Source organism: Onychostoma macrolepis, chromosome 24 (assembly GCF_012432095.1).
Source record: "Onychostoma macrolepis isolate SWU-2019 chromosome 24, ASM1243209v1, whole genome shotgun sequence".
Classification (NCBI taxonomy): Eukaryota; Metazoa; Chordata; class Actinopteri; order Cypriniformes; family Cyprinidae; genus Onychostoma; species Onychostoma macrolepis.
The window spans coordinates 22209559-22281647 of NC_081178.1; the positions used below are offsets into that span (position 1 = coordinate 22209559).

A 72089-nucleotide genomic window follows, 5' to 3' on the forward strand; every position below is an offset into this window, starting at 1 on the left:
ATACTGTCAAATGTATGCTTTTTGAAAGAAAATGTATGCATTACTATAGATGATTAAATGTAGATGAGTATGTTTCTTCATTGGAATACCTTTGGAGAAATTTAGCATTACATCTCTTGCTCTCTAATGGATGCTCTGCAGTGAATGGGTGCCATCAGAATGAGAGTCCAAACAGCTGATAAAAACATCACAATAATCCACAAGTAATCCACATGACTCCAATCTATTAACATCCTATCAAACAAAAATCTATGTGTTTGTGATAATATTTTTAACTTCAAACCCTTTCTTAAATACAAGTCCTCTGTCCATGATATTGCTTTGTCCAGTGATGACTGACAGGTCCATACAAACAGTTTGAGGTGCAGAAGAAAGACTGTCACAGATGAAAAATGTTACAGTACATGAATGACAGCAATCTGAAGTCATCTCTCGCAGCTTAGTCAATTTATGGCCTGCCATATCCTCTTTTTCCCTCTTATCTCATCAGAGGCATTGCAATTTGTGGTCTTTTGTGCAATTTTGACAGGTGACCTTGTGTGTGTGTGTGTTTTCTATTCTGGGTGGCATTTGTCAGATATTATCAGAGTTCTAGAGAAAGCTTGTTATTTCACAGAATGATGAACAACTTCAAATGTACAGTAAGTCCCTAAAGGGAGTAATGTCCCTTATGACTTATTATTTTTAAAAACTGTCATTTTTACACTTAAGTACTTTTTGGATTGCAGTAAAATTAAATTAAACAAATATTAAACAAATAAATTGACAAAATAAATAAATTAAATTTGTCCATAAATCACACACAAACATAATCAACAAAATCATAGGACATTGTATGAAATGAAAAAATAAAAATAAAAGGTTGAGCATGAATGAATGAATAAATAAATAAATAAATAAAACCTTGAAGTAATGCCAGATATATATATATATATATATATATATATATACAGTGAGGAAAATAAGTATTTGAACACCCTGCTATTTTGCAAGTTCACCCACTTAGAAATCATGGAGGGTCTGAAATTGGTCATCGAAGGTGCATGTCCACTGTGAGAGACATAATCTAAAAAAAATCCAGAAATCACAATGTATGACTTTTTAACTATTTATTTGTATGATACAGCTGCAAATAAGTATTTGAACACCTGTCTATCAGCTAGAATTCTGACCCTCAAAGACCTGTTAGTCTGCCTTAAAAATGTCCACCTCCACTCCATTTATTATCCTAAATTAGATGAGGTTGTTTGAGGTCATTAGCTGCATAAAGACACCTGTCCACCCCATACAATCAGTAAGAATCCAACTACTAACATGGCCAAGACCAAAGAGCTGTCCAAAGACACTAGAGACAAGATTGTACACCTCCACAAGGCTGGAAAGGGCTACGGGGAAATTGCCAAGCAGCTTGGTGAAAAAAGGTCCACTGTTGGAGCAATCATTAGAAAATGGAAGAAGCTAAACATGACTGTCAATCTCCCTCGGACTGGGGCTCCATGCAAGATCTCACCTCATGGGGTCTCAATGATCAAAGTCAAAGTCAAAGTCAAAGTCTGTTTTTATTGTCAATTTCTGCCACATGTACCGTACATACATACAGAGAACTGAAATTTCGTTACTCTCTTACTCCCTGGTGCATACAGATAACACTAAGTACTAACAGTAGAGCGCATAAATACAGATAAGTACAAATCAAATATATATATATATATATATACACATACACAAACACAAAATGCAATTTTTACAAATATACAAATAAGGACATGTAGAATAAAAAATAAAAATGAAAATAAAATATAAAATGGATAAAGTGGCATAAGGCACATGGTAAATAGAGTGCAAAACCAGTGCGATAGACAAACAACAAACAGTGCAGACTATAAATGGTATAGTGCAAAGAGCTTATTGAGACTATTTTTAAAGTGACGAAGAGCATTCTTTTTTTTCAGACTGACAGAAGAGGTAGTTGAATGAGGTCAGTTCAATGCTGTACAAAGTGACTGGTGCTGATCACAGTGTGTGTGTGTGTGTGTGTTGATGTGGGTGGTGGTGTGGGGGGTCAGAGTTCAGTAGTGCGTGGGGTAAGAGAGGGGAGGGGGGGCAAGGACGGGAGGGAGTTCAGCTTCCTGACAGCCTGATGGATGAAGCTGTCTTTCAGTCTGTTGGTCCTGGCCTGGAGACTCCGCAGTCTCCTCCCTGATGGTAACAGTCTGAAGAAGTTGTGTGTCGGGTGTGTGGGATCGCCTGCAATGCAGAGAGCTTTGCGGGTGAGACGGGTGCTGTAGATGTCCTGGAGGGAGGGGAGAGAGACACCAACGATCTTCTCAGCTGCTCTCACTGTCCGTTGAAGGGACTTGCGGCAGGACGGTGAGAAATCAGCCCAGAACTACACGGGAGGAGCTGGTCAATGACCTGAAAAGAGCTGGGACCACCGTTTCCAAGGTTACTGTTGGTAATACACTAAGACGTCATGGTTTGAAATCATGCATGGCACGGAAGGTTCCCCTGCTTAAACCAGCACATGTCCAGGCCCGACTTAAGTTTGCCAATGACCATTTGGATGATCCAGAGGAGTCATGGGAGAAAGTCATGTGGTCAGATGAGACCAAAATAGAACTTTTGGTCATAATTCCACTAAACGTGTTTGGAGGAAGAAGAATGATGAGTACCATCCAAGAACACCATCCCTACTGTGAAGCATGGGGTGGTAGCATCATCTTTGGGGTGTTTTCTGCACATGGGACAGGGCGACTGCACTGTATTAAGGAGAGGATGACCGGGGCCATGTATTGCGAGATTTTGGGGAACAACCTCCTTCCCTCAGTTAGAGCATTGAAGATGGGTCGAGGCTGGGTCTTCCAACATGACAATGACCGAAGCACACAGCCAGGATAACCAAGGAGTGGCTCTGTAAGAAGCATATCAAGGTTCTGGCGTGGCCTAGCCAGTCTCAGACCTAAACCCAATAGAGAATCTTTGGAGGAGCTCAAACTCCGTGTTTCTCAGCGACAGGCCAGAAACCTGACTGATCTAGAGAAGATCTGTGTGGAGGTGGGCCAAAATCCCTCCTGCAGTGTGTGCAAACCTGGTGAAAAACTACAGGAAACGTTTGACCTCTGTAATTGCAAACAAAGGCTACTGTACCAAATATTAACATTGATTTTCTCAGGTGTTCAAATACTTATTTGCAGCTGTATCATACAAATAAATAGTTAAAAATCATACATTGTGATTTCTGGATTTTTTTTTAGATTATGTCTCTCACAGTGGACATGCACCTCGATGACAATTTCAGACCCTCCATGATTTCTAAGTGGGAGAACTTGCAAAATAGCAGGGTGTTCAAATACTTATTTTCCTCACTGTATATATATATACATATACAGTATATATATATAAAATCTATCTTCTCTTCTTTGAAAGTGAATTTTATTTTCCCCTTCAAGGTAGCTTATCCAAAGTCTTTGGTCTCCATGTATCAGACACATGCAGTCTGGAATCCAATTAGATGTGGAGCTCTGAACTGGAGAGTTTATATGTGTTCATTAGAGTCAGTCAGGGGAATGCTTCAGCTCTACAGTACCTGCCCTCAGAACAGATGGTCCTGTAAATGGGCTTGAGTCTTTATTTTCTAATGCAGAAATGATATAAGACAGAATGCAGTGTAAGGCATCATTTCAATAAATGTCTTTCGTATATTATAAAATATTTCGGGGAAAAAATCAACTGGTAACACTGAATAGTCCTTCCAGTCAGTGCAGAATAAAAAATTTGGGGTTGGTAAGATTGTGATAAATATTGTGATAAAGATTGGGGTAAATAATATTGATATTGTTTTTTTTTTTGTTTTTTTTTTACAATTTTAAAATAATTGTTTTATATTTGAATATAATTTAATATGCAATTTATTCCTGTGATGGCAAAGCTGAATTTACAGCAGCCATGAATTCAGTCTTCAGTGTCACATGATCCTTTAGAAATCATTCTAATATGCAAATATGTTCAACACTATAAGAAAGAAAAAAAAATCTATATATTTTTTTAAGTTTATATTTTTGGGAAAACATAATTAAAAAAATATCAGGATTCTTTGATTAATAGTACATTCAAAAGGACAACATTCTATTCTATTCTATTCTATTCTAGGTTAAAAACAAATGCATAAAAATAATAATGCAACTTTTAACAGCAAAACAATTTGAGTCAAATGTTGCATTGAGGAAATAAAAATATATATCATGCTGTCCAACGGGATTTGCGAATGATCTAATAAGAATATTGTGCTTCGACAGAAGAAATAAAATCAGACAATCTAACCGAAGGAGTTCATATAATCGATGGCACAAATTTGCTAATTTGATTAAACAGTGCACAATAGTTTCTTCTTTAGTTTGCATCATGTTTCGTTTTACATTTTTTCCAGATCCTTAACTTTGTTTAATTCTTGATTTAAATGACAGATAACATTGTTTCTTTAGGTGTGTGGATCCTGGCACGAGCAAAATACGAGCCTTTCTCAAAGCCCATCGCACTTTGCTAGAAATGATACAGAGAAATAATTTGATGTGGTTAAATGAAACTGGAAAGGCAGGCGTGAGTGGGCCATCTGATTAGGGGCTAAGGATTACCCTGTGGGGAGAAAAACTAATCTGGACATGTAACATCCTATTTCCTTCAGGGCTGTGTGCAGTCAGCCGCCTCTAAAGAGACAACAGCTGCCAGAGGCGTAAATGGATATTATTAGCACTCAAATGTTATTCAACTGGACATAAATTACTTTTCACAATTACTATGATCCATATGGCACAAAGCCCAACATAAACCATGCCAATAACCAATAAACAGCAAACACAATCATTCCTAAAGGAACAGTTTACCCATTAATGAAAATACTGTTCTGTGCCCACGTTCATGTTATTCCGAATCCGTGGTCTTTTTTTTTTTCTTTTCTTTTTTTTTTTTTTTCTTAGAAGGCAAACGCAACTCTTTTGTTAACAGCTGTTTGTCACTGATACCACTGGTTCCCGGATGAAAAATAAGTCTGATTAATTGTTAACTGAATATGCACTTAGTGTTCTTCAAATGATTAAAAATAATAATAATAAAAAACAAAAATTCTATTTTTAAAAATCTATACTTACTGTAGGGCTGTCAAGTGATTATAAGTGTTAATCTAATTCATTACATGATGATTACATTAATTTGCGATTAATTAGATTTATTAATCACACATAAATTTTGCCGGAAAAATTACCACCCAAAATATAATTTATAGTCATTATTGCGTTAAATGAGAAAAGCGCTAAATAGACATTAGAAAAAAGTATCTTTATAAATAAATATTTTGATTCAGCATTGCATAGATAGATAAAGATAATAGATGGTATTAAGTTTATTTGTTTGTTTTGTAATTGAATATTGAAATGGTAAAAAAAAAAAAAATGGCAGTTTAAATATAAATCTAAAATTGACAGTAGATGGCGGCAAGTTACTGTCTTAATGAGTGAGTGAGTCATTCAGTCATTCATTCATTCAAATGATTCATTCAATTCATTCAGTCTTTATGAAAAAGACACCCATTAGATAATCCAGCCTTTAAATCAATAATATTTGCAATCATGCAGATATTCATGAAAAAACAGCACTCTTACTAGTGTGATATAATGAATTTAGGTTTATTCAGTGATATTAGAAACATTTATTTATTTTTTTATTTTTTACTTGAATAAGTCCAATTAATTTAGATGTTACCATGTTTAAGTTACTATTTTTCAATCCACCTAAATAGACTTTAATTTCATCAAGGAGAGTACATTTTCACGACTATGTTTCTTAAAACACTTACTTTTTTAATAAATGCACTTTGTAATAATGCCAAATCAAAAGTTTTACATTAAACTACATTTTATATAGTGATGTGTTTATAATATTTTGTTGTGCTTTAAAGTAATGCATTTACTATATTATGATGTGTTCACTAAATCACGTACAATGTTATTTATTATCAGTGTAATAGTCACATATTATAAAATATTACATGTTAAGTATTTAAGTACTAAATTTCAACTTCATCATTCAAATATTTTATTATTAAATATTTTTAAATACATGGCTTATAAGTTTGAATAGAAATTAGCTACATGAAAGTACATTTTAGTTTAGCTCAAATACATTTGTCGGTACACTTTACCCAGTAACCATATTTGGAGAAAAAAAAAAAACAATACTAATACTAATACTAATAATAATAATAATAATAGTAAAATAAAAGTAATTATACAATTACATTAAAAAAAAGTGCTTAAGTAAAGTACCTATGAATTAAAGAGCTAAGTACATTTAAAATAAAAGTAAACTATAATACATTTTGGTAACAATTTATGTTAGTCTCCTTGTTACTCATTACATTTAGTAAAAACAGTAAGTTATGAATAATTACATGCAACTAAATTTAAACCAAACCCTAATAATAACCAAAATCCTATAGTACAGTGCAGAACATGTTCAATATTTTTACTCAGTACAATAAATGTAAAATTACACTGTATCAATGACACCTAATTTTTATTTAATTTTTTTTTACATGCAGTTTGCACTTAAATATAATCTTGCATATTATTTCCATAATAAGTACTTTTTTTTTTTTTTAGGTATGCTTCTTTTTAACAAGGTTCTTATACTGAAAAAAAAAGTTGAATACATTTACATTTAGCAGACGCTTTTATCCAAAACGACTTACAGTGCATTCAGGCTATACGTTTTTGGTACCACTTTATGTTAAGGTGTCCATAATACAGAGTAATTAACTAATTAAGTACTTAGTAGTAGCCGTTGTACTTACATTAAATAAAATGTACTTACCATGTAACTCAGTTATGGAACAGGCTGTAATTACAGTTTGTAATTATGCAGATGTAATAGGCAGCTACTGTTACACATATATAACAGACCGAGTCTGTTACACAGCTACTTATGTAACCAAAAAAATTTTACATATGTGTTGCAGACTTTATACAATGCAATTATTAATGTAAGTACACTGACATAAGCTACTTAAAATAAAGTGTCTCAAGATTGTACTTAAGTGTACTTCATGTGTATCCATACTCTACACCTTATCGAGCTGCACCTTAGTTTGATTTAACCCACCAGTACACAGCTTAAATACATGTAATACCTTTCTAATTACATTACAATTACATAATATTACACAGACATAAGCTACTTAAAATAAAGTGTATCAAGATTGTACTTAAGTGTACAAGAAGCTGTGTAACAGACTGTCTGTTACATATGTGTAACAGTAGCTGCCTATTACATCTACATAATTACAAACTGTAATTACAGGCTGTTCCATAACTTAGTTACATGGTAAGTACATTTTATTTCATGTAAGTACAACAGCTACTACTAAGTACTTTATTAGGTAATTAATTACTCTGTATTATGACCCCTTAAAATAAAGTGTTACCCCTTTTTTTATATCAGTATGTGTGTTCCCTGGGAATTTAACCCACGACCTTTTGCGCTGCTAACACAATACTCTACCACTGAGCCACAGGAATACGTGTGCTGCACAGCTGTAATACATGTGTTTCACAGGTTAAGAAACATACGGTTTAACAAATCACACACCTGATTATGAGAGGCTTGTTTAATTGTCCTTGCAAGTCAAGCAGACGTAAATGTAATACGTTACCAAATATTGTGCCCTGCAAAAACTAAAGTTGTTGGTGCAATAAAATCCCTCTCTTCCTGTCTTCAGGCCTAATGACTTCAAGACTTGCTCTGAAAAAAGCACACCTAACAGCCCACTCTCCACAAGCATTCCCCAATCAGAAAATAGAAAAGCAGAGAATTAATGAAGATTTTAATGCTGTCATTTAGAATATGCCAAGTTCATTGTTCATCCTCAGTCTCCAACAATAAAAGCTTAAATGAAGCGTGCTTTCTGGGGCTAAGCATTCCTTCAGAGTAATTGGTGTTGTCTTTGAGAGCGCTTTGAACCAGCTGACCTGTACACTCAGCCCTTGTTAGAGAGGCCAGCAGAAGGGAAGTGAGCAATGCACCTTAAGCTGTGAGAATGAGTTTACATCACGACTGTAACACTGCTGGATTCTGAAGGGCTCTGAATGGGAAACATTTACATTTTTATTGAAGAAAGGGAAAATGATGTGGAATTATTCTGTGCTGATTGGTGAACCGGATGTATTTATTTTATAATAGAAAAGAAGAGAATTTGCCTTATAGTCATGTTTGAGTTTGTTTTCAGCTTTTGGCACGTTTATGACCCAGGGGTTCATTTTAATTAAAACTAGCAGCTTTCTTTCTTTCTTTTTATTTATTTATTATTTTATTTATTTTTGTTATATAAAGGTCACACTAAAACTTGGAAGGTTTTTATGATTTTGTGATTTGCTTTTTATTTCAAATGCATTTTATTTTATTATTTAGCCCTTGTCCTAGACCCTGGCTTTCAATTTTAAATTATGGAAAAACATAAAATGATTATTACATTCTAAATGCTATGGCACTCTGAATAAAGTGAAATGAGTGTAAACAATTCAGTATTCATTATGTGAAAAGGGATTTAAATCATTTGTTTTATAGATCAGTTCTGGTGTTGTTTCCATCATAACCTATTCTGCCCCTTCTGAAAAAGAAGGCTCTTAATTGTATTTATATTAAATGCGCATTTGTAGTGTGCACTTCAATGTCTAAAAGAATACACTTTCATGACTATGTACAATATGTTTCTTAACACGCTTAAATAAATATTTTAAAAAGTGCATTTTTAATAATGTCAAGAAGTTTTACTTTAAATCACATTCAAAATCATTTTCTTCTGTTGTGCTTTACAAAATAATACTTATTTTGATGCGTTGATTAACATACTAAATCACATGTAAAATGTAAACTTGATTATGATTTAACTAGTGTTACTAGTTATCTATCTATCTATTTATCTATCTATCTATCTATCTATCTATCTATCTATCTATCTATCTATCTATCTATCTATCTATCTATTTGATGAATAAAATGTTGTGTGTCAACATTTTTAGACAACACATAGATGTACGCCTACATAAAAATGTCAAGGAAAAAAAAACAACAATATTTTTATTCATGTACCACTAGGTGGCAGCACATGCAAACAGTTTCCTTCATCAGTACTGTAGAATGATTTCTTTTAGTTGGCATCTCAAAACCTTGATGCTGTAATTATGTCTGTCGTTCAAGATTATTTCAACATAAACTTTAATTAAAGCGGAACCACCGTCTGTATATAATATACAAACACTTTATCATTGCTTGCATTCCAAAGGTAGGCCTAAGCGTTTTTGGACTGAAGGGACATTTATTGTGGACGATTAAAACAGTATATGTTCCTGTTATTCCTGTGTGTAATTTAAAGCAAGATATTTGTCTAAATATGCTTATAGGTTTAAGTGGATTTAACTGCGTTATACAGGAACAAAATATGCTTGTTGCTTGCAATATAATTAATAATTCACTGCAGGTTCTTCTCCCTTTTCCCTGTTTCAGCAAATGATTGTGTGTTTTTGGGAACGAGTCCAGAGCAGCCACTGGCTCTCCAGGCTTTGGCCCACGGTTGTCCTTAAGGAATATGGCCACATGCTTTTACAGACATAATTTGTGAGAAAAAATGGATTTCAGAAGTGCCACTCGGTTAGGCGGTTTGCCAACGAAGTTTGACACCACCCCCCCCCCCCAAAAAAACGGAAGCCAGCGATCACCCAGATGACATGAAGCCTCCTTTATTTCATTAATGTCATCCATATCCCTCAATACCTTTTATTTTCTTTTCTTTTCTTTATTTCTTTCTCAGGAAAAAAAAAAAATCATTTCCATTGATTAAAATATAAATTGCACTTCATTATACATATTTATTATTTAATTTTATTTACCGGTATTTATTTATTTATTTGTACGTTTTTGCGCTTTGGATTATATGTTTTTAAATAATTTATTTGGTCTCTAGAGCAATGCTATATTCACTCATCACGGAAAACGAGGACAGTGCTGCGCTTAACGGGAGGCGGGAGCGGGCGCCATGACAACGCCCTCAAACCAATAACGTAAAGCGACGAAGGACGTCGTAAATACTGGCTGCTCGGTGTTGGAAAGAGTCGGTCGTTGTGGATCGTCGTTAGTGCTGGAGATCAGCGGCAGTGTGTGTGGAGACCGCGCTCGATCATACTCCTGTTCTCGACAGATCGGGATACGAACGAGAGTCCTGCTCCAGAAGTCTTGCACATATAAACGACTGATTCATATAAGAGATTGAGAATTAGAGGCTTGACCATTGTTTATGTCTCTGGCTAGGTTGCTAACTGGCTGATCTCCTAATGGAAAGAGCGTCTGAGTTTGTCTGATGTGAGTATGTGAGCCGCCGAGCGTCTGGGATACAATGTTTCTCGTGTTTCTTTTTTCGGAGCGTCTCACGCGCTACAGAGTACAGCAGCGCGAGCGCTCCAGCCTGAACAATGATTCAGAGTAACCGAGCCAGAGACTCACTCCTGCAGGACTGACCGAAGAAACTCTCTCAGGTTTGTTGGCAGCTTTTTTTTTCTTTCTTTTTTTTCTCCTCTCTCTGTCTCTCTGTCCTGTTGAAACGTATTTCGTCCAGTCAGTTCACGTTTGTTGGTCGTTTCTTAGTTGCATAAACTCTGTTTCTAGACACAGTGTTTACTATCTATCTTCAGTTTATCGAAAACCTCGACATATCTGGGAAAAGACTCGGGAATTTCTATTTATGATTATTTTGGTGTCTCTTTTGTGAATACATGTCGTTTAGAACTGTTCATTCTCAATAAAACATTTCAACAACCAATAAGCACATTAATTACAAACGGCTGAAAAGTCATGGAAATTGGTTAAAAGATTTGGGAACCCGCATAGCTAAATACTTTTTTTTTTTTTTTTTTTACAAAGAATGGAAATACGTTTCATGAAATTAGATATATGTGTGAGAGGTATCTGTACAACTCATGTCAAGTCTAATTGAAAAGGCAAGTTATAACACAGACAAACTGATGTATCATGCCTTGCTCTCATCTTGTATTCTGAAACAGCACAGCTCAGGAGATCATGAAGTAGGTTTCAGATTTCTTGGCACTGATCTGACACTTGAAATAACATGATAGGATTCAGCTGCTGACCTCAGAGCAGTCTGCAAGATCTCTGGATTATAATGTGATTTACTAAGCATTAACACCCATACACTTATTGATCAAGCCGAGACTTTTTATGTGTTTGGCTAACTGTGTGTTTATCCTATCCTGTGTGTAGACACAAGACAATGTAGATTTCAGGTTAAATGCATGAAGGTGTTTTAGTTGCTGTAACTGGTCTTCATTTTTTTCACCTGCTCTAGTTAGTTTTTATTGGTTCTGCGTAGCGACAAGTTCCTTTTTAAGAGTAGTCTTGCAAATGCTATTATAGGTTAATAAGCAAGGCTGTCAAACAAAATGCTGCATAAAAATGCCATTTAGCACGTTACATCTTAGTTCATCTGGTTCATATTAGTATTTGATTGTCTACCCAATTATTATTATTTCCAAGAACACCATATGGTTTTATTTTAATTCAAAAATAGACCTTAGAAATGTTATTGTTTGCTTCTTTGCCACCTCTGTCTGCAAAGTTATGCTGTAACTTGATCATTCATTTGTCAGGACGCAGTGTGTAAGTGAGAAAGCCACACCTGTATGATAAACCGCAGCTCACAACATCAAACTCGCTATCAAGTGTTAACATTGTATTAAGCCTTATTCTTCAAGATATGCATCTTGCATAACCACCAATAGTATGAAAAACAAGACATCAAGCCTTTTCTGACAACTTCACTTTTTATCAAGATAATGTATACTATGAAGTTTGTAAATGTGAGTTTTCATGCACACTCTTAATAAAGTTAAGACATCGTGTTGGTGGCTGACAGAAAGGCGTCTGGTTGCATAGTAATTGTGAACACAAGGCGAACATTGTGTTGGATTTGACTGAAGCATTTGTTCAATTGTCTCTGTACAATACACTCTTTTGCCTAAATAACTTGCATACACTGGGATTTGTGTTATTTTTCTGGGAGTCGTTTCAAAATATCCCGATCGAAAGCTTTTAGAGAAGCTATAGATGCGTCATAACCACATCTTTGAGTTTAAGATTCAGGTGTCACCTTTTAATGGGAATGCGGTTAATCAGTAATTTAGAGTGTTTTTATTTGTTAGTGTGTGAAAGAAAATTTGTTTCCATTCATCATTGTCTGCGCAGGTTGCTAGACTGAGGCGGCTCAGTTGTGGATGACTGTTTTTGTGATCAAACATTATTGACTCCTGCAGTCGATAACCTTGGCAACTGTAGTTCTTCAACTGGGCGCCTGCAGCTCAGCATGCGCAAAGCTAATGACAAGGCCATTGTGAAATGCTTAATGTAATGGGAATAAAGTTAACGAAATCCACTCATTACGGTCTCAAACTTAGATTCATAGTGTTAAGAATTAGGGGCCTGGCTGAAAAAATTGTTATTATTATCTTTAGCCGTTTGGCAATATTAAATATATAGCTCTATTTAGCCTATGTGTTTGTTCTGAATCGGATTTAAAAAAAAAGGTGATTACTTATTTCCTCTTCAGCCAGAGGAACCATCATTTCAGCTAAACAGCCATTGTTACCAAGGACATTCCAAATGTTTATAGTTGGCATGAAATTAAAATGTTATTGATCTTACTGCAAACCATCCATGCATAGAGCAGAGAAACTTCAGTCAAGATTTTTGAGTGTGAATCACTGATTTCATTTTTTTTTTTTATTGTTTCATTGCAATAAACAATGTGAAATGGAGCCTACGATCACACCAGTGTGATTAGAATGTTGTGTGTCACGTGATCAACTGCTGAATTCAAATTTGCTTGTGTGCTTTGGCTAGTGCGGAACCAGAGACAGACGCTGATCGCTTGTCATATTATCACAACTAGGGCTGCTCGATTATGCCAAAAATCATAATCACGATTATTTTGGTCAATATTGTAATCACGATTACTTAAAACGATTATTAGTGGGCCACATGATCAAAACTTTATATGAATGATTTATTTAAAGATAGTGATGTGTGTGTGTGTGTGTGTGTATGTGTGTGTGTATATATGTATATATATATATTTTCTGTAAATAAGGTTGCTATGACATCTACATTTTAGAGACCAGCGAAATGTCACAATTCTCAATACCACATCGGAATACCAGAGTAACTAATATTAGTTAAAAAAATAAAATAAAAAAATAAAAAGGTCCTCAAAATTATTGAAAATAATTAAACTGCCAGTAATAAAAAACAAAGGAATACAATGCCAGTAATAAAAAAGCAAAAGAACAATATAATAAAAAAAAAGATACAAATGAAACAAACTGCACTTTAAGTTTTTTTAATGCAAGTCTATAGCTATTTAGTTAACAGCCTACTAGAGAAATTGAATAACCTAAAATAAAATAAAACGGCATAGTCTTCACTGTAAAAATTAAACTTCCTTTGTTTCTTATTAAAGCTAAAAAAGTCTTTTAGCCAAGAACAGCGAGTGATTTTGAATTTGTCTTTTGTTGTTTGATTAATATAAAGCCCACAGTCGGCAGCAGGAATATAGCCCGCTGTTACTTTAAGAGCCACACGGATCCAATTTACTGTTACACGTGTATTTTCATTATCAACACTTTACTTTCATTTATTACATAACCGATGAGGGTTTACGTGAACAATCACTAAGCGTCGCATTTTGATACATTTTTGTGTGCATTTGACCGTTTAGGCGCTAAAAGATTACTTTACATGTCCGTGTTCTGTTCAGTCTCTGAGCGCAAAAGTTACACAGTAATCTTCCCAAGGAAGCGCGCGAGTTCTCTTTCATGCTTTTAAATCAAGCACTTCACATTTTGCAAAAGTCTCGTTACACAATTTTACTGATTTTACTGGTTTTATCTCGATTACTGTATTTTCATAATCGTTGGAGGCGGAAATCGAAACTGAATTTCGATTAATTGCACAGCCCTAATCACAACTATTCAGACATTAAAATAAACATGAACATTAGCAAAATATATAGTTATAGTTTGTAAAATACACAGTGATGTATAGGGAAGCGGCAATAACAATCCTTACAAATATAATTTGATGACATGTTTATTGACATCATACACATAGTGTAGGTACCAAAGTTTAATCTGTTCTTCTTTTTGTATTTCGGAAGGAGAAGATGGATTGCTGGAATATTTTAAGCTTTGCTGGAATATTAAAAACTTTAAACTTAAACGTGTGAAAAGGTTAAGTTGTTTTATCTGTCTTCAAACATCTGTTTTAACACTAATGTTTTGCTTCTCTCAACTTGCAAAACAAGGAAATATTCTGACACTAGTATATAGGAAACTCATTCGACATGTAGTGGCATTTACAATCAGTTTTGCATAATCGTATGTTTCTTTCCTGAGAATGAACCTAAGATATATTCAGGGAAAAAAAAAAGAAGTAGGACATTACTTGATTTTAAAGTGCCCCTATTATAGATTTTTGAAAATTACCTTTCATGCAGTGTGTAACACAGCTTTAAGTGAATGAAAACATCCTGCCAAGTTTTAAATCTGAAAGTGCACCGTGTATAAAGTTATTGTCTCTCAAAAGAAAGAGTCGACTCTGAATCACTGAAAGGAATCCCAAGTTTCATGTTGACTCAACATGAAATATTAGCATATTGCCCGCCCACTTGTTGGTCTTTTCACCTTGGTTTGAATGAAAATGCAAATTCATTCTTTGCCACTAGGTGCTGCTTTTGGAGCAGTAAAAATAGAGGTTTCCCCGGTAACGGCTGTACACAAAGCAGCACTGTGCTCACAAACGCTGAATTTTTTCAGGCATTACAGACATGATTAAATTAAAATGAGACCAATTAACCAATCACCACTGATCAGCGTCACACAAAGGAGGGGTTTGGAATAATGAATCGTTGAACGAATCATGTGGGAGTTGTTGAACAAATAAGGTAAAAATAAATGCATATTATAAGACAATGAAAGTGTTTTTTTGACCTTGCATGCATGTCAACCTGTTGTTGGGGACTCCCAAAACCAAAATAGGAACCTTTCATAACCCATAATAGGGGCACTTTAATCTCTTGGAACTAAAGGGTTAGTTCACCCAAAGATGAACATTCTCATCCTCAGGTCATTCCAAACCCGTAAGACTTTTATTCATGTTTGGAAGACAAATTAAGATATTTTTGATGAAATCCAAGAGCATAGTTCAAGGCCCAGAAAGGTAGAAAGGACATTATTAATATAGTCCATGTGACATCAGTGGTTCAACCTTAATTTTATGAAGCTACGAGAATACTTTTTGTGTGCAAAGAAAACAAAAATTTATTCTCTTCCGTGTGAATTCATGAGAGTATCACAACACGTGTGTGTGTGTGTGTGGTGCTGCTAACACAGGAGCCAGCGTTCTGACGTAGAATCCAGATGTGCTGCACCTTGTTTACAAGCAGAGGAATGCACACGCATACATTGTGGTACTGTCGTGAGAGCGCGTCGAAGACTGACATGGAAATTGTTCAATAAAGTCGTTACTTTTGTTTCCTTTATGCACAAAGTATTCTCAAAGCTTCATAAAATTAAGATTGAGCAACTGATGGACATTTTAACGCATGGATTATTTTAACGATGTCCTTACTACCTTTCTGGGCCTTGACCGAGGTAGTTCCATTGCTGTCTATAAAGTGTCAGAAAGCTCTCGGATTTCATCAAAAAATATCTTAATTTGCGAAGATGATCAAAGGTCTTACAGGTTTGGAACAACATGAGGGTAAGTAACTAATGACAGAATTTTCATTTTTGTGGGAACTATCTTTTTTATTGGATTGTGAAAAAAGAGGGCAGTCCATACCTTAATGGTTGGTTTCAAAGGAAGGATTTAAAAAGTGAGAGGGATTTGTGACAGCCAAACAAAAGTTTCAAAGGTCCCACTTTATATTAGGTGGCCTTAACTACTATGCACTTACATCAAAAAATAAGTATAATGTACTTATTGTGTTCATATTGTATTGCAAAACACTTCTGCTGCTATTGAGGTGAGATACGGGTAAGGCTAGGGACAGGTTTGTTGGTCTGGGTAGGTTTAAGGGTGGGTTCAGGTGTAAGGGATGGGTCAACAGTGTAATTATAAATGCAATTACAGAAATTAATTACAGATGTAATTACATATAGGTATTTTTTAAAATATAAGGACAATGTAAACACATGTATGTACACAATAAGTGCATTGTACCAAATGATTAATTTAAATATAAGTACATAGTAGTTAAGGCCACCTAATATAAAGTGGGACCGTTTCAAATTATTACATTGTGATTCTGAAGATAAGCATTCATTTTATTTGGAATAATATGCACTGATGAATCATTCACAGTATAACCTGTTAAAGTGAGTTAAAGAAGTAAAGAGTCAATGTTTTTACACTGACTTCAAGTACCGAATAAATGCAATCATTCAAAATGCTGCATATATTGGGAGCAAAATCCAGTGCTGGCTCATTATCCCTTCTCCGTACTCAGAGTTCCTCTTCAGAGCCAGTTTGTTCCTTTGCGCTGACTCTTCTAAGATGCTGTGCAACCTTTGTTTTGGCACATTCTGAGCTGCTTTTTGGTGTTAAGTGGCATTCGGTGGCCCTCAGGCCTGGGTTTCCTACTTTTCTTTACCGCCTGAACGGTGGGTGAGAGGGAGGAGATACTTTATGAGTAATGGAGTGGTAATTCAAAACAGAGGCCTGTGGGCAGAATGAGGTTGTTGGAAATGAAAACATTTCATCAGTGAAGTTAGAGTAAATTTGTGTGTTTGTGAATGGGCCGATCTGGTTTTCTGCATCATTGTTTCTCAAACTGTATTTGTCTTGTACACCTCTGTAGACCTATTAGTAAGGCACAAAACTAGCTTAATTAACACCAAACCAGAAACAAGTTAATTGTGATTCAAATTAACTTAGCATTGCAACCTACCTCTATTCAGTGTCTTTATATAGCATACATGCACAAATATCCATTGTTTTTGTCGTCTTACCTAAAATGTGATTTTGTATATGTAAATAATTTTCCTTAAGTAATTTGATGGAGTTAGTGCAAAATTAATGAGAATGTAGGGCTGAGAAGCTAGAGATTACTTTATCAATCAAGAGTTAATGGGATTGTGAAATGTGTCCATTACATACATTTGGAATAACATGCAACGATTAAAGTAAACAATGTAAAATTATTAAAGTAAAATCATTTTAATTATTTATTTATTTATTTTAAATTTTAATTTTTAACTTCTGTTTTATGGGTTTAACAAAGCGAGATAAATCTCCCCCTGGAACTGCAGAAGAACCCCCTGGGGCACACGTACAAACAGTTTGGGATTATTGTTCTAGTGTGTTGAAGGCTTTTAGTGGCCTTCAGCTTGAAATATGAGAAGCTGATCATTTACCGGAGTGATTTAAACCATTTGGAAGGGCTTATAAGGATGTTTGAGAAAAGTAAAATCTAATTCTGCTGTCATTTTCGGTTTGCATGATTCTTGATCTGAATCATACCCCCACAGGCTTATCCTACTGAAGTCTGAAATGAGCCCTATAAATGTCAAAGTGAAAGAATCAGCAGGAACCTTTGCAAAATGCTTTCGTTTTCCCCACCAAACCTTTCAACATGTCATTCATTTAAAAGAGGCCCCTGCATCCTGAAATATTATGATTGAGTTTCCGTGACTGTGGGTGGACATGGACCTGACTGCTGGAGCGAGAACTCCTTAATCTGGTGCAGTGTGAAGCAGGCAGCGCGTGCAGTGAAGCTTGTTTGCTTTCGCTCTGCCAATCTGTACTCAAACCAACGGCAGTGCATCACGTAGACCAAGGCTTTTCTTGACTGCCTCATTTTTCCTGAAGAGAAATGTGCTCAGTTTATCTTTGTCTCTGCTCAGTGAGTGAAAAAACAGGATGTCATTCTGTTAAATGGCACGCAGAGATCATATCGTGTTCAGTTGTTTTATGAACGTTCAGTAAATCTAGTCCTCTGTAATAGGCAGTATGCACATTCTTCTTATCAAGATCTGTGTTAGCCCTCTTGCTTTTGCCGCATTCCAAATGAATTATTTCCCAGGTGTTCAAACCTTAATTGCTATTATATTTATGTACTATAAATCAGTCTTTCCCTATAGTTATGTTTTGTCCTCATTGGAGACTGCAGTTTTATCCAGCCAATGTTCTTACACATGGAACATACAAAACCATGTTACATGTCCAAAACACGTTTGTACTTTTCATTCATAACTGTGATGTAAAATAAAGTCTATGGGCTTCAATAGGTCCCACTCAGCACAAGAAAGAACATTGTGCTTGTCAGATAATTTCATGGGATTTTTAAGCGTATTTTGCTTAATAAAAATGTAGCCTATTTTTAGGACCATTGAGATGTTTCACATCGGCAGTAGAACTTTTGCATTGATTAGTCTTACATTAACTTTTGATGAGAATCTAATGAGAATTGCAAAAACGTGGGCATCTGGGCAGTGCAGATTTGTAGGAAAAATGTTCTTAATTGTCAGCTGTCAAAAAGCAACTCTTAATGGTCCTAAAAATATTCCAAATATAATTTATTTGTCTTTTTTTATTTCGATGTGAAATATGACCAGGACATGGTTTAGTGAGGTTTGCCATTTAACACCACTGTCGGATAAGGGCTTTGCAGGACTGATATGAGTTATCATTTCTGGTTCTCTCTTCCACCCCCCAGCAACTCGGATCTCACTAGGTCAATTAAAATGCACAGAAATTCGTCAACATGCTCGCTAATCACACTGAAACGTCTACTAATGAGCACAGCCCTCGAAAGCCATTGCTTTTAATAGGCATGGTGTAATGAGCTTTAATTGAAAATGGCCCATTTGCATGGTAAGCGGCCATATAAAGAATTTGGTGCTATGGGTCTGATTTTCTGCATGGAAACTGTATTTGGGTGGTAATAGCCTGTTTTACCATAGTCTAAAAGTGACTGAGAGTATTAGGACAGCAACATTTTCAGGTGTCCGCCTCATATGCCTCATTTGCATGACTGCTGATGTGCTTTCTGTATCAGGGACACCCCTGCGTCAGATACATTCACACGGTGCTCTGTACGGCACTGTTTCACCTCCCCACATTACCTTAGTGACACCAGGCTTTTTCAAAGAGGAATCTTCAAAGAAAGATTAAAACTTACCAGGGCAACTCTGATCAAAGGTTAAACTACGCTCAGCACGACTCTTCTGGTAATACACAGAGGAGCGCCTCCATTTGAGAGAAGAAAGAGTCTCACTTTATTTGCAGGTGATGGAAACAATCACAGATCATCTGCTTTTGTTTTTGACAAGCAGTATGGTAAACTGTTTCTGTAACATACTTTGTTTCAGAGGTGCCATATTTTTCTTAATGTTTGTTCACTTTTTAAAACACTCTTTTTAAAGTACTTTTGCCTCAGTTTTTTAAACTAACTTTTTTTTAATTTTAATTATTATTATTATTTTTTTTTTTTTATCTGTAGTTGTTAGGAGCTATTCTGAGGGAAATATGAGCCAGCACAGTCTGGTACAGAGTGTCTCACCGTTTATTGGTCTGGCAGAAATTCATCTCGTTACAGTTCGGAAAGCAATGCATTCGCTCAAATGACCTGAACATTTCCAATTTGTTAAACATTTCAAAACAACACACAATCTTGGTTTTGCTTAGAGGTTTATACCCTGGGAAAGAAGAAATTTCAGGCTGGGAGAAATGGAAAGTATCTGTTCAAATAGTGTGAAGTTGTCCGTAATAGGAAATTGGCATATTCTTTGTTCCATGCTGTAGCGCTGGTAAAATGCAACTTAATATAATATGTTTGTTCTTTTTTGTGTGCTTCTTTGCAGGCCAGCTTTTATATGCATCGGCACTGTGCACTCCAGAACAATGCAAGAATGTCTTAGCCCAGCGAACACTTGCAAGGGGGGACTCTGCTAGTTTTTCCCCCTATGGGAACTCCAGGTGATGAGTCAGCACTAGTGATGGAGATCCATTGAGTCCTGTCCCTGACACTATTCATTGCCCTTTCCCCCTTTACCCTTTACCCCTGCCCTGCCTGGCTAGTGCACGAACATGCTGCGCTTCCTCCCACTCAAGCTTGGCCGTTTGTACCGGTGTCTGAAGCTTCTCTTTGTCATTGGGCTGTTTGTCATCCTGCTGATGAACACACACAACCTCTTCGCCTCTTTCCAAAAGAATGAACTCACCGACCGAAGGTTCATCAACCTCAACAAGTGCCCAGCCTGCTTTGGCACCAGTTGGTGTCGCAAGTTCATGAATGGACAAATATCCTTCGAGACATGGGGTCGTCTTCGCTTCCTGGATGTCTTCAATGTGAAAAATGTTTTCTTTGCCCAGTACGGGGAGCCACGTGAGGGTACGCGGAGGATTGTACTCAAGCGTTTGGGCTCTAATCAAGAGCTTACTGATATTGACCAGAAGATCTGCAAGCGTGCAACGGGTCGACCTCGTTGTGATCTTATCCAGGCCATGTACAAGACTGAGTTTGCCCGACTTAATGGGGACGTCAGACTCCTAACCCCAGACGTTGTGGAAGGCTGGTCAGACCTTGTTCATTGTCCGTCCCAAAGACTGCTGGACAGAATAGTCAGGAGGTACGCTGAGACAAAGGACTCTGGAAGCTTCCTCCTCAAGAACCTTAAGGACACAGAAAGGATGCAGCTGTTGATGACCTTGGCTTTCAATCCAGAACCCTTAGTACTTCAGGTAGGCTTTTTTGTGTTGTCTACTAACCCATCTCTCTCTGACAGACTCCCTGGGCCTGTAATATATCGTCTGAGTTATAAAAGCCAGATCATAACGTATGCTCTTGAATTGCCCTTGATAATTCCTCCAGTGGAATAGAACCTGTCAGTTTGGTGGGCTGCAAATAGGCTAAAAAATGCCGCTGTAAATTATAGGGTGTGCTACTTTCCCTGCGCCTCTGTTTCCATTCCTGGCTGTGTCGTTTGCAAGCCACAATTCTCGAGTTTGAAGTCCTGCCCCTGTAATCTTGAAGGACCTCAATCGGGAAGTGTTTAATTGCAGCCTTATAAGCCAAAGCTGATGGATTTGTCTTGCCTTAATGCATATTTTAAAGATTTTTGAATTATTTAAAAACTTAATGGTCATTACGTTTTTATTTCTTAAACTGTGTTTATCGCCTTAAGAGCTTGAAGATATTGCAAAAGCTGCCTTACAGAATAGGCTGGTTTCCTATCAGTACAGTTATAATGTATCTAATGAAACACTGTACTGTTTTTGCCCTCATTCCAGTGTATTTTCTCCTAACAATACCATGCTACTTGCCATCCTGACATGGCAATGATAATAAGGGCCACTATCTGACCAATTTTCAATACTGATTTACAATTGGACGATCGATTTCAATTTCACTTGTCATTGACCGCAGCTGGTAAATGCCCAGAACAACAAAAGAACACAAGGCCTGTGAAGACATTCGGTGTCTTTCTGACCTCTAATCTATCACAAGGTCCTGACACCCTCTGGCATTTGCTAAACAAAGGGGAGATCAGCCCAATCTATAAAATCTGATTAGTTGTGTGTGGTCCCTGTCATTCCGCGCCCTCCTCTTTTGTCTCTCTATTTGTTTTTCACTCTCTGTTGCTTCTTCTGCAGTGCCTCTCTTTCTGCCATCCAGATAAAGTTTGTAATGTCATTACATATCAGTTCAAAGTACCCTGTGATTTATTATCCAATCCTCCGGTCCACTTTCAGGACCTCTTCTCCTTCTGTCTATCTGTGATTCTGCCCATCATTATTCTCTTTGAGCTGTCCCTGCATGTTTTCCAGTGCTCATAAATAGTTCATTCTGTGCTGAACTTGTGAACCATTGGCATGGGAAATCCCTTCCCCCTGGGAGTACTCTGGATAACCTGAACTCTCAGAGGAGCTTCCGGGAGACCCTGAAGGGTGGTTTAGTGCCTTTGGCTGTTCCTTACACACACACACACACACACACACACAAAAACCCTGTAATATTTCAGGAACAGAAGGAAATGAGTGGTTGTGCACCAACTCATAAAGAATTGATGGCATTTATGCTTAGTGTATACCAATTCAGGGAAGGTGCTCTTGTTGTTTTAGACTTTCTGTGAAAGGCTAGACTTTCATTGTTGTGAATCTTGCCGTGCTAGAAACTACTGCGGTGGCACAGTGATGGTATCAGATCGTAATTATTATATATTTAATCATTTATGCATAAGTTTGAGGAAGCTTCTTTAAAATAGTTTGGCAACGCACAATTTCAAACTTGCTAAACTACAGGAAGTCTACTCCTAAAAAGGTACTTTGATTCTTTAAAATCTACTAACGAAAAGTAACTACTACATTGAAACTATTTATGTGAGCAATATTCCGATGTATTTACCTTCAGTTCGGGTGCCAGCATTAAACAGAGACATGTTAACTACATACAATGAATAAAATTAGAATCTAGTCTCTGGAACTTCACAGACCTGCGTACTGCACAATAAAAAAAGACAGTTTATGAGAGTGTTTGATTATTTCCTCTCTTGGTTGTAAAGCTTGTTTAAATGCAATTTATAAACGAACGTCAGTGCGAATTTTTGTTGTGTCGCATTGCTAATTTTAATAAGTTCCTTGTTAATAGGATAGCTACATTACACAAATTATTTTAAGTAGCCAAGCTATTGCCATTTTTCTGACAAATTTAGTTACATACCTACACTGTGCATGTATAGTAGTATTTACTGTATGTGCTCTTCTAAGGTACTTTAAATAATACCACAAAATTAGCATCCTTCCAAGTCCAAAAAATAAAAAAATTCCAGAGTACTCCTGTGGTAAATGTCAATTTAACATAGCAGTATTATAGTGCTTTCTGGTACTTCTCTCTTTATGTTGTGCATATTTTTGTACTGTAATTAAGCCATCCATAATCACCTAATTTTCTGAGAATGAATTCAAGCAGAACTAGTTTTTCTCTCACAAAACTTGTCACTCCCACTTCTTTTACTCTGTATTTTTGTAAAATACCATGACGCCATTCACCGCTGCTTCAGTTTCCAATCTACTGTGAGGTTTCTGGCAGGAAAGCGGCCCTTCCTCTCAGCTGTGTGAGAAAACCGGCCTGTTTTTGTCAGTGGAAACCAATCCTCAGCGCTGTTGTAAGGTTGGCCCACAACATGCTCCCCTTTTCTGTCCGCTGAATTCACCGTGCTGCAAGTCACGTGTAAAGCAATTCGTCCCAAAGGAATAAATATTTTTAGAAAGCAATATGATGGCCAGAAATAATGAATCGCATATACGAAAGGCCTTTGTTTTAAAAGGCCCACAATCCTGCCATGAAATGCTGAAGCCAACCATTGTATTTATTTTACACACTTCATATAAACAGTAAAATTTTCCTCTTTCAAGCAGCCAAATTTTAACCTTTAAAGCTGCATTATGCTTTGTTCTCTGCTGATTTCTTGAATAAGTTGAGGATATTCTGTGACCCACATTCTTTTCAGAGATGGTTATTAATTCACACTTTCATGAGCTGACGTTCCCTGCATTTTATCTTCTGTCTGTGAAGCTGTGATGCATGAGGTCATGTTCAATTGATGTAGAGGCTGGTTTAGGTGACCTTGCTCAAATTTAGCCAGGAGCATGGTACTTTGTTAACAGCCCCAGCGTTAGCATAGGCTCTGCCTGCTCAGCCAGCTTGACAACAGGACATGACAGGCCTGTGGGGTTAACGCAGTCAAGGGTGCAGTGCTTGCCTCCAGAATGGCTGCTTGTCGAGACGCTCCTCCCTGCACCTGACATAGTTTGTGAGTTCAGCTGGAGAAAAAATGGCAAAACGGTACTTCTGAAAGCCCCCCCCCTGGATTGTGGAGTCAAATGAGGGCAGGGTTTTGATAAAGTAAGATAGCATTAAGTAAAAACTGCATTAAAGGGTTTCGAACACAGCCAGTCAATTGCCAATTAGCAGATGATGTTTAAGCCACTGCATTTGCACATTGTTTGCTGAATGTGTATTGTAAACCATAACGGTAATCCCGTTCAGATTCTTCATGGAGAAGTTAGGTTTTAAACATTGATGTGTGTCTGTGTAAGCTGTAAGTCTGTATTTTTCCTTCTCTTCCCTCTCTTCTACCATTGTTATAAGTTTTTGCAAGCTAGGTAGGTAATGTTAGGTAATTTAGACGTGAATAAGAATTCCATTTAAACAAGGAGCAAAATTGCATTAGATATTAAGACTTCTTTTCAGGAAATATATCTTGCATTAAGTTTATTTTCTTACCTTTTAGCAAAGACTAAATTTAGTGAGGTTTATGCTCAAAACAACAACAAAAACTACTGTAACTACGTTGTAGCCTTCAGTTGAGGTTATTCAGTAAAAAGACAACCAAGACCGTTTCAAGAACATCATGTGCAGATAACATCATGTGTGCTGCTTTATGGGATGAGTCAGTTTTCATAAGCACACGGTCTGTTTTTTTTTTTTTGGTGGTTCTTTAAATTCAAGGATGATGCCCTTGCAGAAAATGAATGCCAAGTTATTTTTCTGCTCTGTTGGTCACTGGTGCCTCCCACACTTTTGCAATCCTGTCAGCTAATAAAACTCACACCTTCTAAATGGATATGTAGTCTGTCTAGTGCAGCGTTTCCCAGTCCCTGTCCTGCATATTTCTTATGTATCTCTTATCACGTACGACGTTTGTTCTATTCGACCGTAAGTGCCCTGCGAAGTGGACATCACCGGATATTCCGCTGGACTGGGATTGGGAAACGCTGGTCTAGTGTATGGTGGTCCAACTCCACAACAAGAAACAGATGTCTGCTCACCACCTCACGCCATTTTGCAAGTGTCTCTCAGAGGTGTTTCATAAGGTGACCTATTCACATTTTAGAGGTAACATTAAGGTGTACTACATAACTTGTTACATCATTTTATTTAGTACAGCTAAGAGGGGTTTTATTTGAGTGTACACAGATTGGTTAATTTATAGTGGGACATAATCTATTTCCAAAATTATATCTCATCAAAACAATTTTTGGTATAGGGAGAAAAAAAAAAAAAAAAACATTGGCAGTTCTACATTGGCAGGAACTGTCCATTCATTCTAGCCACATGAAACAAAATAACATTACACATACACTTTAGATAAGTTTAATTTTAATTTGCCTGAAATGTGCTTAATTTTAGAATAATATTTCCCTTAACTCTGTCTGCTGCTGTCTTGGATGAAGCTTGTCACACTTTTTAGTGCACACTATACAAAACATGCTTTGTGTCTGAAGTGCTCAAAAAATCCCTACAAATTGAATCTTATAGAAAATACCCAGTTGTATTTCAAAACAGATCGTAGTTTATTTGCAAAATTATCTTATTTACACATGAAATTAAACCTTTTAGGACTTTTTTTTGCGAACTGTACATTTTCATTAAAATATTTATCCAACAAATTCTTCTATTTGTTAAATAAATAAATAAAAATCTCATTACTGTAATTAGGGTTGGGAATCGAAAATCAATTCCGATTCAAGAATCGGATACTTAAGGTCAGGAATCATATAATTGTTGTCAAATTAAGATTTCAGTTCCGTCTATCGATTCCTATACATTCCTATTTTTTATTTTTTTTTCCTTCATCTGTGAGGACCAGACCTAGCGATCTGCCAGGACCTTGCTCGCTAATCGAAGCACTTGTTGCAAGAGACATGTTGCAAGAGAGGTGTCACCACCAACATGACAAAGCACTTTAATTAAATAGATCCTTAAAGATCGCGAACACGATTCAAACACTAATGTGTTTCTATTCCTAAATTACAATGATACGTCTGTTTCATTCCTCAACCTTTGACGTGTGCGATCAATGTTGTGATCAGTTGTTTCGTCCGTGCAGCGTACGATCACACCAGTGTGTTTTGAACATTTAAAATTTGCGTTCGCACTGCTGCTGACCTAAAGAGAGCAGCTGTCATCTGTCATGAATGAAACAGCTTCACAGTCTTTTCAACCACACAGTATCATTATTTCTGTTACAAATAGGGATGCATGATATTATCGGACTGATATCGGAATCAGCCGATAATGGCTTTAAATGTAAATATCGGCATCGGCCCGATATGAAAAATTATGCGACATGTCTTGCCAATTAGAGGAATACATTAACTCGCATGTGTTCAGGGTCCTAATGCCCGCTCAGTAAGGAGTTTTAATTCCATAGGGGGTGCTGTTGGCCAACTTCTAATAACATGAAAGTAAAATACACAAATAACATTTAGACTGTTTCTGATTAAATAAAGCAGTAATTGATGTCAGAAAATCATGAGTATGTTTTGATTTAAAGGTCAGAAGCTATAGCTTACATGAATAAAAAAACAAAAAAAATCACAAACACGACACTTGTAAATTCAATAATTTTATATATAACTACAACTACGACTTTTCCCTCAATAAATTCCTAATTTGCTTCTTATTAATCGTTAGTAAGGTAGTTGTTAAGTTTAGGTATTGGGTAGGATTAGGGATGTAGAATAAGGCATTAATATTTTAAAAGATTAAATAAACGATTTTGCTTTAGACCATCAACAAATGTTAAATCTTAAATTACAATGTTAAGGTTACTACTGCATCTTTCTGAAAAATAAATGCAGAGATTAATATATAGTTTATTTATAGATATTTTCAATGTACTGTCATTATAAAATAACTTCATTATTGTTTATTTAATTCTAACAAATATGTTCTTGTTAAAAAATAACCAAAATTACAATTAATTAGCTTATAATTTCCACACAGGAGAGACTTGGTGTTGTTTCCAAACAAAAGGAAATGTATCGGTATCGGCATCGGCTATCGGCTATCGGTCAAAATGAGATGAAATATATCAGCGTATTGGATATCGTGCATCCCTATTATTTAATCACATTGGAATCGAAACTGGGAATCGAAAAGAATCAGAATCCATAAGCGGAATCGGAATTGATCAAATTCAAACGATACCCGACCCTAACTGTAATACTAGTAATGACTACACATGATGCAGCTGCTACCTAGTAGACTCATTACTGTAATATAGTATTGAAAATAATCCTTTCCAGACAAAAAGCATAAATTAAAGGAAGTACAATAAATACTAAAAGTTTCAACTGATTATTTTTTTTTTCTGTTTGTTCGAACTTTTTTTTTTTTTGCCAATGTATTAATAATCAGTATTACTACTGTATAATATTAAAGTGTAGTTAGAGAAAGAGAAATATCCCTGTGAAAAAAATTATAAAATAAATTGTGTTTTATTTCTTATATACCCCAAAATGAAAATTCTATCATAATTAGCTTTAGCTGAACCCAAAAGTAGATGTTTTGAAGAATGTTGGTAGCCAAACAGTTGGTAGCTGTTTACTTCCATAGTCCTTTCTTTCTTTTTCTTTCTCTTTCTTTCTCTTTCTTTCTTTCTTTCTTTCTTTCCATACTATGAAAGTCAGTGGCTACTATCTGGTTACCAATATTACTGTTTGGTTACCAGTGTTCTTCAAAATATCATCTTTTGTTCAACAACTGAAAGACGTTCATGCAGGTTTGACAACTTGAAGATGATTAAATTGCATAATTTTCATTTTTTTTTTAATGAACTATATACAGTATGCCTTTTTAAAGACCTTGCTTCTGCTTGTTCAAAAATAGACCAGTAGACTGAGTATACAGAACAAAACCTTCAGCACTTTATCTCCCCTTCTCTTCACTCGTTCTTGTGCTCAGCTGGTGGATTGGTGGTCTGTAATCTGGGATGGGATGCAGAGAGGGAGATTTTGGGGGAAGGGGTGGAGAAAAGTCTGCCAAGCTGTAGAATAAGCATGGCACCCCGCAGGGATGAGTTCTCTCTGTAGACTGACTCTGTTTTAAAATTTAATGGCCAAGCAAAATGCCAGATGGGGGCTGTTCTGCTTCCACGCCTGCGTGGCGGACCGCAGGTCAAAGACAGGGTTTGAGGGAAAAGGGCAGTCATTTAATGTGAAGAACAAAACAACTTGCGTTTAGTTCTTCCTCAACAGCCCTTTAAATTGGCTTATCAGACTGTGTAATATGTTTCACAGCCTGTGAGAGGATATTTTCATCCACATTGCTTTTTTTTCTTCACATTTACTGTAGCATTTCGTCACTCACTCTTCATCTGAATCGGTGCTAGATGCTTGTCCTGACGTGTTTGTCACTGATCCCAGGGATTGACGACTGGAGAAAATGTGCAGAATTTCACCACACCTTGGCAGAGCGTTTTAAATGAGAAAGGCGGTTAATGACGGTTATACCTGAAACACTGGGAGGGATGACTGCTATTTACTGTTGTCTATAATGTGTAATGTTTGAGCCTCCGTTTAGGGCTGCAGTTAACATCTATTTGGGTAAACGCACACATCTGCATGCCAAGGTAATGGGATCCCTAATTCTAAAACTCATCCCCCACCCTACCAGACTGGAATATGCTGTAAACTGCATTGTGCATACATGTTTTGCAAGCAACATAAATATCATTAAACTTTCATTATATTATAGTAGATGTTTTACCAGTTCCAAATTTTTCCTTTTTTTCCCCCATCAGATAATCAGCTAATGTCTTTTACTGCAGCTCTAAAGCCATATTTGGCTCAATAACAATTGTGTCGAGAACTATATGACCATGACAGATTTCAACTTGGCGGATCTGACAGTATTTATGGACCCATGGACCTTTCCCGATATATAAAGTTCATCAAAGTTGCCCTAAGACCTGTTTTCAGATGGCAATCAGCAATGTATTGCCTGTGATTATGAAAGCGATATTCCGTAGCTTGTCAGTGAACTACGGCTCTGTGTATTAAATGCCGCTCCATCTGAAAACCGGTGATGGGGATTTACTACTAATCACAGAACCGGCTTTACTGATGAGATGCACATGATCATCGCATTCGATTATTTGCACAGCCCTTGTATATACACTCAAAAGTGGCAAGTGTCAAATGCAGAATTGGACAAGCATGGGGAAAACAAATGGAACAGTAAAACTTCTCAGAAATGTTCACTTTGATTAGTTTGTGCAAGCATGTTGTCCAATAACGTGTATCATACTTTGTCTATGCCAAAAAAAGTAAGATTTGTTATCAGTGGACTTTTAAAAATTGCTTTGCTTCATAAAAATATCAGTTAGTATTTTTTTTTTTTTTTTCTTAATTTGGTATAGTCAAGTAAATTTTACATAAAATACAGTGTCATTTTCAGTAATCAAGAATCACCGACAGCTTATCTTGCGCATGAAATCACCCACATACCAACCAAACAGTGATAACCCAAAACAATAATATACAACGATTCATAGCAATAGATCTTAGGTGCCAAAGCTGTTTTGGATCTGTTCGCCTGAATCCCTCTGTAACTGGCACAGATTTGCTGACAATTGCCATAGTATCGCAAATAAATAATTTACAGAGAGTTACGTATGTATATCAAACATTTTCTTATGTAAGCCTTATGTTACACCTCAAATGAAAAAGGAATTTATAGTAATGTCAATATTTAGTCCATTCGTGAGTTCATTCTCTCAAATGGTTTGGGTATGCAAAGCTTATAGACAGAGCGCTGCTGTGATATGGTATCAGCATATTTCGCACCTGTTTTCAAAGGGTTTTGCTTGGGGCTAGACGATATGAGCAAAAATTCATATCTCAGTATTTTTTGGCTGGTTTGCGGTAGACGGTATATATCTCGGTATTTTCTACGCTTTTGTAATCATGTCACGTAGTGTAACCATAGGCATATATTAAGTTAAAAAAGGGTTAAAATCACATTACATTGTAACATTGCAGTCTAAAAACAAAAAAATTAGAAGTTAAATTTACTAAACTAAAAATGAAAATGATAAAAAAAAAGCACAGACTAATTGAGTAAAAAGGTTTTGATTACCCCATTATAGTCACTTTACAGTTAGTGCTATCATACAAACACACTTACTTGTAGGTTTAAAATTCTAAATATGTCACATTTATTGTTTATTGACTACAAATATTTGAGCAAAATGTATATTTTAGTCAGAATTATAGCGCTCCTATTACATTGCGCTCACTGTTTGGCGCGCGGCGGCGCTCGTTCGTTCAATAAAGTCTGTGAAGTTTAGCGGAGAATCGCAAAGCAAAAGCTCATGCACTTCTGACAGCAAAATGGAAATATTTCCATGGCTTTCTAACATTTACAGATGAATAATATACCTGTGAAATGTAAGTTATGCATTTAGAAAAACAGCACATCTCAAACACATTAAACCGCGTGAATCTCTGTCAGCGGCACAGCCTTTCTATCAGAGCCGTTTTAAACTGAAACAAAACTATAGGTTTCCATATCTTACAAGTTTTTTTTAAAGCCCTTCATATAACGTTTGTCACATGTTTTGAAAAAATTGTATTATGCACTTTATTCGCAGTAGCTCAGTCTTTGTCCTCCGCTATATTTTTCATACGCGCTAGTTTCAAACTGTAATGTTCTAATGATCATGCTAAAATCTGCTATTGGCACATTTTTATTATACAAGTGTGTTTTAAAAAGAATTCTGGCTGACACAGGAAGAGGTTTAAACTAGAGCAATGAAATAGTGGGACCATATTATTTGTTAGGGTTGTTTTAATGGTTTAGCAGGTGTTGGTTGACAGAACAGCAGCATTACAAGACAATCAGACAAGCCAATAACAATAATTTTGTGATGGAAATTTTACTGGGCCAACAAATTAATTCTGTGACTGATCCAGTACAGGACAAGATGAAGCACTAACAAGAACATCTGCTTAATGATGTCCGTGCCATGCTGTTAAATTAAACACCAGCACATATTTTCAGCCAATTTCACCTTTGACATTTTTACCTATATTTGCATTTCATACGGAATAATTAAAAGGCATGTTAGTCACGTATCATAGGGCCATCTCAATCTTCAGTACACACTCTCTAACCGTATCTGACTAATTCAAAGATTCCAGTGTCTCTCATGAGAGCCAATCATATTTTGTAGGTGCTGTGGATTCTACATAGCTGCCCAGCAATTACCTTGTTTAACAAAGTTTATTAAATGCAGAATATCGTAATTGGAGTTCCACAGGAATGGTGGATTGAATGACAATTCTCAATTAAACTAAAATACTCATGCATTCTGTTAATACTATCATTCAGATAATAAAATATTAATTAAAATATATTTTTGACAAAAACAAATCCCAACATAAAGGTTCTCTAAATATATTTAGAAAAGGTACTTGCATTTAAAAATAAGTTTCTTAGTCTGTCACAACATTTATCCTGTAAGAAGAAAGTCAACTAGGCTCAAAAATATGGTCTTATTTTCCATCATATATAAATAAAGTTTGTATAATTAAGTTATTATTAAATTAAATAATGTACACAAACAAAAAAACATTAAAAATCGTACTGTTCAAAAACTGTTTTTTTTTTTGTCTCTTTTGCTCACCAAGCCTGCCAAGAGACCAAGCCTGGATTTATTTGATCCAAAGTACAGCAAAAACAGTAACATTTTGAAATGTGTATATATATTTATTATTATTATTATTATTTTAATAATAATAATAATAATAATGTTTTCTATTTGAATACATTTTGAAATGTAATTTATTCCTGTGATTTCAAAGCTGAATTTTTAGCGTCATTACTCCATTCACATGATCCTTCAGAAATCATTCTAATATTCATTCTAAAAAATATTAATATGAAAACAGCTAAGTAGATTTTTTTTTTTTTTTTCTTTCAGGTTTCTTTGAATAGAAAGTTCAGAAGAACAACATCAATATACAGTCAATCTTTTGTAACATTAGAATTATATAAACATCATATGTCTTTATAATCACTTTTGATCAATTGAAAGAATCCTTGCTGAATAAAAATATTACTTTATATACCCCCCAATAAAAAATAAAATTATATATATATATATATATATATACACACACACATACACTGACTCCAAGAATGTTCATTACATGAATGATTTCAATAAAATACAGTAAATGTTAAACCTCAACAAATATTTTATAAACATTATTATTTTAGTTCAGATTTTTACGCTCCCTTTTTCTGTTGCACTCTGTGGTTAATGCACATATGCACTCAGTGATTTAATGAAGTCTTTGATGTTTAATAGGGTCTCGCTTACTGCCAGGATAAACCTTTTTGAAAAACAGTAATACTCTTTTGAATTTACAGATAAGAATATAAACAAATGTCACACACTATGGAAAAACAACTCTGAAGCACATTAAATGACACACATTCTATCACATTAAAAAAAAAAAAAAGTCGTATTTGGGTGAACTGTCTCTGTATATTAGTACAAATTGTAGTTATCTGACAAAGCTTGTCAAAGAAACACAATTCTCGCACACTTTTTTTTTTTTTTTTTTTTTTTTTTTTCATCTTTACATGTGTGGGGTCAGATTGCAGAAATCGCATTGATTAACAATAGTCTTAGCAAATTGTTATCTGACCCAAAGATCCACTCTTACAAACACAAGCACACAAAAGAGCTGCTCTCATGTGAGATGCTGTTTGGAAGGGCATGACATTGTAAAAACTGCAGGTTTACTCTTTTCATCCTCTCCTCTGGAGGAAAGCCATTTGTCTGAGGCTGTTTCATTTTCAGCAGGGTGAGATTCTCTAGAGATCTGCTGGGTGCATGGTTTGTCTCTTATTCTCTCTTCCTTATGTTATCTTTTTTCATCCTCCCGGTTTGACCATTTTTATGATTTATTAAATGACATTTAGCCGAAATAAAACTTACACAAGTCACAAATACTTAATACCTTATTTATTATGTTGTTATTAGTTATATGTAGCTATATTCTAAATGCCATTGTGGTTACAGTTATTAACAGGACTGTGATTAAAATTGGGATTGGTATTCCTGTTGGTTTTACAAGATTTGAATTAGGCTCCTGAGTTGCACATTTCAAAACCCATTGAAATAAACAAGACAATACTGTATATAGGTTCAATTAAGTTGCATGTATAACATTTGGTATAGAAAATAAATAATTAAGTAGCTGCTACTAAATGTAAATTAAATGACGTTATCAAAATTGATTAAAGGGGTCATATGATGTTGCTAAAAAGAACATTATTTTGTGTATTTGGTGTAACGCAATGTGTCTATGCGGTTTAAGGTTAAAAAAACACATTATTTTCCACATACTGTACATTATTGTTGCTCCTTTATGCCCTGCCTTTCTGAAATGCGCCGATTTTTACAAAGCTTATCGTTCTGAGAAGCGAGGCGTGCTCTGATTGGCCAGCTGTCCAGTGTGTTGTGTTGGTCCAAATACCTCAAGCGTGAGACGGAAATGTTATGCCCCTTACCGTATTGTGATGCCGTGTCCCGGCGCGCGACACAAAAACAATAAAACCCATTATAAATGAGGCATTTGTTGCATCCAGTGGGGACATAATTACTGATTATAATGACTTATACTGACTTTTTACGTGCCGCGTAAACATTACCATGTCTGCATTTGTGATCGGAGAAACGACAAACAACAAGCACTACTCTACACTGCTCAAAACACACTTTTGAATAGTCAGTGGCAAATTCTTTAAATATGAAAACATACTTACAAGCGCCAGACTGTCCTTGCAAAGTTGGAATTGCCCCACTTTATAAAAATAGTCTTTGAGCATAGCTGGCAGGCTACTCCCAGGTTCAGGAAACAGTCCTCCGTAAAATGTGCTGCACACTCTCGAATATTGGATTGAACTGTTCTGGAACAGTGTTGTAAATACAACTTAACCACTGATTTCTAGTTGTGTCATCTTTTGGAAGCCAAAACTAAGTAGTTTCACTTTCACAATGAAACACAGCGTCTCCAGGACATGGCGGCACCAGCGGCAGCAACAATACTACAGCGAGAATAGAAGTCCCACCCTCTTTCATTGCGTATGCGTTTAGGCGGTGTTTTGCAAATCTCCCCACCCATGACGTAGACGTGGGGGTATTTTTGAATGAGCCGTTTTAGGGGGGCATGGTTGAGTCTTAACTTTTATAAAGAACACCTCTTTGGTTTTGAGACTTTAGTCTTTGCAACTTCAGGATCTTATCTATGCACAAACAGCTTGAAACTAGGGCTGCACGATATTGGGAAAATATGCGATATGCGATACTGTTGTTGAATATTGCGATAACGATATTTCCCTAGAGAAATCTTTTTTTATTTTTTTGATATTTTTTAAAAATCATTTATTTATGTAATGATCATGCTAAAATAAACAGTTAATAGATATTCTTCTGATCTAATTAAATCTAATTCAGGCTAAAAAAAAAAAAAAACTGTCAAGGAAAGTGCAAACATTTAGACTTTAAAACATTATGAATGACTGAAAAACTGAGCAGATATTCTGATTTCTGGTTTGCTGTTACCATAGACCTGCAAACACAAAATGCATTACTCTCAAACATTGCTTTTTATTCACATGTAACCATACAATCATCAAGAGCATCTTAAAACAAGATAATCTTTTAAACAAAATATTTTCTTGCCTTGCCTGTTTTTTTTTAAATAAAAATAAATATTATTAAATTATTAAATTCTTTGCTCACGGTGTTAACAGGCATCATGTCTTTAGCTAAAAAGCGTGTGATAGCATCTGTTAATTCCTTGTGGCATTTCGACATTTTTCCGTAAGGCGTCGCATTTGTAAAACTTTGATCGATTGTTGTCTGTACATTTTCGGAAGTCTTCATATAGCTCCCTGTGGTTGTGTTCCAGATGACGGTGGAGATTAGTTGTATTTCCTCTCGACGTGACCACAGTTTTTCGGCACGACTTACACAGTACCTGCATTTGTGACACGTCTTCTCTCTTGAAGCCAAAATACCGCCATATTTCAGACGTGCAGTTCTTTTTAGGCACAAGTTCTTCGCTGCTGTTATTTTCCTCGCTTGTCTCTACTCCCGCCATATTTATTTTCCACTCTCTGCTCTGAGCCACTAGATTCACCTTTGGGCCCGGTCTAGCCAATAGCATATAGCACCTACTTGGGAGGCGGCTATAAAGATAGCAAGGCACCATCTGATTGGTCAAATTTGGAAAACCTATGCATGCAACAAATGCTTGGCACATAAAGTAAATTTAATTTATATGATACGGATATCGCATATACTATTATCACGATAACGATAATTTTGCGATATACCGTGCAGCCCTACTTGAAACACTCCAAAGAGAAAGGAAAACTTGAAATCGCATCATATGACCCCTTTAAAATAAACAACTAAACAATGTTCAAACCTGTCAATAAGGAGATTCAAATACACAGCCACAGCATTTACTCCAGGCCAAAAACATCCATGTGCGCTGCTATAGGGCACAGCAAGCTTTTGTACATATTTTTTCTTCTGTTACCCTGTGGGTGTGGTTATCAGCCATAACAGAGATAATTTACATATTTATGTGTTATAGGTACAGTAGCAAAAATAACCTGACTATTTTCAAGGATACATGTCAGGAAAGAGTAATGAAAAGTCATGCACAACCCTTTTGATCAGAAACCTGGGCCAAACATTCAAGTTGATTTCAGGGGAAAAGTCTAATGTTGAATACAGCTCCTTTCAAGAAATAACAGTGGAGGGAGAAAGCCACTGGTTATTGTCTGGATAAGAATGGAAATTTCCCACTGATCATTCTGAGTGGCCACTGTATCACTTCAGGTGGAGTTGTGCACTCAGCACTTCTTAATGCTACCAATTAACACACTCACTCACTCACTCACACACTCTCTCTCTCTCTCTCATAAAATAGATGCTTCTTAAAAAAAAAAAAAAAAAAAAGAGAGAGAGAGAGGGAGAGATAAAGGGAAAGATTTCCACCCAAGCACCTCTTTTTATTAATATTAAAGTTTAGTCAATGTTAAATGAGACCCCAGTTTCCAATTTATTTTGCCACTTCAACGCCTCATTGGTAACGTTAATAACTCCTGGATACTGGATTAGAGTATTAAGTGCACTGGGGGGAACGTCAAATTAGCAGAGCATTTGCAGAGCATCCATGAACTAAAACACTGAAATACTTCACTTTTTCTAAATTATTCGGCAATTATTTTAATGTTTGTTGTGAAGACATTTAAAGAGGCCATAACATCACCCAATAGTGGGTGAATTGGGAATTTAATGATGATAAATATTTTGTCAATGTGTGTGTATTATATAGATTTATTTATTTATTTATTTATGTATTTATTTATTTATTTATTTATTTATTTATTTATTTTTCAGATGTGTTCAATATAACATATGTGTGCTAACATGACAGTGGCAAAAATTTACAAAAGTTACATTTACCAAAATGAGATTTCAGTCATAACGTCATTCTAACAGCTACTACTACTAATAAAAATAATAGTTCAAACACTTGGAGTTAGTAAGATTTTTATAAATATTTTTTAAAGTCTTTTCTGCTCATTAAGGCCGTATTTATTTGCTCAAAAATGCAATTAAAATGGTAAATATAATTACAATATAAAGTAACTGTTTTCTATTTTAAATAATTTTAGATTGTAATTTATTCCTGTGATGAAAAGCTGAATTTTCAGCATCATTACTCTATTCTTCAGTGTCACATCATCCTTCAGAAATCATTCTAATATGCTGACTTGCTGCTTAATAAACATTTCTTATTATGTTCAGTGTTGAAAACAGTTGTGCAGCTATCTTTTTTCTTCTTTTTTCCTTGAAAAATGAATCTTTGGTTATAATTGTTCTACAGCCACTTTTGATCAATTTAATGCATCCTTGCTGAATATTTTTTGTAAAAATATTTTGAGCAGTAGTGTGTGCATGTATTGTATTGTGTATTCTGTTTTATTTTCATATATTTTTATAAATTGTAAAATATTTAATATTTGTATATTCCCATGTTAAAACAATTAACCAATAACCATTAACCCCCATCTTGTCAGCACAGGAAGAGTTTAGCATATTCCAGTGGAGTGCCATCCCCAAACTTTGACAATTCTGTCAGCTGGCCCACAATTCTCTCTCACACTGGCCCTTGTTCACTCAGCCATCTTTGAGTCCCAGACTGACAGCTGCTGCTGCATGAACTACATAAAAGTGGCTGCAAATGTGATGCCGAATAGCCTTAGGGCCTCCTTACGCAGGTCTTTCTTTGCTAAAGGCCACCCTTAACCCTCATTAACAGAGCAAGACTTTAACAAAGCCCAACAAAAAAGCGATTGGCCTGCTGTTTCTCCATTCAAATCCCTCTCTTTGAGGTTTGCAAGGTGTATTCCTCCCTTCTCTGTGGATTTCCCCCCCCCCTTCTTTCTAGAGAGCCCCTGATCAAACCCTCACAGGAAGTGTGCTGGGAATGAGCAGCGCTGTGAGGCTGCTGATTGACCCAGTCCTCTTATAGAGTATTGACCGCCTTACTCCCAGAAGCTTTCCTGCTTCCGCTTTGCCTCACGCTAATTACTAATATCAGAGTGAGCTAATATTGTTATTATTGCACACTCCATTTTATACTGCTTTGGAACAAATTGGATTTGTAGAAATTGTTGGCACGGTTTAGTGCTGATTAGAGGGAGTGTGTGTTTTGTTTACCGCCTGGATTTGTTGGTCTAACTGGAGCGTGGCCTGATAGTTTGAGTCTTATCTCATCTGTCCCTTCTTGGAGGCCGTGGCTAGAGTCAAAGGCTTTAATAGTGCAGCTTCAAAGCTGTCTAGCTTCTGCATGTTCCGCTGATAGAATGACAGATGGACAGGAAGACAAGGATGGGGTTGTCACAAAAAAAAACTGATGAGGGACAGTCACATTGCTGTTGTATAATGAGTGCACTGCAATGTGTTTGTAGGTCACAATACTGGTCATACAGTAGTGAGCTACATTGTTGTCATGATCTCATTAGGTTGAGTTTCAGTGACAAATAATTACGAATATTTAGCATTTTTGCAATTTTGTGAAGAAAAAAATATATACAAGCAGTATCAAAGGTTGTCTGATTGGCTGTGATTGCGTCATGTAATGCAGCGTTTTTATTTCAGTGTAGTAAAGCCAAATAGAACAAGAAAAAAAAATGTTGTTGAGTCAAAGTCAATAACATGATGCTTATTTTTTTTTCTGGCCTGAATCCTTTAATTTTATTTAAAAATGTTAATTTGCTTATAAAAATTACTTGAATACCTCTTATATTATTATTGCTATTAAACATGTTTTAAATGCATAAATGTTTTTGGGGCTATGAAGAAAAGGGCTGTCTGGAGGATATGAAGAAAAAGCCTGATTAAAAAGATGACATTCTTGAATAGAGTATTTTGGGATAATATTTTATTATTAGTGAAGCAGGTTTGTTCAAATATTATTATAAATAATCAAATCAAAATCATGTGGTATGACCATTGAGCAGAAATGTGCAGAAACTGCATGACTTTGTGCCATGTCTCTTAAAATATCAGATTTGTTTGTTTTTATGATATGCAAAATTAAATTAGGTTTTAAAAAAATAAAATAAATAAATCAAATAATAAAAAAGCACACATTTAGGATTAGGATTAGAATTAGGTATTTTATATACCTTTACAAAATATGTGTGTGGCATTTTATTTATTAAAAAAAATATATACTTTTAGAAATTGATTAGGATGTGTACATTCCATCTATTCAGGGTGTAAGGAATATATACACTTTCACTTTATGATTAACTTTTACTTGAGACATTACATTTGACATTTTCAAAAACCAACATAAATACTAAGACTACAAAATATTTTTAAAAAGATCTCGGACAGTGTTATTTGAGATTGACCCAATAGCATCTCACCCCAAATTTCAGTATTTGTATAATGTGTACAATATACATACAGCAAAAATAGCATACATAGTATAGCCGCATGACGATACCACGTCTGTTTTCCCCTTCTACATTGCCATTTTAAGAGTGTGTAACAAAAAGCTCTCGGACTGAACAGAAGCTGTTTTATTCTGCATCCTTTTACTGATTGTATGTTTTTAAATAATATGTGTATGGTGAAATATTAATGAGACTCCACATTAAACTTTAACAAGATTCTGAGGCAGATTAAACTAGACTATTAAATTTCTCTGACGGTGAAATAAAAGCGAATCCGATTGCAGTCGTACACCTTTTTCCCTTGCGCAGCGCTGTCTGTCAATATCAGTGAAGCTCATGTGAGTCATTTGAGTAGCTTGGAAAAATGAAGCAGGTGAAATTATTGCTGAATATCAGCCAGAAGGTCCCAGAGCAAAACAAGACGAAGGTTTTGTACATTTCAAATATGACTCATTAAAATAGAGTGGCACTCTGATTGAACAAACCAGATTGTGTGGTCAGGACAGTGAATGTATTTGGTTTTTCCTTTTATTTTGCTCTAATTTGTGCTCTTTCATATCTAATTGACTCTGCACTTCCACGCTGCGGTAGATGGAATAGACAGAGGAGCTGTAATGAGACGTGCCCACTCAAGGCCCTGAGAGACCAACCCAGTTGCTGGGGTACAGCTGCTTCACTTGCCTCATTTGTGTGTATCTGAAGAGGCTAGCAAAGTAAAGTCACAACTGACAGATGCCTCCCCAGCATCCACAAATTTCCTGCCTCTATGCAAGTCAGACAAAACAAGCATCATATTAAAATAATAACCTGCTGTTTTGCATGCAATTGATGTCGTGTTTTCCCCCCTCTTCAAGTAGCCCTCCTACCAGAGCTGTTAGCTTTCATCTCAAAACATTTCAATTCGACGTCTGGACACCAGAAGCACCGCCGTCAGCGTTGAAACCAATCACAATTCCCCGTAGTCCAATTTACTGGTATTCTATGAAGGTATTTGAAGTTCACATGGAGTAGCCAACTTAGCTTGGCCGAAGAAACGGTTTCATTTGAACTTGAAGTTCGGTGATGGGGTACGATGGGAATTTCGAAACTCGCTTAGTAGGGTCTTTTAACTTTTATTGAACATAAACTCCAAATTGTTCCCTTGTGTGCTCTTCTCAGAGTTTCCCCTCAGACGAAGGCTGGCCATTTGCGAAGTACCTGGGTGCTTGTGGGCGGATGGTGGCGGTGAACTACGTGGGCGAGGAGCTGTGGAGTTTCTTCAATGCTCCCTGGGAAAAGAGAGTAGACCTGGCCAAGCAATTGATGGACATTGCGGAGCAGCTTACTAACAACGACTTCGACTTTGCTCTCTATCTGCTGGACGTCAGCTTTGATAACTTCGCCGTGGGCCCGCGGGACGGGAAGGTCATCGTGGTGGATGCGGAGAATGTTGTGGTGGCTGACAAGAGGTTGATCAAACAGAGTAAGTAAATAGATTGCCTGTTTCCTATATGTACAGTAAACCTCTGTCTGTACACACAAAGTTTCTTTATTTACTGTACTGAAAACGGCATCCTACACACAGCTTTTCTTCCCAGAAATATACACAATCCACATAATTTGAATATAAAAATGAAAATTTAATCTGACCCAAAAAAGAAAATTCTGTTATCATTTACACAAGGTGCTGGATATTACTTACAAATTGTAGTATGTTACAAATTACATGTTTGTAACATAATCTTTTGGACTGCACATATTAGGTAGTCTGACTACTTGATTATTTTTAGATTACTTTTGACCTAAAATATGTTCCATTCTTTCTTATCAACATCATGAAGTGTATTTAACACTACTTTATGAACTGCAGAGGGTTTGTGAGTTGATGAAGAGCTGGAAGAATTCCAAGATGTGTAAAAGCAGTAGAATTTTAGAATTAAAAATTCAAAATGTAATAATTTAATCAAATAATGAATACTTTACTGCCATTGTGTGATTGATATGTAATCATGTAATTTATAAAAAGTAACTTTAAACTGATTGAGTATTTTAAAATGTAATATATTTTAATTACAAGTTATTTGTTTTTGTAATCTGATTACATAATACAGATTACATGTAATCAGTTACTGCCCAGCACGGTTTACACACTCATGTCTAAAATATATGAATTAAAATGTGTGTATATATTTAAATGGAATTACTGATACAGAATGTACTGCAAGTTAGCTTGCTTTTTTGCCCAAGAGCAAGATCCATTGAAGTCCACATGGCATATGCTTCTAACAATCCAACCACACAAACAACACTTTTTTTTTTTTTTTTTTCTTCATGAGGCTTGCAGTAGAACTTCGCTTGTAAACCTCAGTTTTAGTTTGTTCTATACACAGATCTGTCGTATGACTTCAGAGGACTACAGAATACTTAGATACTTTTCTGGTCTCATCTCCATTAATAATACACATGGATAATAACTATTATCAAATTGTAAAATAATAATAATAATAATAATGTTTAATCATTTTTGCCCTAACAAAGGAAGTCAGAATGGTCCAAAATAACTTTAGCAGAAAAAAAAAAAAAAAAATCACCTTTTGAGTTCCACATAAAACAGAAATGCATACGAGTTTGGAGCAGTGTTGTTATTGTTGGATAAAACGTAAACTACAAAAAAAAAAAAATAATAATAATATAAATTAAAAATATTAACTGAAATAAAATGTGTTTAAGTTCAACTACTAAAATGATTGCCTAAAACATACACACACACATACATACATACATACATATATATATATATATATATATATATATATATATATATATATATATATATATATATATATATATATATATATATATATATATATATATATATATATATATATATATATATATATATATATATATATATATATATATGCACACACACAAATAATACAGAGATACATATCTGGAACAATGTGAGTAATGTCATAATTCATTCAATAATTAAATTCATCATTTTGTCAAAGGATTTACTGTCACAAACAAATGCCATTGTTACTAAACTGGCCAATGTAGTTCATTCTGTCTTCATTCCCTCTGTCAAAATGTCATTATATTCTTAGAATTTTGAAGGCTGACTATTCCACAAGATTAAACCAGTTACATATGCACAAATATAATGAGGGTATGATGTTCACTGTTCAGAGAAGCTTCAATGCAGCAGTAGTACATGTGCAGGTGTGTTTGTGTGAAGTTCAAACCCGGTGTCATTTCCTGACCCCTTCCTCTCCTCTATCTCTCTTTCTCCATTTATAGTTTATTCACAGTCCAATCCATTAAAGTCATAAAAAGCCAATAAATGAATGCATTAAAAGTAAAGGCTACTGAGGCAAATAACCAGTTTTTTTTTTTTTTTTTTAAGAATCCAAAATTTGGCAGTGGCATCAGATGCAACTCTTTTCCCCTGACACCCAATCAACTTCTTTTTTAAAATGGATATTAAGTCGTCATTAACTTGCCCTCATATCATTCCAAATTTATTTTGGAACTTTTTTGTGCATATAATGATAATAGGTAGTGACCAGTTGTGCTATTACATTTCATTATACACCCCGATAAACGCCTTTAGAACCCAGAATGATGTAGAAAGTGCTGTTACACACCCAGCAAGTCAGAATCGAGTGCGTCACCAGCGTGCAGAGACATTTTGTGTTGTACCTTTGTGTCCTGTGACCAGAATCTCAGGGGAGATACCCAACATCAGATAGAACACTATTCAGAGAACAAGGTTTGTTCCTGAAAGCCTCTGATAGGATACGTGTCTGTGCGGGCGGGTGCGCGAGAGACTCACACGTGAGGACAGAGTGACGCCAGTCAGGTCTTTCTTCAATGGCGACTTGTCACGGTGCCAAAAGCCTCACAGAAGAAGCTCTGTCATTGAAGTGGGAGCGAGCCCTCGAGGGGAGGGCGTCCCCTTTTACCAGTCAAACAGCTCCGCTAGGATGAATTTAAATAGTTTTAGCTCAGCTTTGAAGGAGCACTAAAGCTAGACACTGTTTTTACAAGCAAGCTTAAGGACGTTGTGTTTCAGTCACAAATAGTTTCGTAATTATGTGAGTCAAAAACACTCTCATACTAAATGTCCACTGGATTCACAACAGGTGCATACGCATGGTAATTTCTTACCCTTGTGATTTGAATCTGGATTATTCTGGACTATTGATTAGTAGCATAATACACACCCTGGTGATCTCCATGTAAGGGCTTGTTGCACAATAACTTCTGTACAGCCATTCATCATCTTATTATTATTATTATCATTATCATCACAATTATTAATACTAATAATAATAATAATAATACACTTAAAAAGTTCCATGGTATGAGTTTGTTTGTTCAACATTTATATTTGTTTTTTGTTTATTTATTCATTTAAAATGTAGTTTGCTTTTTTTTTTTTTTTTAGATTGGTTTATTCTAATTCCATCCAACTTTTATATTTATCTATCCATCATTTATGTGTTATGTATCTATCCGTCATGTACATGTATTTTTATTTGTATTTATTTATCCATCCATCCGTCCGTTATTTATATTTACCTATATATCCTTCCGTCCATTAATCTGTCATCTATTGACATTTGTTTATTCTTCTATCTATCTGTCTTGTCTATTTCCATACATCCATATATTCTAGTTTATATTCATCCATCATGTTTATGTATTTTTATTTACAGCAAATATAAAGAAGATTTTTTTGTAATAAATTTAGAGTCAATTTGATTCTAAACTGATGCGATGAATCATGATTTTATGCACATGTGTTTGTACGGTTGGTTAGTGAATAGCAGCCATTGTAATCAGTCTTGACAGGAAGTTTTGTATTGCATCAAGAATTTGATGTAGAAACACATTTCAACAACTGTGCAAATAGATTGAGACCAAAAAGACTCTTTGTTATGAACAATTGATGGTACAGAAGGCCAGTCAATTAGCCTGCAAGTTCACCAGTGCAGTATTTAAAGAGCACAAAGCGACATTGATCTGCAGCTCCGTAATGAAATTATCTGCAGTGCTTTGGAGAGAGCCCAGCACAAGTCTTGGATACAGAATGTTTGTCTAGACCAGCGACGCAGGGAAAGCCACAGCCTAAAATGAATTTCGATCTGGAGCACGGCTCCGCTCCACTGATGCTCACAATCACCTTTGTCTCTCTGGCTTGCTAAAGATGATCAAGTAGCTTCTTTCCATCCTTGCACTGGGTGGATATATTGTCCAGACATAATACAGCACAGATTAGGATGATGTGTTGGTAAAGACACAAAAGAGAAGGGAAGAGGGAGGTGATTCAGAAGATGAGGACAACCTGAATTCAGACTTGAATATAATGTAGAGAACTGTAAAATGCTTTATAGATCAATATTGCAATTGGTATGCAGTTAATGAAAACTGAGTTTGTCGACAATGTCTTTGACATTGCTCTTCTTTTTTTATCTATATAATTATTTATTTATATATATTTTTTTTTTCTTATTCCATTGATCTATTTTGCACAAAATTTGTCATGAAGTGTTTTCACGATATAAAAAAATGTCTGTAGTCTGTACCAATTTTGGTGAAATTTCATGGTTTAATATAATAGCAAAAACGTTTGGAACGCATTCCCTATAACAATTTAACTATTTTAATAACTGATTTTTTTTTTTTTTACTTTTATACATTAAAGCAAATTACAAACAGTGAACTAAACATTCCTTAACAGCAGCAGTGAGTCCTTTATTAACTGTTCTAAAATATAAAAACAAAATAAATGTATTTATTATTGGAACAAAGTGTTTTTAATAGCATGTAACTATGGGCTGTTTTATTCAAGCTATACTGTCACATTTTCATTCAAGAATGATTTGTTTAATGCAAATATCCTTTACATTTGCATACTAAATTTTAATCAAATTGATTTGAATAATCCTTAAACATTATCTTATAAATATAACATTAATAATAGAGTAAAAAATACAGCTGCTTAAAACATTTTGTATAAATATTAATAAATAAGAATGGACCATGTCATGTATGTAATTTGTTTAAAAAATAATTGAAATGTATAAACTTAATCGTTATACTGTGGCCGTTGGTCCTCTTTGCAGCATAAAATGGGGGAATAACAGTTTGTCCAGTTTGCATAAAATATGTTGTCTAGACTTGCCTCTGACAAAAAGGGGGGAAAAACAAAAACAAAACTTGGGACACGTTTGGGCATTGCAAATTAAATTAGCTTCTACTGCTAAGGAGCACTTTAAAAATCACCCAAAGCACTGCATCCTCAGCATTCACAGGATATATATTCTACAATAAATGTCATAATTATGGTCATTTCCTCTTTCCATGAGCTTTGACTGTAATTATTGCCGCTTGTGTCTACATTTGCATATAGCATTCATTTGTGGTGCTGCCTGCCTGCTTGCTCCAATGTAAGGGTGTTAATGCTAAGAGGAAAACAATGAAGAGAAAAAAAAAACGGATCTAATTAACTGCATGCTACAGATATTGTACATACTTTACTGAGAATAAGCCTTGGCCTTTCGTGGTCTTTAAACCTATATGCACTTGCACAAAGACACAGACCCGCATTGAGACCTCATATGTCTTGATGCTGCTGCAGAGACGTATGTAACTGATCTGTGCATTAGAGGTAAGACAGGGCCTGATCACACATCAGTCACACAGATGTCTAGCAGAGAAAAAATAACATCTCTTCACCTTGGCTCTCAGCATCTGCAGATCTGTGTTGAGCAATGATTGAGTTTAGGCATTGGTCTGGGGCCTGAGGCAGAGCCTGATGCCGGAAACAAGGATTGAGTCATTGGAGTTGAGGAAGGACAGGGGCTGGAGTGCATTGAGTTTCTCAAACATGATTAGGGGTTGGCATCTCCTGGGTTGTTTCTCTCTAATCAATTTGATCATTAATGCAACTCCAAAGAGTTTCCCATCATAGAGATTGTTATTTATTTGCACTGGTTGCCAAGTTCTTGAAAAATAAGTGTGAAGAGGAAGGTTGTATGGATCGGTGTTCTGGGTTGAGAAACAGACCAATTTGTGTCCCTTTATTAAGGAAGGAACATGCTGTACTTCAGAAATGTCCACCTGATTGCCTCTGTGCTATTTCTAAGTCACAAATTGCTCTCTTGGTCCATCGACTGATATTTTCACTGTGTTCAAACTGAATGAGTCTGTCCAAATATGATTTATAAAAAGCAGATGTTTAAATTTTAAAATTAAGAAATACTGGCCTTTTTTTTATTTTTTTTTTAAAGAAATGTCAAACCTAAAACGCACTTAATGATCTAATTGTGAAAAGACAATGCAAGACAAAATGTTGCCACACTGTAAACATTGTGTTCTGTTGTAGAAAAAGCAGACTGGCTCCAAAAAGTAAGTGTGTGTGTGTAGCAATTTTAAAAAATAGTTTCAAATTTGCTCAATTAGTAGAAATATTATCTTTATAAATAAAAACTTTTAAAAATATATATTTTTAAGAGTTTTCAAGAAACAAGAAAAAATAAGTAATAATAAAACAATTTGGAAAGTGGATACATTATTATTATTATTATTATTATCATTATTATTTAAAATAGTATTTTTTTGCCTGCATTATGATACCAGAGCAGTTGTATCATCCTGACATTTTAAATATCAAAATTAACTTTAATTTAGCCATTGAAAACAAGTCATTGTATGAATTAATTGCATTTTTTTTTTTTTTTTTTTTTTAGAATAAATGCATACATCCAAAAAAAAAAACATCACGTCACTGACTCTTTATCAAATTTGAGTCTTTATAAAAACCTCCAAAACATGAAAGAGCAAATTCAATTAGTCTGTGGTACATTTTCTTCAACTACTGCATATTTACTCTTGTTTCTGTCATCTTCCTGTAGATAAGCCTGAGAACTTTGACGTCTGGTACGAGAGCAAGTTTGAGGAGTGCGACAAGGAGGCCTGTCTCTCCTTCTCTAAAGACATGTTGTGCTCGCGGGTCACAGTGGATCACAATTATTACGCCATCTGTCAAAATCTGCTTTCACGATATGCTGTGTGGCGGGGCAGCTCCGGCGGACTTCTTCACGACCCCCCCCCACACATAGCCAAAGACGGCCAGCTCGAAGCCCTGTTGGACGAATGCGCCAACCCTAAAAAGCGGTACGGCCGATTCCAGGCAGCTAAAGAACTGCGCGAGTACCTAACCCAGCTAAGCGGTACCGCTAGGTAATGACCGCCCATCCCTGTCAACACTCAACATTCACCCATCAATGTCCGATGACATCTTCAGGGTTTGAGGATCTTCTGTGACTATTTCAGACCAATCGTCCTTCACACCGCAATCTGTTATGTGTACATTTTGTTTAGCTTACCTTTATCTTTAAATTATTGAAATGTCTCGAGATCATTGCTTTTATTCAATGGTTTATTTTGCAATAAAGGCAGCGGTTACGTCACCATTGTCAGCATCCTCCGATTTCTCGCTGGAGGTTTACTTGCAAAATGGTGACACCTCGAAAGGCAGCTGGGAATGTCAATACACAAGCATTAACTCTGTCCAAAACTTTTCAGCATACGTCTTCTGCCTAATTGATTCACTTACATTCCAGGAAGAATGAGTTTGGCATAAAGCATAATTTTGAGATGGTAGAGAGGATGTGGATGTCTGTACATAATTAGAGCAGATTGGAGAGGGGAAATGAGTTGGAATTGCTTTGCATATACCAAAGAGTCTGGTTCTATGTAACTCAAACCTCTGAACTAAAAGGGCAGAGCCTAAAAACCATGCATAGTCAAACCACCCCGGAGCAAATTCATGAATGCGGTTAGACTTGTTACGAAGATTTGTGTTTATATTAATCAAGCAAAGTCCAGAGAGACGGCCACAATGAATCCAAATTACGTGGCGCTATTAAATCAGAGCGGGGTCCAGGTCTCTAATTGGCCGTTAACTATAAATAATGTACCGGCACACGGCGTGATGTGGCACTATCAACTCCTCGACGTGTGAACGTGCATCTGCACAGGCTGAAATGGAACTTTCTATCTTTAAAATTCATCTTAACATTTCAATTTCACAGCTCTGCAATTGAATTAATCAAAATTTAATTAAACGTCTCTAACACTTAAGATCATTTAACTTTGAGCCATCAGCCTGCTGTTTTTTTTTCCCCCCTCCCTGGTTTGATTTTGCACTTGGTGGACCAATGAATTAGATCAGTATGCTAATGAGTATGCGTTAGATAATGAAGTACGCTAGCGCTTGACTGACAGCATCACTCCATTGAGCCTGGATTTTGAAAGCTAGTTTCTGCCAGTGCAAATGAATGAAATTAAATTAAATGAATTAAGATTTGAAGATTTTGGTTTCTGGCCAGTCCGAGTCAAAGCAATAAGTGTCCATCAGCCATTATCAGTGGAGATCCCTCCGCCCTTGTCAAATTTAAACCGGTGTCCGGATGGCCTATTGTTAGGTGTTGGCACGTGAGAGATTTTTTGCGTGCTATAAATAACTGTCCGCTTTTGTACTGTACTTCTATTTCAGTTGAGTATTATATCAGCTGTGTCTGATTTTACTGTGCCTTTCATTCAGAAGTTGTATTTACAACTTTTTAGTCTGTTTAAATATCAATGAATAAATGAAAATATATAAATGAATATATATATATACCTCTGGTGTCTGTTGTCTAAATTATTTTTGATGCGACTGCATTTTCCTGCACTTAAGGTAACTAAATCTACTTAATGTACATTTACTAAATATCAGTAATAATATTATGGGGGGGCTGTGTACATTGTCATTTCTAGGTATCCCAAAATTTCATTGCCTATTTCCCTATATTATAGTAGGCAAAGAATGGCATGCGTGTAGTGTAGTATGTTCAAATTCACAGTGCTCATAAAAAGTACCTGGATTACTTTTATGGCTGGCGAGTTTTTGAAATGTGCACACAATTGACACTTTGCCAAAGATGGTCTTATTTTTGGGGAGATGCAAAGGTCTGCACCTCTACCACTGGAGAAAGCAACTTGATCAACTTGGATCACATCTGCCTTGGTAACCAATCACATTACAGATTCATTCAATTTCTGTCAGTGATGTGCGACAGTCACTGTCTGCGGATACCACATAAATGAATGAGAAGATGTGCCATCTACTGAATCCTGTCGTAAAACTGTCTGTGACAACTCAGCATTTTTTTTTTTTTTTGGTGTAAAGACAGATTGAGTCAAAACAAATGTTTAATGGCATGCACAGAACTGCCGATGGGCTGTTGATTCATTAAATAAGCTGTTTTCCCAAAGCCTATATCCTCCATTGACATCTATTTAAAAAAAAAAAGAAGGTTTGTTTTATGCCATGAGGCAGTGAATCGGTCTCATGACAATGACAACATAGCGAATGTAGTATGTTCGTGTTACATTCATACTGAACACTTTCATTTAGAATGTAATTTTTAGTACTTATGCACATCAGACAGCGACACAACAAGACATGACAAAATCATGAAAAGACATGAATCAATTATCCCAGCCAATCAGAAGAGTGTATGGACAGGCTCTCTCTGCAAACTGTCTCACACTCGCGATGATAGGATAAGTACAATAAATAAAGCAGTTTTAACATTATACAAATACATGCACAGTGAATTATATAATATTTGCCATTGAAAACACTTGTCAAAATGTCAGAAAAAAAGCAAAAATGATATTCAAACTCAAATTGATAAATTCTAAAAACACAGTCGTTACCTGAGATAATCATTGAGCTGTCAGCCTTAACGTCACAATAGACGCCACTCCAAAAATAGAATCCCCTGCTATCTGTTGTAGCCATGTTTTGTTTCTCGTCACTGCTACGCAGATACATTAGAAATTCCTTGAACCTAAATAATTTTTGGAAGAATTCTGTAAAATTCTGTTTAATACAATCACGGGACTAACCTGTTTACATGATGAAGCAAATAATGCTGTTTGGCATTAGAGTTCTTTACATGAGGTCAGCTAGCACACTTAAAAAAATATATATATATATATACATATATATATATATACATACATACAGGGGGAGATTATTTGATCTCCTGCTGATTTTGTACATTTACCCACTGACAAAGAAATGATCAGTCTATAATTTTAATGGTAGGTTTATTTGAACAGTTCAAAAAAGTTATGCATTTGTTTGCATTTTAATGAATGAAATAAGTATTTGATCCCCTATCAATCAGCAAGATTTCTGGCCCGGTGTCTTTTATACAGGTAACGAGCTGAGATTATCTCAATCTCAGTTTGTTACCTGTATAAAAGACACCTGTCCACAGAAGCAATTAATCAATCAGATTCCAAACTCTCCACCATGGCCAAGACCAAAGAGCTGTCCAAGGATGTCAGTGACAAGATTGTAGACCTACACAAGGCTGGAATGGGCTACAAAACCATCGGCAAGCAGCTTGATGAGAAGGTGACAACAGTCGGTGCGATTATTCGCAAATGAAAGAAACACAAAATAACTGTCAATCTCCCTCGGTCTGGGGCTCCATGCAAGATCTCACCTCGTCAAGTTTCAATGATCATGGCAATGGTGAGGAATCAGCCCAAAACTACACGGGAGGATCTTGTCAATGATCTCAAGGCAGCTGGGACCATGGTCACCAAGAAAACAATTGGTAACACACTACGCCGTGAAGGACAGAAATCTTGCAGCGCCCGCAAGGTCCCCCTGCTCAAGAAAGCACATGTACAGCCCGTCTGAAGTTTGCCAATGAACATCTGAATGATTCAGAGGAGAACTGGGTGAAAGTGTTGTGGTCAAATGAGACCAAAATCAAGCTCTTTGGCATCAACTCAACTCACTGTGTTTGGAGGAGGAGGAATGCTGCCTATGACTCCAAGAACACCATCCCCACTGTCAAACATGGAGGTGGAAACATTATGCTTTGGGCGTGTTTTTCTGCTAAGGGGACAGGACAACTGCACAGCATCAAAGGGACGATGGATGGGGCCATGTACCGTCAGGACCAGGGCATAGAATATGGGTCGTGGATGGGTATTCCAGCATGACAATGACCAAAAACACATGGCCAAGTCAACAAAGGAGTGGCTCAAGAAGAAGCACATTAAGGTTCTGGAGTGGCCTAGCCAGTCTCCAGACCTTAATCCCATAGAAAATCTGTGGAGGGAGCTGAAGGTTTGAGTTGCCAAACGTCAGCCTCGAAACCTTAATGACTTGGAGAGGATCTGCAAAGAGAAGTGGGACAAATCTCTCCTGAGATGTGTGCAAACCTGGTGGCCAACTACAAGAAACGTCTGACCTCTGTGATTGCCAACAAGTACTAAGTTATGTTTTGTGAAGGGGACAAATACTTATTTCACTCATTAAAATGCAAATCAATGTATAACTCTTTTGAAATGCGTTTTTCTGTATTTTTTTGTTGTTGTTGTTATTCTGTCTCACACAGTTTAAATAAACCTACCCTTAACATTATAGACTGATAATTTCTTTGTCAGTGGGCAAACATACAAAATCAGCAGGGGATCAATTTTTTTTTTTTTCCACTGTATGTATATATATATATATATATATATATGTGTGTATTTTATTTTTTTCATTTCCAGTTTCACATCCAAATGTTATGCTCTTTTTTTTTTAATCCGGACGGCTGTGTTGGGGATGAGGAACTCTTGCTATTGTGAAGCGTATACGGCCTGGAATGAGTCCCTGTGCTGCAGCTAAGAGAGTCTGACAGCTATTAGGATCAGCTTCATTAATACGGCGGCTGCTGCTCCTCTGATAGCAATCACCATTTCAGAAGTTGCGTGTATGTTCAAAGATGTTTCACTGGCTAAAATAATTACTTGATCCCTTGAGCCAAAACACATTTCAGACTCAATGCATATATGAGGTGCTGGGAGGAACTGCTAAGTGGCTAAATTATGTGTTTGTTTGTGTGAGAAAAAGAGAGAGATGTGGATGTACTGTAACTGTCTCCACGTCTGCCAGTCTATAATTATGCCTCTCTGTTTTGACAAACACATTGTTGACGGTATTCATCATAAAACAGACACTCGAACACACATTGTCTTCTTAAACTGCTTTATGGAGCAGAATAATTCCAATAGTGTGAGCTTACAGGGGAGCACTGCAGGAAATGAATCTGACTCCAGGGGACCGTACCATCCTCATTTGTTGAAATAAACACGAACCTGAACCGACTCGAGCCCGGGTTCTTTTATCGATAGAGCACAGGAGGAGAGGAAGCTTAAAAACTCCTGCTGTCTCCCATGAGTCGAATACGGTATCTCAAAGAATCATTCAAAAAGCTGCTTATGTCTAATTCTATTTCTTGAATATGATCTGTGGTACATGATCACTTTTTTAAAACTCAGATCTCACACTAAATCTTCTGATTCAGGCAGTTTATAATATTGCAGAGCGATGTGGATGCTGTCTTGAATTGAAATACTGCATAGCCTGAGTAGGAAGCTTTTCAACAATAAAGCCCGGTTTCTGGTTAGTCTCTGATATGGAAGCTCATATCTGATTGGCTGGCTCTATGCAACCTCTGGTAGTCGGGGTTCACAGACTTTTGGAAATCATGTTTACAAGGGGTGTGTTCAATTCTACAGTGAAAGCTTTGGTTTGATAAAGTGCCTTGGGGCTGAAAATATCTGTATTTAGGCTCATATATTCAGCTGTGTAGAAGTAAACAAATGTTCAGTTATGAATGAATGAAACATTGATGTGTATGTTTAAAGGGGTCATGAAGTGAGAAATCAAATTCGCCTTGATATTTTGGCATATAAGAGGTCTTTGTACCATTAAAAATTCTGCAAGTTTCATAGCTTAAAACGTCCTCCTCGTTATAAACTAGGGCTGCCCCCTAATAGTCGACTAACCGTTAGTCGATCAGAAGAGGCTTGTTAGACCAAAGTTTTATTGGTCGCAGAAAAAAAAAAAAATTCACAGGGCGAAGTCAACGCAGTCCGTAATGGACAGATCGTTAACGGCTGGTCTATGGTAATATATATATATATAACATTCAAACGCTCGCCTATCATTCATTGACCTCAAATATGGTTTATCATCTGAAATATGTAAGTATTTGCAACTTTACATGGCCGCTCAATCTAATGTTAACCTAGAGAAATGTGCGCTATTTACAGTGGGGCAAAAAAGTATTTAGTCAGCCACCAATTGAGCAAGTTCTCCCACTTAAAAAGATGAGAGAGGCCTGTAATTTTCATCATAGGTATACCTCAACTATGAGAGACAAAATGAGAAAAAAAAAAATCCAGAAAATCACATTGTAGGATTTTTAAAGAATTTATTTGCAAATTATGGTGGAAAATAAGTATTTGGTCAATAACAAAATTTCATCTCAATACTTTGTTATATACCCTTTGTTGACAATGACAGAGGTCAAACGTTTTCTGTAAGTCTTCACAAGGTTTTCACACACTGTTGCTGGTATTTTGGCCCATTCCTCCATGCAGATCTCCTCTAGAGCAGTAATGTTTTGGGGCTGTCGCTGGGCAACACGGACTTTCAACTCCTCCAAAGATTTTCGATGGGGTTGAGATCTGAGACTGGCTAGGCCACCCAGGACCTTGAAATGCTTCACGAAGCCACTCCTTCGTTGCCCGGGCAGTGTGTTTGGGATCATTGTCATGCTGAAAGACCCAGCCACGTTTCATCTTCAATGCCCTTGCTGATGGAAGGAGGTTTTCACCAAAATCTCACGATACATGGCCCCATTCATTCTTTCATTTACACGGATCAGTCGTCCTGGTCCCTTTGCAGAAAAACAGCCACAAAGCATGATGTTTCCACCCCATGCTTCACAGTAGGTATGGTGTTCTTTGGATGCAACTCAGCATTCTTTCTCCTCCAAACACGACAAGTTGAGTTTTTACCAAAAGTTCTATTTTGGTTTCATCTGACCATATGACATTCTCCAATCCTCTTCTGGATCATCCAAATGCTCTCTAGCAAACTTCAGACGGGCCCGGACATGTACTGGCTTAAGCAGGGGACACGCCTGGCACTGCAGGATTTGAGGCCTTTGTTACTTTGGTCCCAGCTCTCTGCAGGTCATTCACTAGGTCCCCGTGTGGTTGTGGGATTTTTGCTCACAGTTCTTGTGATCATTTTGACCCCACGGGTGAGATCTTGTGGAGCCCCAGATCGAGGGAGATTATCAGTGGTCTTGTATGTCTTCCATTTTCTAATAATTGCTCCCACAGTTGATTTCTTCACACCAAGCTGCTTACCTATTGCAGATTCAGTCTTCCCAGCCTGGTGCAGGTCTACAATTTTGTTTCTGGTGTCCTTTGACAGCTCTTTGGTCTTGGCCATGGTGGAGTTTGGAGTTGGACTGTTTGAGGTTGTGGACAGGTGTCTTTTATACTGATAACAAGTTCAAACAGATGCCATTAATACAGGTAACGAGTGGAGGACAGAGGAGCCTCTTAAAGAAGAAGTTACAGGTCTGTGAGAGCCAGAAATCTTGCTTGTTTGTAGGTGACCAAATACTTATTTTACTGAGGAATTTACCAATTAATTCTTTAAAAATCCTACAATGTGATTTTCTGGATTTTCTGTCTCTCATAGTTGAGGTATACCTATGATGAAAATTACAGGCATCATCTTTTTAAGTGGGAGAATTTGCACAATTGGTGGCTGACTAAATACTTTTTTGCCCCACTGTAAGTGTGTGGAAACTGCGCTCACTGCAGGACAGATAGAGGCACCAGTGCGCTAAATTGCTTTTAAAATACTCCGTCATTTTTGGTCCTACAGATAAGAGAAATACATCTTTCAAATCTGTAAAGACTCTACGTTTATTTATGCACTCACAATAACAACAAAACATTGCACTTTTGTAAAATAATGAAAGCAAACAGGATGCACTTTCTACCGTCTTGGTCTGTGAACTTGAGCGCGAAACTCCAAAACTCGTGTGTGCTTGTTTTACAGATATGAAAAACATATCTATAGAGAGTGAAATGTCGACTTTCAAATGAACCAATTCAAATGGAAAATAAATGTTCTCCGATTATGTAATCCATATGAAATGTGTATACAGGCGCGTTCACTACTGCGGAGATGACAAGTCAAGTCAAGTCAAAGTTTATTAAGATCCCTTACGGGCAATTTGGATGCAGCAAGAACGCAAAAGTCGGTGTCGCCGAGTTCATCAGCTGAAAACAAATAATAATTTATCAATACATTATGTTACTGTTATGGCTCGTTTCCACTGAGCGGTACGGTTCGGTACAGTACGGTATGGTACACAATTATTTCCGTTTCCACTGTCAGAAATTGTGAATGGTACCAAAATAGCGAACAGTACCGTACCACTATTTTGGTACCCTTCCATTGGGGTACCTAGCACAGCAAAGGGTACCAAAAGGGTGGAGCTAAACGTCACTTTTGCGTGATACAAGGGGATAAAGCTTCTCCTTCACTCGTTCTGCTCTGCTGTGTTCGGCTTATTACTTCAGAGTGCGCAAACACACACAAAAAAAAATATAACATTGTATTTTATAATTTTATATTTTCACACAGACAAGCCATTTCTCAATATGCGTTCCTGTCTATTCTTGTGGACTTGTGAAACGTTATTGCCCAAAAACCAGCGTAATTTTCTAAATATACTGTTATTGTGTCATGAAATGTAGTTGTAATTGTTTTTCAGGCAATAATGTAATTGTTTAAAACTCAAATCTGTGGTTTATTTATAAAGATAGTGCCAATTTGAAAATTTGCTATGCCAATTTCGGAGCTCCATGCGATCACTGGGTGCTCAGTGCTCATGTATTCGCCTCGAGCAGCCTTAGCTCGGCTAGTCCTCCCGACATCTGCTGCTGGCTCTGATGTCTCTGTTGTGATTAAACATGAGATACAATTCGTTTTGGGTATATTTAACAGGCATTCGTGGTCTCATGAATCTATGCTTTGTTCCTGGTCATATTGTTTTGGCTGAACACAAAATTATGTTTAACTTTATATTTATTTTGAACTTTACAGTATAACGTTACAGTGCTGACTTTGTAGCATATGTTTGACTGAATTGTTTGCTTTTGTCTTTATTTACTCTCATATAAGCCTCTTATACTTTGTACTTATACTTTTATAATGGCTATTATTGTTCATTAAAACTGACATTTAACAAAAAGAGGCAGAGTTGTGCTTATTGTCACGTTTTATCGTTGATCGCTACTTTCCGGCATACACCACGTCTACCAAGTAAGGGTACTATTGGCATTGGAAACGCAAGCCTGATCAGGGTTACCCATACCAAATCGTACTGTATTGAACTATACTGTACCGTACCGCTCAGTGGAAATGAGCCATTATATTACTGTTTTTCCCTGACATATTCATAATATTACTTCTATCGCAAAATAATCACCAAATATGGATGCTTAAGACTCAGATCTTTCTGACAATATATATTTTGTCAAGATGATAAAAAGTTTTGATTCTAAAATACCGTAATGCATTTTGTAATATGACACCACCTACTAAGGGGGAGGAGACCGCTAAAAGATTTTAAAGTACCATTTCCACGGTAAAGCAATGTCCAGTTTCAAAATGATTTTCACATGGATGAATTTTGAGGTTTTAAGCTTTCAAATGATCTACAATTTATGATTATTACTAAACTATGTGATAGAGAAAAAAGAAGATGAAAAAAAGAGCACAACCGGCCCACAGGTGACACTTAAGGGGTTTTAATCAAGTTCCAAAAATGGCTCATTTGACTATTCATACGTGAAAATCAAAATCACATTCAGATGCGTGTTCGCTCACAGTCCACGCACTTGAGTCTATCGTCAATAGGACAAATGGAGTGATTTTATTCGCATTTGGTTTAAACAGCTCATTCATGTCTTTGTATATCAGAATGTTTCCAGTATAAGGAATAAGTGGATAGTTTATTTTTAATGGCATCCCAGATCATGTCTGAGAATTGTTCAGAGTATTTTGTTTTGTAAACGAGGCACAGTGTAATGGAGAGTTCACAAAGAAACATTTGTTGAAAGAAGCGGTACTAGATCTGACTGCAGCTGCCTCACAAACCGTAAGTAAATTATTTCATAAAGCTTTGTCTGGTAATAACAGTTTAATTTTGATCATGTTGTCAAAACACTCACATACAATAGTGAGGGGGCGTTGATACTGTTTCCTATACAATGTCGTAAGCCAATTAAAACAGTAGCCGATTACTGACATGCCTTAAAGGGCCCGCCCCTTAAAACAGGTTGTTTTAGACCAGGGTGTCAAACTCAGTTCCTGGAGGGCGCAGTCCTGCAGAGTTTTGTTCCAACCTTAATTAAACACACCTGATCCAGCTAATCAAGTCCTTCAGGCTTAATTGAAAACTGCATAGTATGTGTGTTGGAGCAGGGTTGGAACAAAACTCTGCAGGGCTGCGGTCGTCCAGGAACTGAGCTTGACACCCCTGTTTTAGACAGAGGGTCAGAATAGGGGTTGAAAATAAAAAATAAAAAGCTCAAGGAATATATTAAAATAATTTTTAAAAAAAATCCATGTTATGACCCCTTTAATACGGTAATAATAATTATAAATAATATATATATTTAAGTTCTAGCAATGTTTTCACTGATAAATAATAATAATTATTAAAAAAAACTTTTTTAAATTCTGTCTATATTAAAACAACAACAACAAAAACAAAAGCAGATTATATTGTTTTGGCTGAACACAAAATTATGTTTAACTTTATATTTATTTTGAACTTTACAGTATAACGTTACAGTGCTGACTTTGTAGCATATGTTTGACTGAATTGTTTGCTTTTGTCTTTATTTACTCTCATATAAGCCTCTTATACTTTGTACTTATACTTTTATAATGGCTATTATTGTTCATTAAAACTGACATTTAACAAAAAGAGGCAGAGTTGTGCTTATTGTCACGTTTTATCGTTGATCGCTACTTTCCGGCATACACCACGTCTACCAAGTAAGGGTACTATTGGCATTGGAAACGCAAGCCTGATCAGGGTTACCCATACCAAATCGTACTGTATTGAACTATACTGTACCGCATCGCTCAGTGGAAATGAGCCATTATATTACTGTTTTTCCCTGACATATTCATAATATTACTTCTATCGCAAAATAATCACCAAATATGGATGCTTAAGACTCAGATCTTTCTGACAATATATATTTTGTCAAGATGATAAAAAGTTTTGATTCTAAAATACCGTAATGCATTTTGTAATATGACACCACCTACTAAGGGGGAGGAGACCGCTAAAAGATTTTAAAGTACCATTTCCACGGTAAAGCAATGTCCAGTTTCAAAATGATTTTCACATGGATGAATTTTGAGGTTTTAAGCTTTCAAATGATCTACAATTTATGATTATTACTAAACTATGTGATAGAGAAAAAGAAGATGAAAAAAGAGCACAACCGCCCACAGGTGACACTTAAGGGGTTTTAATCAAGTTCCAAAAATGGCTCATTTGACTATTCATACGTGAAAATCAAAATCACATTCAGATGCGTGTTCGCTCACAGTCCACGCACTTGAGTCTATCGTCAATAGGACAAATGGAGTGATTTTATTCGCATTTGGTTTAAACAGCTCATTCATGTCTTTGTATATCAGAATGTTTCCAGTATAAGGAATAAGTGGATAGTTTATTTTAATGGCATCCCAGATCATGTCTGAGAATTGTTCAGAGTATTTTGTTTTGTAAACGAGGCACAGTGTAATGGAGAGTTCACAAAGAAACATTTGTTGAAAGAAGCGGTACTAGATCTGACTGCAGCTGCCTCACAAACCGTAAGTAAATTATTTCATAAAGCTTTGTCTGGTAATAACAGTTTAATTTTGATCATGTTGTCAAAACACTCACATACAATAGTGAGGGGGCGTTGATACTGTTTCCTATACAATGTCGTAAGCCAATTAAAACAGTAGCCGATTACTGACATGCCTTAAAGGGCCCGCCCCTTAAAACAGGTTGTTTTAGACCAGGGGTGTCAAACTCAGTTCCTGGAGGGCCGCAGTCCTGCAGAGTTTTGTTCCAACCTTAATTAAACACACCTGATCCAGCTAATCAAGTCCTTCAGGCTTAATTGAAAACTGCATAGTATGTGTGTTGGAGCAGGGTTGGAACAAAACTCTGCAGGGCTGCGGTCGTCCAGGAACTGAGCTTGACACCCCTGTTTTAGACAGAGGGTCAGAATAAAAATAAAAAGCTCAAGGAATATATTAAAATAATTTTTGAAAAAAATCCATGTTATGACCCCTTTAATACGGTAATAATAATTATAAATAATATATATATTTAAGTTCTAGCAATGTTTTCACTGATAAATAATAATAATTATTAAAAAAAACTTTTTTAAATTCTGTCTATATTAAAACAACAACAACAAAAACAAAAGCAGATTAAACTAATTTAAATTATAACAACAATGGTCATAGTCAATTACAAAAACAATAAAATGTCAGATGTTTAAAATGTTTAAAGTATATAATAATAAAATACTTACATAAAACCATGACATCAAGGGGCTTTTTTTGTTTATAGAAGCAGAGTGTGTTTGCAGGTGCAGCAGGTTTAATTTATGTTACACTGGGCAAACCTTCAGCAGATTTATGTCAAATGGCCCAGACTGAGAGGTTTTAATGCAGTGCAAAGAATCTTGGGAGTGAAATGTCCATGAGGTGAACCATATGGAAATAATAATTCCAAAAGTCCCATTCAAGCATTTTTCATTTTTTTTGACTTTGATATAAAACAATCCTACAAAATAGCTGTCATGATTATTTCCCTTCAAAGTGCCTTGTGTATACGTAATTTATGCTGTTTAGAATGTACTTGAAAGAGTACTAGACTACATTAGAAGAACTAATCTCTAGATTTGCTAAATATTGCCAGGTTAGTGGTAACATACAGTAAGTTTAAAAGATGTTTGGTTTCTTAGTTTTGTCTGAGACAGTTATGTGTGCACTGTGAGCAGTTTAATAAATAAGTAAATAAAATTCAGATTACAAAATCCAAAAACATCTTCAGAATTTTCTTGAGTGCTTTATGTATCTGGTAACATAATTACACTGCTGTGCAAATATTTTAATTTGTTGTTTCCATGCTGGCGTATTGTGTTATCAACTGCTTCAAATGAAGCTCCCCTAAACCACACATCCAAATGTCAAAGTGGGCCAGCCTTTATGCCTACAGTCAAAAGTCTGGTTCTGTGTTGTCGGCCACATGATTTGCACCCCTGTAAATGTTCCGCCTGTCATTTGATCCCATCCCAGCAATAACGGCAGGGCAACTCAAATCTACCACCTCTGAATCACAACTTTCTTTGCTTATCGGTAGAAGCACTTTAAATAAGAAACATGCTGGGAAGGTTCTGGGATATGTTATCTTAATCTGAACATAACTCCAGCTTTGCCTGTCAGAAAGCAGGGCTTGTGTTAAGGCCCAGATATCTCATTTAGACCAGAAAGTGAGAAACCTCCCTGGCTTCCATTACGGAGCCAGAACGGAAAGAAAAATGAACAGCGACAAAAGGAAATGTTCCCAGCTCACAGTTGCTCCGCTAACTTGATAAAAAGTCTATTTAGTGGTTGTCAGGCTGAGCCAGAGAAAGAGAGAGAGTGTGTGTGTACGCTAGAGAGGAAGCGTTTGGGTGTATTTGTTGGGAAATAACTTTGGCCAACGTATACAGGAAAGGTTATGCTGTTTGTCAGGGCTGGTCGGGAGAATTTACTCTGAGGTTCTAGTCTAAATCCATCTCCAGAGTACGTGGTTTGGCAGTGCATGAGGTCTCTTTTTCTGACAGAAGATATGCAGTAGTTGATGGGGTGACATTCCTAGCAGGTGGTAAAATGGTTGCTTGTGATCTTCCCTGTTGAAAGGTTAGGGTCAAACAAAGCATGAAAGCTGATTTAATGGCCATCTTCAAAGTGAAGCTGATGATGACATCCCAAGTATTTGATACGTGGAGGTCTGTAAGTCAGGTTAAAACCGCTGACTAAATACACATATAAAAGCAGAACATAAAAGTTCTGTACCCAGTGAGCTGCTCACCTAAGCAACCTTTTTTTTCTTTTGGCATCATAGGTTTCCAAACACTTCCAAACAGTGGGCAGCAAAACTAGATTTTTGCATGTTGAGAAGAAAATTTGAGTAGTGTTTGTCAATGGCAAATGTCAAAGAAGTCAAATGAGCTTTATGATATTCTGGCTTGGGTTACTCTTCCAAAATAGGTCTATAGGGATTTTATGCTTGCTTAGAAAAGTAAAAAAATAAAACAAAACTAAGGAAATAATCACACATAACACTAATCTCTGATAAGGCAATCCCAGAATACATTGCAAAGGTTCCCTGATTCAAATCCTGGCTGAGCCTGGAAGCCTTTCTTTTTGGAGTTCTCCCCATATTGGGGTAGGTTTCTTCAGAGTGCTTCGGTTTCCCCCATCATAAGTGATTTAGATACACTAAATTGTCCTAAATTGTGAATGTGAAGTGTGGGTTAGTCCTGTGAGGGACATACCATCCATTCAGGGTGTTTTCCTGTTTTTGGCCCGAGATGTTGGGATAGCCTCCAGCATCCCTGCAACCCTATATAGGACAAGTGGATTGGAGAATGAATGAATGTACAGAGTCATACACTCATACATTAATACTTCTCTCTTTTTTTTAAAGGACAATAAAACATTTAGCTGAAGCTTTTACAATTTAGCTGTGGCATAAAACAACAATTCCTGGATGCTGCAGCCCTGTCGCAGATTTACTGTTGATGTTCCCAGTATTAGAATATCAGCTTATTAGCTTAGCAACATGCTAACATCAGACTCTACTGTAGTATCATCAGACTCTCTGTTGTATCTTTTGTGCACTTCATATGAGAAGCACAACAATCATATGTGAATGTCTGCATTTGCCGCCCATGAATAACCAGGTCAGCATTGCCAGTCAGGTTCCATTTGAGGGCCAGACCAGTAGGGTTTGAAACAGAGCTCCGGTCTGTCCAAATTTTCATCCACTATTCTGAATAAGGAAACCCACTGTAAAGAATAACTTTCTATCATGTACACTGGGTGCTTCATTTTGTTAATGATTTCCTTTTGCGCTTGTTACCCTAGCTACACCTCACTTTCCCCACCTCTGAGATGATTTTGTCCATCTCATATCCTGGATTTCCAGCTACGGCTAGCTGTCAGGGAGAGGTCTGGAGCTTACCCAGCAGGGGTTCACAGGCCCTAGTGCAATTCCATTACTCACCCGCACTGCAGCTTAAACCCACATTATCATCCACACCGGAGGGGTTTGGATAGACAGATGATTTGAGCCCCCCTTGCCCCCTTCCCCCATCTCCTGTTCCCTTGCTTATCTCCCCAGGCACATTAGCAGACACCCTGCTTCATTATAATAAACATCGTTTATTCAGAGTGTGCTCTTATCCGAGGTTTACTCCCAGCCAAAAACAATGTACGATCCAGTGCTCACACAGGAGGAAATTCACACTTATGTGAAGAATAACAATGAAGGAAATGCAGATAACCAAATCCTGTGTCAGAGCTAATCTATGGTAGATATGTTCACAAAGGGTTTCATTACCTGCACTGTCCAGTCAGTGAGCTGTGTTGTGTTTACAGGTTGTGTCGAAGGAAAAAAATGTGTAGTAGAAGGAGCATTGTTGGGAATAAGAACAACACACAACTGGAAAATAATATCATAGAAAGGACTCCAGCAGAACTGTGTGTAATAATTACTACCTGGTCTCATGGCATAAACGTACCTGGGCACACTTTTTAGCGAGACGCGAAATACGTACCAATAAGTACATATCACTGCAGTTTCCAAAAGAAATGAACACTAGAGGCAGTAAAACTCTGACGATTGTTATTAATTTTCGATGAATAAAGTTTCAATTAATAAAGCATAATTTTCGCACAATTACTTGAAGAATATCATGTTATGACTTCAAAACAATATTAATATGCTGGGCAATTTGAAAAGTGATGCTTTTGAACGTTAGCATCACACATATCCAGCTTCATATCTATAGGTTTTCATAGACAGTAGGTTTGTTCGGTAGCTCAGGGAGTACGGAGACATACTTGACAGCTGAGGAGCTCCGGTTCAAATCCCGTGTAACTACGGTTCAACAAAACAGTTCAAATCTGCAAAACAGGAAGTTCAAATAGCATGGTTGCATCAACAAATGAGTTTTTATATCAGTTTTGCATTTGTCAACACTATCGGGTAGGGTTGGGTTTGGTGTCGGGCATATTTCCAACACGATAGAGCATTAATTTTTAGCGACGGCCCCCAGATATTTGAATTCTGAACCGCCACAATACATACCTCGAGCAACGTAATAAAAACACAGCAATACGTACCTATATCAACATAATAAAAATGTGCCAGGGTTTACGTATTGAACCCGTGTTTTAGCGCCACTCAGTGGACATTTATCTTTGAAACTGCAGCAAAACGTGCAGTAAGGTACGTAAAAATGGTCTCGCTAAAAAGTGCACCCAGGTAAGTTTAATGCATGATACCAGGTTGTAATTCTAATAATATATCAGATAATCTAACCTCTTTATGACAAGACAAGGTTAGTTCAGATTGTATATGTGGTGCGACTCCCTATTTTTTTACTTGGCGGTTACACCTGATGATGTTTTAGAGTGATTGCATTTATAAGGTAAGGTTTAAAAGGCATTCATCAACAATAGCAGGCCCAAATTCCAAATATCCCAAATGCTATCATCAGCCCTTGTGTTTTGCCTTAGAGTTCTCGCTTTGATGATGTAACACTGCATAGAGTCAGACTGTCGGCTAGTAGTCTGCTGTGAAGTCCGCATCACTGTATGCTACTGAAATAAGGTTCCTGGACATGGACTAGTGAAGACAGTGGCTGTGTCCGAAATCATATACTCTTGAATAGGTACTTAATTTGAACAAGTAATTACTTAACGACTGCTAAAAAAAAAGAAAAGTTCAGTGACTGTAATTTGGACGTACTACATTTGCCCATGTTGTCATTATCATGTGACCTTCCTGCATCATTTGTGATGGTTCAATGCCATTCCCATATCTTCCTCCAGGGCCTCATGCAATAGTAAATTGTCCATCATATGCACATTTCAGAATCTCACCAGAAGTAGTAGGTCATCCGGATACATTTTACCTACTCTTAAGTGACAAAAGAAGTATGTCCAAATTCACAGTATATGTGACCCTGGACTACAAAACCAAGTAGCACGTAGCACAGGTATATTTGTAGCAATAGCCAAAAATACCTTGTATGGGTCAAAATTATAGATTTTTCTTTTATGCCAAAAATCATTAGGATAATAAGTAAAGATCATGTTCCATGAAGATATTTTGTACATTTCCTACCATAAACATATCAAAACTTAATTTCTGATTAGTAATACGCATTGCTAAAGCCTGTGTTATACTTACTGCGTGCGCGAGTCCGCGTGACGTAAAAATCGTCATAGGAGGGTTTGCACGGAGGCTCTGCGCGGACATCCGTGTGCCTCTCATTTTTGTGACCGCAGTAGGCTGCAAAAGCACCAACTGCGCAGGCTGTGTGAAGAAGCCCATTGCTACTTGAACCTGTACAATCCGTCGATAAAACAATACAAAAATTGTTTGTTCACGTTTGTATACTGTTGAAGCCGATCTACTGCGCATGTATGAAACACATCCGCGGAACGGACCACCAGCGTACACTTTCAGTAGTATAAATACAAGTAGCCCGCGTACACGGACAGCGTCTGGATTGCCCACGCGGAAAGTATAACACAGGCTTTAAAGGTGATTTTCTCAATATTTAGAATTTTTTGCACCCTCAGATTTCAGATTTTCAAATAATTTTATTTCCTATACTAGCAAACCATACATCAATGGGAAGGTTATTTATTCAGCTTTCAGATAATGTATAAATCTCAATTTCAAAAAAATAAAAGACCCTTATGAATGGTTTTGTGGTCCAGGGTCACATATGAGAACTGTATCTTTGTCACACACTGTTTTCCGCCTACTGTATAGTAGTCCCCAAGTCCACATTAAGTGTGCCATTTGTGGGAGGGCCACCTTCACTTGTTTGTTAAAAAGAAGAGGCGTTCTTGGGTGGAAAGCAAAATCAGATCATCTTTATATAGTGTCCTTCACAGTTTCTTCACAGTGTCCTTTCATTAGGGAAAATCCATTGACATCAGATGACAGATTCCTGGTATGGTGTGACACTACTTCCATTATTGTAACAATCAATACATCTCTCTCTCTCTCTCTCTTTCTCTCTCTCGCTTTCTCTCACTCTCTCTCTCTCTTTTTTTTTTTTAACTGCTGCAAGGCTTACTAATAGTCCAGAGTGGTCTGAACTGACAATAAGAGTATGCACAGCATGTGTAGACCATGAAGTGCTGACATGGAGCGGGGGAGAGATGTAGCAGAGGCCCCTGACCCCATATACTTGCCCTTGTGTAGCATTCACCATGTGCACCCCATCCAAGGCCCCTTTTCACACTCAAACTCCACACGGCTTCCATCCTCACACCCCTCCTGAGCTATATTTACACTGATGTGACCCCAAATGGTATGCCTGCCAGAGGGACACGAGATGCTTTTCACATCTGCCTAGGTGTCCTCCTTGGGGTCTTGCACCAGTGTAGTTTTGTCCATCTATTAGTGGCGCCATAGTGAAGATATGCAATCGAGGTTGCTGCTAAAATGTCTTTGGCACCTCCAAAAGTGTTTGATTAAGAAGTCTGGTTGTGGCGTTTGCTTGCGCCACAAGATGAGACTTGTTTCGCAGCTTTCGGCTCAGACGTGTGATGCATTTTGAGAGTTGAACAAAACATTGCACGTGTCCTACAGACCTCTCGGAGAGACTGGATGACTGCATTCTTAATCTTGAGATCAAGAGTTGTGATGATGATGTGAAGTTAGAGGTCTCAAATTGCTCCTTAAATGCATCTTGCTTGACTCTGCAGGGAATGAGCTTCCCATGTCTTTCCACTTCATCCTGTGCTCTTGTAGTCTGGATGTCTGATGGGCTGACAGTAGGAAGCATGTCACATTCTCTCAACTTTTGTCACCTTCCATCGCAAGGATAATTTCAAAGGTGCACTGCCACACTAATACCACAAAGGGATTATCTGGCAGCAGAAAAGCAGATGAAAATGTGAAACTGCTACACCACTCCTGGTTGCTAACAAAGCAGAGCTTGAATTCCTCAATGCATATTAAGAGGAAACTGTTGTCTGAGTGGCTCCTATGTTGCAAGGGGGACATACATTTGTTGAGATTGTTCTGTGTCTCGTGCTGCCAAGCCTTGCAGATATCTTCCTGTTCCTTTTGAGTCCATTTGAGAAAATATTTTTAGCTTCAACTAGAGCTGCATTGTGATGTCACGCTTTAAGCTTTTGGAGATAATCTCCCATCTCTCTGGGTTCTTGCTACAATGGGATTTTGATGATTCAGAATATGCTGAAAAGTCTTTAGCTAACAGTAGTTAAACCTGCAATTCTTTGTTACACGTGTAAGTGTACATGATGCCCACTAGAAATGGACACAAAGGATTAGATCAGGATCTTAGGAACAAAAGGATTACAGGCAGTGAATGTGGGTCACACACTATCATGAGTGAAACCAACCACTCGCCGGATTACCTAAATCCTCAACTGAAGGTCAGCGTGAGCAGGGGTCAATACAAGGTTTGGACAGGGTTACGGCAGCCCATCTGCTTGTTCAGGAATGCAATACAGAGAGGCAACTTTAAGCACCAGAGCATGCAGCCAAATGTTGCCCTGAGGGATGGTTCTTACTGATTGTAACCTAATGTTTTTGAAGGGTTAACTTACACAATCATGTGTTTTTTGACCCTCAGTGCAAAGGTGAGAAAAGAAGGACACATTGACTGTGGGATTTTAATTTTTTTCTTTTCATCTTGGTCTTGAGACCCTTCGAGAGGATATGGATACAAATATAGTCTGGGTCTTGTTACTTGTTGTCTTTGTGTTTAGGTCTCCAGAAATCCTTTATATGATTTCACAATTTCTTTCTTGTACTCTTCCAGGTAATATTTTGGAACTCTGTATTTTAACACATCTGATGTTACTACTTAGAGTGAATCCCTTTGTTGTTTTTCTAATTTATAATTCAATTTAAGTGAAAATGTCTTATACATAAATACATGTAAAATTTAAGATATTGGTCTGGATTTGAGTCTCTTTGTCTATTTATTTATGTATTTGCTATCTTTCTTGCTTGCTTGCTAAGGGAGAAAGACCTGAAAATAAGGTAACCTGCAATTAAATCTACATTTCTCTATTTGAGTTTTTCATTTGTTCTTATCAATTTTATCTTCTTATTTGTCTGTAGGTCTGTTTTAGGTGTTCTAGTTTTGGTCTGTCTTTGTGAAGATAACAAAATTACACATGTACATTATTAGCTTTGTTTGGACTCGCTTATTGACTCTTAATATTTATTATTCACTGCATGCAACTTAATTAAATAATTTATTAATTAAGTAATTTATTTAAATATATGTGAAACTACATCAAATGCGACAACCATGCCACACTGGAAATAGGAAGTCAAACTGAGAGCATTATATTGTGGGATTCAATGTTCAAAACATACCATTTGTCAAATGTAGCAGGGTATCCCGGGATTACATAAAATTTGCATACTGTCAACTGTGTCCTGTATAAAACTATAGTAGTCTATATATACAATGTTTTTTTTTTTTTTTCTTTCATAGAGGCACCACCATTCAAATGCTTGCATATGATGTGATAACTTATGGGTGCAACCTCATCTCATGGTTTGTGGCAGTGCTCCAAGATTTGCGGTATGCTACTGACCTATACTGCAAAACTGATGTGTGTGTTATGGTAGTATGCTATTTCAAACATGGCGTGTCCCTGTGGTGCATTTTCTTCTTTGATTACAATGCCTCTACTCAGAAGTTTTCGCATATTTACTCCACAAAGAAAATGCAAATGTTCTTCTAACAGCAAATATCTACTATCTGAGTCAAAGACCGGACAGGAAATAGACCTTAACCTCCACTTAGCCTGATGCTATCATCTGGGTGGTGCTCACTTGACCCACATCCTTCAGACAAGCATCCTCTTACATGGCGGGTCAAAGAAAGAGCTGCGGTCTGTGTGAAGTCTGTGAAAGAGAGCTCCATTACAGTGTGGCCGGACTTTGATGAAGTGCCATTCAGAAAGGTCCTGGTATCAGTTCAACCTTTCATATAGTCATGATAATTTCCCCTAACAGCACTAATGGATGACACAAAAGATATGAGTCAAAAGCGCAGAAATGCGAAAAAATTATTATTATTCTATGATCAAAATAATATTGGTATGCTTACTCTTATAAGCAATGTCCAGAAGGTCAAAATGTGTAAAAGAGGATGTATAGTGTGCCAATTAAACAGGCAGGTGTTCCACCGTGATCATATTCTTGCACTTAATATTTAGTATATTGCAATTAAAGGTGACATATCTGCAGACTAAGCTTGCATATGGGTTTGGAATAATAATAATAATAATAATAACAATAATAATAATAATGTGGCGAGTGGGATGGTGCCAAGAGCCGTGGGAGCAGAGCGGATGGCTCTAGCCCAGACCAGAGTCGAGAGAGGGCTGCTTTTCCCGAGTCCAGGCCTGGTCCTCTCTCGTCTTGCGCTGTCGTTGCTCATCCTTTTATCCTTGCGGAGCGCCTCCGTGGGACTCGAGACCGATGAATGCCGCAGGTGTCACTCATTATTATTAAACTCCACCAGCCTCGCTCCGCTCCTACGGCTTTTGGCCCCACCCCACTCACGACAAATATTAATAATAATAATAAATATTCCAGTACATACCTATTTAGTTACAACAAACTAACTTTAATTGCGTTAACAATTATTTTCTTATGTTTAAACCTGTTTTGATGTGCTTTGCTCTAACATGTCTAGGCATCAGGATACAGTAAGTTATTAATTATTTACATTACAAATACAATGTAATCATAAACTTTTGATAGTTTGAGTGATTGATGCTTTGGACCCTGTTTACACCTGAGTTGTACTTCAGATCAACACCATCCCACTCTCACCATCTGGCTGTTCAGGAGTTCAGGAACGTGGCAGAGAGTGTGAACTTTACACTTCAGAGTTACTGCTAGAACATTGTCCTGAGAGGTTCTTTCTGCTTGAAGGGTTTAGTTTTCATAATCATCTGTCCAACAGCTGTCAGCTCCACATCTGTCTGGAACAGTAGTCCCAGACAGAAAATAACCTTAAACCTTGCGGAACCAAAAACCAAAATCTTAAAGTATATATAGTTTCGTAGATTCTTTCTGAAGGGGGAGAAAGAAAAATATATATATTTTTTTTTATATTTTTATATATATTTTTATGTCTCTTCCTACATCTTTGCAAAACCTGTACATACAATTCACTGCAGTTTTCAGCTAAATGAACACTAGAGGAAGTAAAACAACTTTTATTTATTTTCACACAAAGTATGATTACAGGTGCAGACATAATCTCAAAGAGCAGGTCATATGGGTTTTGAAAAAAAATTAAATCTGTTTTGCAGTTGGTAACGTAGCTGTCCTTCTATGTAAAACAGTCTGAAAAGTTGTTAATCAAAAAAGTGCATGGTAAAGATATTGTCTCTCAAAAGAAAGAGTCGACTCTGAACTGCCTTAACGAGTCGTCATAATCACCATTATTGTTTTGTTAAATGTTTACAGTTTAGCAGCTAAACTTTAGCTGTGGGCACGATTCGCTAGCATAAGTGTTTTTTTATTTATTTTTTTTTTTATATGTCATTATTTTAAGAATGGATTGGAGCACTATATTATTATTTTATGTAGAGGTGCATGCTTTGCCAATGGTGGCACTTGCTAACTTGCTCAAGTACTGTTCTCTGTACCAGTCACAACCGACTTGGCCAGCTGACAAATCAGAGCATAGTAGGCTTATGGAAGGGAGGGGTTTGCTTATGGAAGGGACCTTAAGCTCAGAACTCTTCAAACTAATTGTTTTGAAATCATTGACAAATGACTCTAGTATTAAATGTATATTCTGAGAAAATTACAGTGTTTTCTGACCTGTTGTAGGGATTCCAACACAATAGTAGGACACTTTAAAAAAACAAAAAAACATATGACATGCTCTTTAACAAAGACAGTTTATTGCACAACCACTTTACCATAGTGCATTATTTAAAACAGATAGACATGCTCAATAGCTCACCAGGTACAGATTGTGATGCAGAGCTCTGGGGTATGAGTCCTGTGAAACATAATAAAAGAGTTCAAAGACTTATACTGTAGAATCAAGCTAAACTGGCTTTTAAAAAAGCATTCCAGATGCTTTGGAGTTACATGGACTACTTACATGATGTTTTCTCTGCCTTTCTGGGCCTTCAAAGTGAAAGTCACTTAAGCTGTAAACGGAGGGACAGAAACCTCTTGGATTTCATTTAAAATATCTTCAATGTGCTCTGAGGATGAATGAAAGTCGTATGGGTGCTATGGGTTTGGAACATGATGAGGGTGAGTAATTAATGACAATTTTAAGTTTTTGGGTAAACTATCCCTTTATGTGAACTGGCCTTTTCTTTCCTGTTTTTTTTTTTTTCTCTCATAACCATAAGACTACCACCAGCCAGGCTGATGTGCTTGGAGTTTTCATGCAGAATGTTTTGCCTGGCTGTTCGTGCGAAGCTAGAGTTCAAAACAATTTCAGACAGTTCTCTACAGTTGTCTCTCAGACAGTAGGGTAGCTGGGTTTCAGAGGAAGCCTTCAGTACGAGCAGTATCCTTCCTACACACATTTCACAAACACACACACAAGCAGTACTACCTCCAAACCTCTCCTTCCACAAATCCCAATTCACACTACATCTTCCTTTTCTCCTCATCCATCTCCTCAACTACAAATATGAGATGTGCAGAGTGATAACACAGCCAGAAAGTCAATATTTAAAACAAATGTCAGCAACATGTTGAGGCCTCCTGTCCAGTTCTCATTCCTGACACTGCTCCTGAGTGACTATTGAGTCCTCACAGCTGCGGATTTAATCATTTCAGTCCTCTTGCGGCCAGTGGGCTTGTCCAAAAACCCCAAAAAAACACATGAGCAAGGAACAAGAAGGAAATTATGCTCACGCAGAGGCGATGCAACTCTGTTATAATCATCACCAAATTATGCAGCGACAAACTCTAAATATAGCTCTGGCACACAGTGTTTATTTCTATTAGCGTGGTAGTGTCAGTTCTTCAGCGGTTGTGGTGATATTAGCTCTGGAAATACACTCCACTCTCCAGCAAAACGATCTGCCCATCAAACAGACAAACAGATATTTATTGGAAAAATGAAAGTATTTCGATTAAACAGATGTATTATTATCAAATAAGAAATTATCAAAGCAACATTTTAAGGATTTGACATTTGGTTTTAAATAAACAGTAAACATGCTTAAAATTAAATCATGAATGACTGATCTATCTATCTATCTATCTATTCTTTGTTTGTGAATACTAATATGCAAAAATACATGGAGCTTTTTTAGGATGTACCTTCATAATACCATTATTACACACATAACACTGTTTTAGCGTACAATAATAGTTTTATATATTCTTTGAAGTATCATGGAATAACATGTAAATACCATGGTATACACCTATAGTGACCATTAAGTAGCATGTTATTACAATCTGATACCATCATTGTACCATGGTACTTTAAGAGTTCAGGTGCTGTATCTGGGCTCAGGGAACAATGCAGAAATGTGCAGAATTTGATTTAAATCCCTCTCATTCACAATGTATATGTTATACTTTATTTATTTATTTAATAAAATCAAGTGCTTCAAATAAAAGTGCAGTATCTTATTTGCATTAGAAATTCAACATAGACAATGCAAAATTATAATATAATACCAAAATATGTACGAAGAGTGCTGTCTGAAATTTTCTTTTCATTCCTATGTTTATGTTCAGTTATTTCACTTTAATAGCAATACAAAGAACCTATTCATTGCCATTAATGAGAAATTACTGAACCTACACATAGGAACCTG

The 72089-nt window shown here is 36.6% G+C and overlaps 1 protein-coding gene across 2 annotated transcripts; it reads left to right on the top strand.

Annotated features, from left to right (window-relative positions):
- Nucleotides 1–10128: 10128 nt before the first annotated feature.
- On the top strand, nt 10129–48625 carry dipk2ab (divergent protein kinase domain 2Ab). Of its 2 annotated transcripts, XM_058765758.1 has the most exons (4): nt 10129–10577; nt 19974–20853; nt 40124–40427; nt 46870–48625. In XM_058765758.1, exons 2-4 carry the CDS (start codon nt 20200–20202, stop codon nt 47199–47201), a joined length of 1290 nt encoding a protein of 429 aa, XP_058621741.1. In that variant the 5' UTR covers nt 10129–10577; nt 19974–20199; the 3' UTR covers nt 47202–48625. The 2 variants fall into 2 exon arrangements, with proteins under 2 accessions (XP_058621741.1, XP_058621742.1); XM_058765759.1 differs by lacking the exon at nt 19974–20853 and having other exon boundaries at nt 10131–10577; nt 46870–48623.
- The last annotated feature ends 23464 nt before the right edge of the window (nt 48626–72089 follow it).

Bases quoted from the DNA above. Each gene is read 5' to 3' on its own strand.
- dipk2ab (XM_058765758.1), top strand. From the start codon at position 20,200: ATGCTGCGCTTCCTCCCACTCAAGCTTGGCCGTTTGTACCGGTGTCTG. The intron at 20,854-40,123 runs GTAGGCTTTTTT...TGCTCTTCTCAG, and splicing joins CAGAACCCTTAGTACTTCAG to AGTTTCCCCTCAGACGAAGG. The intron at 40,428-46,869 runs GTAAGTAAATAG...ATCTTCCTGTAG, and splicing joins CAAGAGGTTGATCAAACAGA to ATAAGCCTGAGAACTTTGAC.